The sequence below is a fragment of the Astyanax mexicanus genome, chromosome 5 (assembly GCF_023375975.1).
Source record: "Astyanax mexicanus isolate ESR-SI-001 chromosome 5, AstMex3_surface, whole genome shotgun sequence".
In the NCBI taxonomy this organism is placed as follows: Eukaryota; Metazoa; Chordata; class Actinopteri; order Characiformes; family Acestrorhamphidae; genus Astyanax; species Astyanax mexicanus.
In genome coordinates this window covers 51,973,484-52,045,572 of record NC_064412.1, presented here as the reverse complement: position 1 = coordinate 52,045,572, position 72,089 = coordinate 51,973,484, and positions in this window count along the sequence as shown.

Below are 72,089 nucleotides of genomic sequence, written 5' to 3'. Positions count from 1 at the left end.
GCGACATAAAACAAATTGTAGTACGCACATATTCATTTATAAACATTTATGAAAACACAACTAATTAAATATGTAAAGCTTAATTAAACTTAAAATGAAATTTAAATGAGCAAAGATTTCTGGGTTCAAGTCTTGCTAACTTTATTCAAATTCATATGCATACATATTTCTACAAATCTCTAAACAAAATAAACACACGTGATATTGGGCTGCATTGCTGGTTTAATAAAGCAAAGTTCACAAATAGTTATTTTAGGTAAAATCTTCTCATTTTAATGAGCAAAGATAACTCAACTCAAAAATCCTTTTTACAGTGCACTGCTATCTTATATTGTAGTGTAAAGGAGCGTTTATTGAGGCTATTTATAGACTAATATCTCATATTCTCATATTACGCCTGTTCTTCTTTCTTTCATAAAGGATTGTTTATTGTTTGTTTATTTTTATCTCCTATTGTAAATCATTGGTTTCGTACCTACAGTAAATTAAATTAATGATTATTATAAATCGAATAAATCCTTTATCCTAAATCCTAATCCTTTGAGATAAGAGGTTTGAGTTGTTGACCATTAACTTGAACTTCATTATAGTCTACTGTCCAGAGTTATGAAGTTTTCGGTACCACTTTAAAATAAGACTACCTTTATAAAGGCTTTATAAATGGTTTACAATTAGTTTATTAATGGTTACTAATTAGGTGGTAAATGCCTTAAAAATCATTAATAATCAGTTATAACACATATATAGAAAGGGCAACAATGACCTATTGTTTATGAAATAGTGAACGCACAGCCATCTATATTGTTGCCCTTTCTACGTATGTGTTGTAACTAATTATTAATGATTTTTAAGTCATTTACAACCTAATTAGTAACCATTAATCAACTTATAGTAAACCATTTATAAACCTTTTATAAAGGTAGTCTTATTTTAAAGTGGTACCAAGCTGCAATAACATGCAAGATTTCTCGTGTTGTTAGCTTGTTTAAAATGCTGTCCGCGTCGTCGCCGTCGTCTCCCGATTTGTTCAGCGGAGTGTGGAGGAGTGTGTATGCTGCAGGTTCGTTGGAGGCAGCCTGGGGGCCCCGGGGCCCCTGCGGTGGTTTTGTCTCTCACACCTTCGCTTTGCCTCGCGATTAACATGTAACGGCCGCCGGAGTCTGTGCATTTCCCGGCAAATCAGCGCCGATCTCACACGAGCCCGGGCGAGCGGAGACCGCGAGGAGCACTGCGGGTCCTCTGGGGCCTCGCTTCAGCTGGGGAAGTCTCTCTGCTCTTCCCTCTATTCTCTCTCTCTTTCTCTCTCTCTCTCTCCTTCTCTCTCGGCTCCTCCTCCACTCCCCCTCCTCCTCCTCCTCTTCCCCCTCTCGCCTGCTAACAAACTCCCAGTGCTGTGGCTTTACCTCAGGCGGCGGCCATAATTATTCCCTCTCGCCCCAAACCTGTGAGACACCTGTCCATTACCTCTCTGCCTGCGAGACTCAGGGCCATTATTTGTCAATCAAACCCTGCGCCTGACAACATAATGCTGCCGCTCCTCCATCCGCTGCCTTTATTGGCATTGAAAACTGCCAGCCAAAGTGCATTTTTATTGATTCCCCTTATTCATTTTGTCCCAGGATTGTTATTGTGCAGGGCTCCCACAGGACAGCCAGACTACAAACACAAACACAAAGTTTTTGTTGGCCAAAAAAACGCGGCTCTTTCTTCCTCAGAGACAGCAACATCGGGAGACGGCAACATCGGGAAATCTGAGTGAGCTTCCGCTTCATTTCCATGTCCTTCATGAAAATGCATTTAACCAAATTTGCCGGGCAGCCGTAACGACAGCCGACACAATCAGAAGGACGTCGTGTCTTATCTGCTAAAACTCAACTGAATACAAGAGTCATTAGCTGGATCTGAAAGGTTAAATCTAAAACTAAGCTGTACTCTGATTAAACACTTTACGATAGACATCAATGCCAAAAGTGTGTCACTTTGGATGGTCCATTATAGAATATGAATAGCTTAGTCCCTTAGCTTTTGGCGGTAACACTTTGGAACACTTGGATGGTCATTGTTGATGCCTCATAGATGATTACCTAACATTTAAATAAATATATCTATTAAAGTCATTGAACTCTCAGCTGAACATAAATAATGATTGTACGGGACTTAGACACACACAGATATTAATAAGATTAATAATTAATACAAAGAGTAGTCAGAACAAGCAGGGTCGACACCAGCGAACAGCAGCAAGAGAGAGCAGACATACCATAACCAAGAAACAGTCTGAGGGTCATACACAGGCAAGGACATAAACGAGAGAATAAATAGGTTGTAAAGTGGCAAACCAACAACACTAGAATGTGTGTGTAGCAAAATTTTATTTATACGGGTGTGGACAGGTGAATTCAATATTCCGGTGATGAACTACATGGAACAGCCCTGTGCAGTGACGTGATTGTAAGGGGGGGAGTGACATCAGTATGTGGTGGTGTGTTCTGGGAATCGTAGTCCAGAGTCTGGAGATCGTAGGTAGAGCTGAGTGAGGAAACATTTTTTTTTTCTTGTTAAACTTGTTAAACGTGTTAAAGGTGGCAGTATAATGGCCTCATAAGAGGACACCAGGCCCTTGTAGAGCAAAATTTAGTGTTGGGGTCTAGACAACCCAAAATGGGATGTCCACATATGTGGACGCCAGATCCTGGGAGGGTAAAATCTAGTAGAATGTCTTCCCTGGACAGTAGAGACAGTTATTTCAACAAAAGCAGGATAAACTAGTTTTAATACCCTTGTTTTCATAATAAACAATTAATTAACAGGTGTCCTAGAACTTTTTATTTTAAAGTAGCAGAGTATAGATGTTTAAAATATGGAGGGGGGAAATATAAAACCTTTTTTTTTTTTTATCCATGAATTTTATACAATAGTCTATTTTACCACCAACGCTGATGCATGCAAAAATCTATTTTCTAAATAAAAGGCAGTTACGCCAACAAATACAGGATACATGTTTTTGGATACAGAAACAATGAATTAACAGGTGTACCAATACTTTTATCCATACAGTTTACAGTATATGACTAAATTTGTATTTTTTTTTGTATGTATGTGTGTGTGTGTGTGTCTGTTTATGTGCTCATAACACTGTAACGACAACCCACCAGAACCCTTGATGCAGTTATAATAGACTGTTTATCAACAGATCGTTCAACACTGCCTTTCTTCATGCAGCTGTTTGAATGGGTTAGCATAGAACTGCCTACATGCAATAAACACATGCCAATACAGACTGAAATGCAATATCTATTACATCACGTCCTTTAGAGTAGAGTTTAGTTTAGCTTCATCTGACCCTGGATTGTCTCTGCAAATCATATCAAGTCAGATGAATCTGTACAGCATCTGATGTTTTCGTAAAGCAGCTTTTGAGAAATCTGGTAATGAGACGAAGGATCAATCAACATACTGAACATAAAACCCCCCAGAGAGCAAACCAAAGGCAACTGTGGCAGAAGAACCTCATTTAGAGCTGAAGAAAGAAAGAAACCTCGAGAAGAACCGAGACTCTGGGGAATCTTCTCATCTTCCTATCTTCCTCTGGTCAAAAGCAGTAATAAATTATTGATAAAATGTCACCATTCAATCGAATAAGTCTGTTTTTATGCTCAGATCTACTGGTATAGTCGTAGTAGTGGACAGACTGAGAAGATTGTGTCCCCTGAGCCATCAGGCTCTATTTATAAATGAATTATTATTATTTCTTCATGAATTATTTTATTTCTGGCACCAATGGTTACTTATTAGGGTGTAAATGCCTTAAAAACCATTAATAATCAGTTATAACACATACATAGGAAGGGCAACAGTGACTTGTTGTTAATTTTAACAGAAAATCACATTGTATAAATTGTAATAAATGTCTACACTTTTTAGTTTTATTTATTCCATTCATGCAGCTTCCCATCAGCTGCCGGAGCCCTGAGAGAGCATAACTGCTCTTGCTCGCTCTGGGTGGGTAGGCGGTGCTCTTTCCGCTCAGCACTCGTAGGGTGATGTTAATCAGCACAAGGCGTCTGTGAGCTGATGTATCAGAACCAAGAAAAATTGGGAAGAAAAACGGAAGAAAAATAAGAAATAGAAGAAAATATGTAGAAATAAAAATATCAGTGTTGGATTGGTGAAATTATGTACAACTACGCCTCTCTCTGATGATGATTGACGGGTTTCTGGCATAATGGGTGTGTCCTTAATGATTTCCTGAGTGTCTATTGGTCAGTTTTACACAAAACACAAGCAGAATCCACTAATTACAGATAAGAGACATATGATGGACACAAACAAAACCACGACTCAACAAGGTCTCAGCCCTCAGTAGGTGGTGATTAAACGCTTTAAGGTGTTCACAAGCCTGAATTACCTTCAGTATTATCTTGTATTCTCTTGTATACAGTAAAATCATACACATGGATATTCAATGACATAAATATTCATTTATTTACATCCAGCTGCCGCTTGTGAAGGATGTTAATTGGTCAGAAAAACATCCACAGCCTGTGTAGCTTTAGGTACGTACTGTACGTAAGTGTGAATAAGTGTGTAAGAGAAGGTATTTATATACATAAGACTCCACCAACTTCCTTCAGACTATTGTAAGTCCTTGATGCAGAATAGTTGACTGTTTATCAGTAAAGCATCTTCCTGTGTTTGCATTCTTTACGCAGCTACTTCAGCTGGTTTCCATGGAAGAGCTTACATGCAGTAAATTGATTCTAATCCCACTGAGTGATTCTAGCCCCACACTATCTATTCTAACAAGCCCTTTATATAATAACCTTCACTTAAAGAGCTTCACTTCAGTGTCCTGCTGTACTTATATATAAGCTTTCTGCTTGATGTTCTGGGGGAAAATGTTCTAGAGAACATGTGATCCCAAAATCCTTGTGCATTTCTCAACATCTGAATCATTTACCAAGAAATAACAATAACCTCCAGCACATGTTCCATCGGCCTGACTCGTCCAACAACATACAAATGCAATACAGACCATGACTGAGTGTTATAATCTTTTTTTTATTTTTATTGGCTCTTATGAGACTTATTTAATCACACCAGAATTGTTGAATCATTGTTGGGAGGGTGTAGTTTAAGATATGTGGTGGTCTTAGTTGTGTAGATTAACATTAAGTCTTCCAAACTGTAAAGAAAAAAAAAAATATTTAAAAAAGAAACCAGATTATGTTTAATATTTTAGATTCTTCAAAGTAGCACCTCTTGCTTAAATTAGACAGTTTTACACATCTTGGCTGGATTTTCTCAGTCAGCTTTATGAGGTAGATTCACCTGGAATCCAGGCTTTCAGTTAACAGCTGTGCTGAACTTTTCAAGAGTTAATTACTTGACTGTCTTGTCCTCTTATTAAAGTGTTTGAGAGCATCAGTTGTAAAGTAGTGAAGAGGTAGAGTTACAGGTATGCAGTAGTGAATTGTCTTATTTGAATAATGTTCTAATCCATGGTATTTCAAAAAGTTATGCAACTAAGTCAATCCAAAAAAGTTCAAGAACTTTGAAAGTATCCTCAAATGCAGTTGCAAAGATAGTCAAAAACATTATGATGAAACTGGACCACCACAGGAAAAGAAAACCAAGAGATACCTCTGTTGTACAGGAGAAATTCATCAGAGTCAAATCAGTTACCAGCCTCAGAATTGGTATTTTGGTTTGTTTGACACTTTTAAGTTACTACATGATTCATTATGTGTTCCTTCATAGTCTGAATGACGTCAAAATTAATGTACATTGTAGGACAAAAAATAAATATATAAAATGTTGAATGAGAAAGTGTTCAAACTTTTGTCTGGCACTGTAAACTGTGAATGAGAAGTATCCCAACTACCCGTTTAGTATTACACTATATAGTTAGTTATGGTCATGCAACTTGGCATTTAAAACACACACACACACACAAAAAAAAAAAAAACAATAAAATGTAGTTTGAATTAAAAGCAGATGTTGTATGGCATCGCTCAAAACACCTTTTGTTTGAAGCACCTTGATTTTTAAAAGCATGCACCAGTTTACAGTAATAAAGTAAAAAATTTTAGTACTATATTTTTACTCCTATAGCAGCCATGTATTGATAATTGGTGGAATCAGGTGTTGGTCTGACTCCACAGTGGTATGAAAAAGTTTGGGCACTCCTGATGATTTCCATGATTTTCTTTTATAAATCATTGGTTGTTCAGATCAACACTTATATATCATGTAAATATATCATATAGCAGATGAACACAGTGCTATTTTAAGATGTGAAATGAATTTTGTAGGAAAAGTGTGCAGAAAGTGTGCAATAATTCTTTCAACAAAATTAGGCAGGTGCAAACATGTGGGCACCCCAACAAAAAAAAAAAAAAAAATGACATCAATGTTTGGAAATGATATAATTATTGCACATCCTCTGTAAGTCCTATAAACTTATGATATATTTTGCTGATATAGTTGCTGATCCCAAAAATCAACGATTTATAAAGTAAAATCATAAAAATAATCAGGGGTGCCCAAACGTTTTCATACTACTGTATATCGGTCCCTGTATTAATCAGTGTTCAGCACTGCTAAAAGATTTGTTTGCTAAAGGTTAGGACTTTTCTATGTGTAAAATTTCAGTTTTCTACAGATCCTCTCATGGCCAGTCCTACTGGATAAATGTGGGCAGGCTGATGGAACTGTCCCTTCAGGATAAAGCTAAAAGTGATGGAGATGGTTCAGTCGCTAGGCTAACCTTTAATGCTCAGTGTTAAAGTTCCTGAATTACTAGATAATGTTAGATTTTTCCAGCAGCGCTGTACAGAGGGCTATTTCTCAGCAGGGTTTTCATGCAGAGAATGAACAGAGGAGATTGTAGGTGTCACAGCTGTGCAGTGATTTACAGTACAGGCTATCTCTGCATTAGAGTTAATACTGTAAAATAATACTATTCAGACTCATAAAAACATGCATAAGAGCATGACTTGGCTATTAAATGTAGATTTTTCATAACTCAAATTTCTGAGGAAAGGTATTTGTACATATACATGTATTGCACATGCATTATACACGCATTACAGATACATTACACATGCATTATTCATGTATTACATATGCCTTATGCATGTATTACACATGCATTATACATGCATTAGGTATAATTTATACATGTATTATGCATGCATTACATGCGCATTAGACATGTATTGCACTTGTATTACGCAAGCATTACACGTGCATTGCACATGCATTACACATGTATTACATGTGCATTACAAATGTATTACACATGTATAACATATGCATCACACATGCATCGCCCATGTGTTACAAATGTATTACACATGCATTATGCATGCATTACTCATGTATTACATATGCATTACACATGTATTACACATGTATTACATATGAATAACACATGTATTGCACATGCATTACACATGCATTACTCATGTATTATGTATGATTTACACATGCAATAAGCATGTATTACACATACATTACACATGAATTACATATACATTACACATGTATTACACATGCATTGCACATTTATATTTTGTAGATGAATTTTACAATATTTCATTTCCATATTGGGTTTTTCACTAAGTTATCATTTGTAATACTAAATGTAAGTGCATCTATTCTAAATTTCACCTTTAATGCATTAAGAAACGTTCTGTACAGCTGCATTCAGAACAGCCAGTGTCATAAATTTTCTAGACTGAAGTCCTTGAACAACCTCGAGTGATCCGCAGAAGCCCTAAATTATCATATATAATGTCTAATATCCTTCACACACTCTTCCTCTCCTGCTTCTGATTCAGAGTCAGTTAACAGATTTCAGAATAGTCTAGATTTAATAACAATATTTGAAAAAATGCAAGCAAAAATAAATGTATAAATAAATAAATAAATAGATAAATAATAACCCCCTTAATCCAAGTTAGTCTAATTTCCTTGCTTGGAAATGTGGACCCCTGCGAACGGCGTGCAAATCTGGAGTGACGGATTCAGCGGGATTGAGGAAAAGCGATGACCCGCTGCTGTCTCACTGTCATTGGCTCTCCCCCGGTGGATTAATTTGTCACGAACATTAGGGATATCATCCTTCAAGTGCATACGAGAACTATCGAACTGGCATAGGAAGGACACCAGGGATTTACACTGAGCAGAGAGAGAGAGAGAAATAGAAGGGGGGTTAGATAGAGGGTGAGAAAAGAGAGGGAGAGAGAGAGAGGTCCTTATTTTAGCGATCTAGTCAATTGTGCACCACGCAGCTCGTTTTAGAGCATATCAGTGTGTTTGGTGTCGTGATGCGCAAAAAAAAAAAAAAATGCTTCGCCGTCTCGAAATGCGCAAAAGGCATAAACTAATTCTATTAAATAATCATGGGTTTGTTTTTGGGCATAACGTGACCAAATAAATAAACCAATCAGTGTGCCAGTCATCATTCCCTTTAACTCTAGAAGGCTTGTTGCTGCTGCTGCTCTATCTATCTATCTATCTATCTATCTATCTATCTATCTATCTATCTATCTATCTATCTATCTATCTATCTATCTATCTATCTATCTATCTATGTAATGTTATGTTTTTTTCAGGAGGCATGCATTTGGGTGATTTTATCCGGGGTTAGTGATAGAGAGTAAGATATTTTATGGGTGTAATTTACCTGATGTTAGTTATAGAAAGTAATATTATATGGGTGTAATTTACCTGATGTATGTTAGTGTTTGTGTGTTTTAATCAGGCGTTCACATTTCCTTTTTTTTTGTTAAGACATTACCTTTTAAGGATTACCTGATTTTCCAATATTTTTTCCGTGGTACCTTTTTTTTATTATGTGATGTTTTATGTTGTAAAATTAAAGGAGGGTTGCAAAACTTGTCATACAGTGTATACCCAACGTTAGTGATGATGTTACTAATTTTAACATTAGTGTTCTAGGGTTAAGAGCCAGGTGTACTCTGAGTTTGGTGCATTGGGATACTTAGACTTAGACTTAGACTTTACTTTATTGTCCCCCGCAGGGGAAATTTTTCTTGGGCTACCCAAGATTGCATCCGGCTGTATCGGCAATACAATACAGTCACATAAGCCTTTCAGCAGACATAATACAATATAAGACAATACAATACAATGAACATGAACACAAAAGCCAGTAAAAAATACTAAAATAAATATAAAATAATGTAAGATTTCCATCCTCATCCTTATCTGTTAGCATTAAGAAGTGTGATTGATCTTAACAGTGCAATGAATTTAAGCATCTCAGCAGAGGACACTGATCTGCACATTTGCTGCGCTGTGAAGCTTTGCTGCATCAGAAGCTGTTTGAAAAGAGGCGGAGTCTGACTTGACATGTGTCGGGGGAGGCATGTGCTAGTCTTCACCATCCTTGTGTTGTGGCATCAGTAGTGATGGGGGATATACAGCTGAGTAGCTGCTGAACACGTGGGATAATTGGCCTAGATGAATTGAGTAGAAAAAATGGGAGATTTTTTTTTTTAATAAGTCTTTAAACAAGAGGATAGATAGATAGATAGATAGATAGATAGATAGATAGATAGATAGATAGATAGATAGATAGATAGATAGATAGATAGATAGATAGATAGATAGATAGTCCTGCACTATTAAGATAAATTTAATAGTAGTATACCGTATATACAGTACCTTGTAGTATTTCTGTGTAGGGCACATTTGGGACACAGCCCTAGTTTGTTTTCCTTCTATAGCGACACACACACACACACACACACTGAGACACTGATGTCCTCTGGCCTCTGTCTAATTACTCCCTCCCCTGTCCCCCTCTCCGCCCTTCCATCAGTAATATTAGTCTTCCTGCTGCCGCAGCTCCATCATGATAACTGAGGAAAATACAAGGTGCCTTTGTAAACGAGGCACTCCAAAGCCGGATGCTAATGTGTGGGTTTATCCCCCTGTGGTGTGTGTATTAAAAGCACTTCCTGGCAGTTCAGAGGTGAGCCCTGGGGTGTCTCCACTGCACAATTACCCACAGTCCCTATCAGCACATTCACTCAGAGACTTATCACTCATCCGGAGCATCACACGAGCAAAGAACAATCCGGCGAGCAGATTGAGCAGGTAAAGGACGCAGACAGTTCACCACCTTCACCAGCCCACACCGACGGCAACAATATGTTAACCGTCAAATATATTTATATCTTACTGGTTTGTCATACAGGAATATTTTCTTAGCCACGCCTTAACCCTTTCAGACCCTGAGTCAATTACAATGGACATCATGTATTTTTTTTTTTTTTTTTTTTTTTTCAAATGTTTTGCTGCACAGTTTTGCTAATTGAGACTGGTTGTCCATCAGAAAAGATCATGAACCCCCGCCCACTGCAATGGCCAAAAAAAAAAAATCTGCAACTTAGTCATTAGGGCATGTCAGCACTACACATGAGAACAAACGAAGCAAAGTAATATAAGCTAATTTTTTACAAATTCTTTGGGATTTAAAACACTTTTTCTCATGTTTATGAATAAAAATGGTAAAAATTTGATTTATTTTGATATATGTTTTTATATTGGGATAGTAGTGTCTTATTCCGGGTCTATTAAAGACACTTCCATCACTGGAACTCAGGAATTCAGGTCTAAAAGGGTTAAGGCTCATCAAAAAGATCCATCCATTTTCCTTTTTTTTTTTTTTTTTTAATGAGCATAGTTCGTACCTCTTTTCCTCATGTACTAAATGTAACTTGAATGTGAGAATCAATGTGTTCCCCCATGCCAGTTCGTATTTGTACATATTTTTTTAATGGGTTGTAGCAACACTTACAGGTGATGCATTGAAATTGCAAATGTGATAAGATTTTTTGGAAGCAATTTAAAATAAGGCTTCTTCATAAAGGGTTTGTAAATGATTCATAAAGGAGTTTATTAATGGTTATTAATTAGGTTTTAAATGCTTAAAAGAGCAACAGTGACCTGTTGTTTGCAAAAAAAAATGATCCCACATTTATTTATACTGCAAACCTCAGATCGTTTTGGATGCTGTTCTTACTTTAACTTTTCCATCAGTCACTATTTATAAACCTTTTATAAAGGAGCTTTATATTAAAGTCTTATTGTTTTTTTTCTGCATACTGAAGTTTTCAGCTCTGAGCTTATACAACATTCCTCACTCTTCCTCAATAAGAACATGAGACCCCTGGTCTCTGATATTGTTGATCTGGGCCTGGTTCAGGTGCAGTCCACTGCAGGTGTAAAGGTTACAGTATCTGCTCCTGGTGCTGTGTGTAGGGTTGTGTGATGGGATCATTTTGTATCATGACTGATTTGACTTATCAAGTTTGTATGGCCTCATTGATGCTCAACTGACATTCAACTTGCATTTAACTGCATGTATATTAAATGCAACTGAACTTAAAGGTGAAAGTAAATGATTCTCTATTGAATATAACTCTACATTCAACTCTAATCCAAACTCTGATCTTAATATTTTAGGATTGGGTTTAGGGTTAGATTTAAAGTTTAGGTCAAGATTAGGATTAGGGTTAAGTGTAGGGTTAGATTTTAAGGTTGATCAATGGTGGTTAAGGTTAGGGTTAGGTGTAGGTTTAGGTTCTATGTTGAATCATTTCCATTGAACATAGGGTTTGCTTCAGACAGACTCTGTATTGGTTGGTTTTATGTGTGAAAACTTTCTACATCCAGTTTCTTAGGACTGCATTACTTTGACATTCTGCTTTAAATAAGCTTTTACACACTGAATACCTGGTGCAGGTATACTGGATGTAAAAATAGAGCAAAATTGCACAGTAGAAAAACTGTAATAAGTCAAGTTTATCACTTTTAACAAGCAGTTCTGTTACAATAGGATCTGGGTCCTTGCTCCCGCAGTGAAAAAGCTAGAGGCACTGGTGGAAAGGAAGCACTCAATCAGAACAAAAGGAAGAAACCTTGAGAGGAACTAAGACTCAAAAGCAGAATTCATGATGATAGCAGATAACAAAACAACGTATCTCAACACAGTAACAGGTATAAATTAGTACATTCAGGTGGCTCCATGGTGGTTGAACTGGTCCAGAGGGCAGGTAAGGAGGAGGGACACTCGCTCAACATTGATCTTACAACAGCATCCGACCAGACAGTTCAATACAATGACTAGCTTATCATGATGAATCCAGCTGTCAATTAATTCTGCGAGGTCTGGACTCTGAGGTTCAATGGAGGAAACTGGATTGAATGATATGCACAAGAAAAAAAGTTATATTTCAAAGCATTCATAGATGTTTTTTTCCGGGATTTTTCTAAAAAAAAAAAGAAATCATTAAAAAAAATTAGTGCACTGACATATTACTTCCTATGGTTTTACTCATCGTTTCTACTGTTTTTAAAACATTGTGTTTTTTTCTGGTACAAGTGAATCAGATACAGCAGTGCTGCTGGAGTTTTTAAACACATAAACTACACAAATTTAGCTAAATAAAGACGTACAGCTCTGGAAAAGAATAAGAGACCACTTAAAAAGAATACGTTTCTTTGATTTTACCAAATTGAAAACCTCTGGAATATAATCAAGAGGAAGACAAATGATCACAACCCATCAAACCAAGCTGAACTGCTTGATTTTGCACCAGGAGTAAAGCAGCATAAAGTTATCCAAAAGCAGTGCGTAAGACTGGTGGAGGAGAACATGATGCCAAGATGCATGAAAACTGTGAATAAAAAACAGGTTTATTCCACCAAATGTAGATTTCTGAACTTTATGAAAGCTTTATGAATATGAACTTGTTTTCTTTGCATTGTTTGAGGTCTGAAGGCTCTGCATCTTTTTTTTTGTTATTCCAGCCATTTCTCATTTTCTGTAAAAAAAAAAAAAATATATATATATATATATATATATATATATATATATATATATATATATATATATATATATATATATATATATATATATATATATATATATATATATATATGCTCTAACTGGCAATATTTTTGCCATATATTCTGCCAATGGGGTAAGTAAATCTTTCATTGGCCAGGCTTTCTTAACTATTCAGAAAGTTTTACGTTCCAGCTTCTAAAGTAAGTTACTAAAATAATAATAATAAAAAAAAACTTTTAAAAGCTTGGCCCTGTTTACTTCTCAGGGTGAGATAGAAACTTCTAGTGAAGAGGTTTAACATTCATGAGCTGCATTGTACTAATTATGGCGCCACATGGCAATGCAGGATGTATAACCAAGAGCCTGGTAAACAGAACAGAATTTTATATTAACAGAGCATCCTTTTATAAGCAGAAAATTAGCTGAAAGATGCTCCTCCAGTTTATCTCTGGTAAAGTTGTGAAGGTCAGTGTCCCCTGGGCTGACGAATGCAAAGATAAACAGGTTTAACCACATAAAAGGTTATAAATACTGTATACTGTAGGTATATAGAAATCACTTGGTACATCTTTACTGTGTACTAGGATGTAATCATCATTCAACTCATCCAATGTATAACATTTTTTATTGTGAATTTCTATGTATTTTTGTGTATTTTGCTCCTAAAGACCTTTTCTTCTGGTATCTCTCTTTTGCTTCTGCTTCATTTTTTCTTCGTTTTGAGTTTTGGCACAGTTTTCACAGGTGGGTGGGGCTTAAAACAATGTGTTTTTTTACTTGAATCTCCATTGGTCATTAATATTTTGATGATTTTAGACTAATGAGTACCCTAAACCCTTGTCTGAGACCTGCCACGCCTACCCCACCAGCTTTAAGCATTCTTCCCATAGACTGACTGTGTATAGCTGGACAGAGCATCATCTCTCAAAAGTGAAGCCACCACAGGTCGGGCGCCCCCTGCTGTTCGGTTGCAGAAAGCTGTGTAATCCCACCCATCCCCATAGGTTTCAATATCAAAACAGACAACTTTCAATCACGTTTTTTTTTTTTTTTTTTTTTTTTCCAAAATTCTGTAATTCTACTTCCATTACTTAAATGCAACATCTAGTGTAACCTCTGCTTATATTGTTCAATTTTTATATCCCCACAGAATTCGGTTTTTAAAACGTTATTCAGCTCAATTAAAAAAAGGTGTGGTTATTGTAAAATGGCTGGTTTACACCTAGCCATTCACTGTGGGACCATATAGCTCTGTGGAGGCAGCCCTCAGGGGCGGGTTTATTTAAATGAGTAGGCTGTCTCTCCACAGTCTTTCTCCCTCCTCTGGTCTCTATACTGCGTTTTACAGACTCGGGTTTCAGGATCGCCAACATGGAGGAAGATTTTGGCTTCATTTTCATTGAATGAATTGGAACTGCGACACTGCGTCTATTTTTTTTTTACAGTCTCTGGTTCTTCCAAACAATTACATTTTATTTTCCAATTATATTTCAAATCTAAGTAAGTGTTCCACTCCAATATAAAGCTCATGTTAGCTCAGTATGCTAAATATTCATGCTTCAAGTATGCTAGTTACTGTACCTAGTCTGTGTGCTAGTAAGTTAGCAAGGGCTAGCTAGTTATTATGCTTGCAGGTAAAGCCTATAAAGGACTGGTTAGCGTTATTTGATAAGCCTTTTTATTACTATAGGTAACAGTTCATGTACTTCAACCGTTAACGTTTATAATTACGGTGGTGTGATTTTGGCTTCCCAGAGGGAAAGTATAAATAATGATAAAAAGTGATTGCAGCAGTACAGGGGTTATATACTATATGTTATTAATCAGATTGACCTGATTGACCCTAATGAAACATCATTTTTGATGCAACCATTTTTATTAAACTAATTATATAAAAAGAAAATAAGGTACTTCAATGTGGATTACTAGTATTTTCAACACTGGAACAAATATAAGATATGCTGGCGCTGACGCCATTCCCATCTTGAACTTTCAGCCAAGGGTAGCAGCCGTCATAATGTCTCACTTCTCATTTACAATGAGATTTTATTCGCATTGATTTCTGAACAGAAGGGTGATAATATGCATGAATATGCCTTTCGTTATGGTGCTGCTTTTAATTTATTGCTAAATGCTGTGCTGTAAGCACAATAATTGGCCTCTAAATGCATCTACTGCTGTTCTCCACCATCGCAGTCTCAAAGGGTCTTCCTCAGTCGACAAATTAGCATTCGTTTCCTCTTTCATAAAGGAAAAACAAGATACTTTTTGAAAGTTATCAAGGAATGGCATTAGGAAAATGTCTGGTTTGCGCTTTAAGAAGTTTCTGATTAATTACGTGTTTATACACGAAAGACAAAGAGTCACCTCCCACCCGCCCCAAGGTCATTTTGCCCCCCTCCCATCTGGCATGAAGTGTGGCAGCATCCGGAAAAGGAAAAGCTCCACAAGACTCTGCGACAGTTTCTCGCAACACATGTACCCAAAACACTATATGGCCAAATGTTTGTGGACACCCCTTCTAATTAATGAGTATTACATTCAGTTATGTTAAATTGCACCAATTGCTAACATAGACAGAGTAGGGTTGGTGATATTTTGGTACCAGTGGGAAAAGCCCCCTTGATGTGGAGATCTGTGCAGTAGCCAGAAAAAAAAAAAAAAAAAAAAAACTAAAGACTATTCAAAAGGATTTTATCAGGTTATATGAGTAATTGTCATTCAATTTAAAGCAGCACTAGGTATGATTTCCTTGATTTTTAATCTTTTTAAAGAAGTAAAATTACAGCTTGAAACTCACTGCAGCGCTGCATTGAGGTGTAATAGGAGGAATAGCGGTGCTCTCGTGTCTGTGCCGGAGCTCCTCTGAGCTCAAACCAGACTCTGTAAGTTTTCCGAGGCGGCCGCGACCAACGCTCGCGAGAACTGCGACCTGCTTTCCGACCTTTATTTCTAACAGTTCTACAAGGACTGCTGGTTCATTCTTTACAAACTAACATACAGACGATCTGGCAGAAGCTGGAAAGAGACTGAGTATGTGAATCTGTGAAAGACAGAAAACGAGAAAGAGAAACTAATCGGCCTGAAACATTTATTATACTCTACAACTGTAGGGGGAGCCCACGAGCACAAAATCTCAATCTTACCTAGTGGAGCCTTAAATACTGTGGTATTTCTCATTCATACAGATGTGATCCTGGTCTTGTGGAAAGCTATAACTTTGCTATACACTTTGAACACTTTGGCTTATTTAACGGTGCGGCTAATATATGTTTTTTCTTTTCTTTTCTTTTTTTTTGGTTTACGAGCTAGTTTTAAAAGCTTAATGCTGCTAAAACATGCCAGTTCAATCAATACGTTGCAAAGCTATCTGTAAATAAACAAAAGTGCTTTACTCACACAAACTGTTCTCAATAAAACAAGCGTGTAGATTAATCCGGGGCTCTTTTTGCGTAAATATATTGTGTTATATAAGGTGGACAACTGCAACTTATATTGAGGTGCAGCCAAATTCTTTCTTCTTTCTAAAATTAGTGGGTGCAGCTTACATTCAGGTGTGCTTAATAATAATAATAATAATAATAGCCCAGAAATTACAATATATATAGTTGCACCAAGAAGGAATAAACCAAGATGACCAAAATTCATTATGGTAGTGGTTCATCTTCAGTGACGAGTCCCATATTTGTCCTGGCGGAAAAGGCCTGGTGTCAGGGTGTGGGGTAAAACTTTGTGCAATATCAGATCACCTTTGGTCTTCATTAAAGGCAGTTTAATGAACAGCCAATGTTACGTTAATAAACATCCTTCAATCAATGGCCCTTCCTTTTCTGAATGATATTCCAACAGGACAATGCTCGTCCACACACTGCAGCCAAGTCAATCGCTTTCTTGGAAGGCACAGATACAGTACTATGCCATGACCATGACCATTGCCAGGTGTCTGGTGGTGCTGCAACAAAGGCTGCTGCGTATATAGACTATCCCACATACAGTATTCTACTATATATCCTTAATATCCTACTGAAAAAAGCAACCTGAATGATACCATTGTGAGTGTTATCAGAACTTCCATTCATAATTCAACCTTCACCAGCCTCCTTACACTTACAAAACTTACCTTCTCATACACTCTGGTAGCGCTGCCTCAAATTCCATTGATTTCAAGCATTCATACAAGACTGGGTTGCATTTTCTAATCATGTAACTTAAGAAACTTAGCAAAAACATGACTAAAAGGATTTTTTTGGCTGCTAAACTGCTTTTTTAACAATCCAAATATTTTATCGTGTCTTTTGCTGGCTAAAAAGCTTCCCCGTTCTCATGTACCAACCTCTTCTTCTACACCTTCCTGCTGTAGTGAAACTCCCAGAGCTCATCACTCACTCTATCCTCTATCCCAACAGCAGGAAGCTGAGGGGGAAGTGTGAGCATCTGTCGACTTTTCCCATCTCCAGGCATCGTTCAATTCCAATGGCAGATAAATGAATTTAGACTTTACTCAGTAGACTGCAGGGCTCCACACAAGATTCTGGGATCACACATTGAAACTACAGTGGTGGCCTCCCACTGAGCAAACGCTTTTATACCTTTCTTCGAGGAAGCTTCAGTACGACACTCACAATTTCCAGAAATGACACACTATTTAAATGATAGAGAATATTATAACATCTCCAATGGAGATTTACAGTGTTTGGGTCTTTCGGGTATTTTAAAAAGGAATAAATGCTGTATCTTTAAGCTAGATGGTGCAGATCACCAAAGTCTGGTGTTATAGGAATAATAAGTGTCCACTTTATAATAAGTGTCCCTAAGTACTATGTAGTTACACGGTAACAATCCATGTAACTACAGTGTAACTACTGATGAAGTACACATTGTTACAGATTAACTACAGAGGTACAGGTTATGTAATTGCACATGTGTATTAAGGTTAATTTTGATTGTGTACGTAAACATGTGTACCAGGGTGAGTGTACTTACACAAGTAATAGAGCAAGTGTACTTACACATGTGTAACGATGTATGTGTACTCGATCAGCCCTAATTACATACTAGACAATAGCTGTTGGACAAGTTTATACTCAACTTATCACACACACACACACACACACACACACACACACTATTACACATGTTTAAGTACACACACATTGTTACACATGTGTAAGTACACTTGCTCTATTACTTGTGTAAGTACACTCACCCTGGTACAAGTCAAAATTAAAATTAATACACATGTGTAATTACATAACCTGTAGCTCTGTAGTTAATCTGTAACAATGTGTACTTCATCAGTAGTTACACTGTAGTTACATGGATTGTTACCGTGTAACTACATAGTACTTAGGGACACTTATTATAAAGTGGGACCCTTTTCCCTAGTAGTCCTTCAATTGAAATCATAGTATTACTTAGTGGGGAGGGGTCAAAATATTCAATTTAATGCCATTAATTATGCTTCTGCAACCATCCCTGCAAAGTCAGATACCGAGATCTAAGAACAGAGTAGTCTGGTAGGTTTAAGTTTTTCTGGCCACAACAGCCTTTTTTTTTGGTTATCTGAGCAACTGCAGTGCTGCTAATAACACTGATACAAGAGCTACTGTAATTACTGGGCTATAAGTCCAGTCCTACTTTTTTTTTTTACACACTTTGAACACAGAGTCTTATATAGCGGTGTGGCTAATACATTGTTTTTTATTTTTATTTTTCATATTTTATATTTTATTTTATATTTTACCTGTATTAACTAACTGCAACACTAGAGCATTAATAAGCATCAGGTTATACATTTAACTAACTGATGATAATCACAGCAGCATCTTAAACTGACAGCCCAAGTAATAGTCTACTTTACCATTCAATAGTATGACTCCTGTGACTCCCTGGTAGGCTGCTGAATTTTTTTTTTAAACCAGTCATTTCACAGCACTGTTCAAGGTATGCAACGTTATTTGTGCACATAGCTTATTTAATTAGAAGTTGGCTTATGTATATATAATTTTTTCCATTCAGGCACACTCAATAGCCTGTAAATTACGGTGCTGCTTATATGGAGCTACTGGGTATATGGAGACCATTGTACATCTTATGCCAATCCAATCTAATGCTAAAGACTACGATGTCTCTGGTCCTACTGGTGATCAGTCTTTGTCTGCTCACTTACACATTGGTAAATCAAAGAAATACAGAATTAGAGCTAATGAGATAAAAGAGAGTGCAACAGAATCCTTGCTAAAATCACCAGATTAATCCACTCTGACAGGGAATAACACCACAATGCACATTTTAAAAGTACTTTACCACATGCTCAGTTCAATTACACATTTTCACCAGGGAGATCTCTAACTCGTCACAACGTATGGACTGTCAGCTCAATTTTCTGCCCAATTTAGTTTCCCAAATTTTCAGTATTTGACCCAAACAAGTGCATTGCTTTCTAATTGCAATCCCCTAAAGTAGCCAGCCGATGACAAAGATATTTGGGAAGCCCTAACTGGGTGCCAGTAACAACACCACTCATGAAATCCACAAGACACATATTCTACCCATGTCAGCTCAACCTGAGCATGTTGTCTGAGAAGGTGGATCACCAGGAGGACCTGAGACCTGGTGGCCTTTAGCATTTGTATAGGACTGGAATGAGATATACCATGGTGTTGCATCAAGACCAGCTGGTGCCCTGCATTGAGGGGCAAGGATGACACGCATCCTGACCCAGCTGCCAACCCAGTGGTTGGCTTATGCTCTGACCTCTGAACCAGACTGGGACCTACAGCGTCAGTGCTGTCGGCATGGGAACTCATGGGAACTTTGTGCTGGACTTGGGGGCTGTAGAGTCATCTGACCTCTCTGGTGGGCCGAAGTTCTGTCCCTTGAGGAGGCAGCCAGTGAGGTTCAGAACGGCCTACATTGTATTTTACCATTGTTGCCTTTGTTCTTAGGAGGTCTTCTTTGGTGCAGGTTATATTGCTGCTGTTTTGACATTGCGTTGTGTTTCATTGTGTTTATGACACCATTTATATCGACTATGATCCCACAGATCACTACAGTACACTGACCACAGCAGTATGTTGCAGCATGGTCATGGTATGGTAACCAATGCGTTGTTCATGTGCCCCCATGAAGAGGTCTAATTAATACATTCTGTAGCACTATTTACAGTGAGCTTCTCCATCCAATCATGCAAAACATAGCAGAGAACATACAGTATACACCAAATATAAGCATTTATATGAAAACTTTCACCACAAACCCATGCCTGATAAAAAAATAATAGTAGTTATCTGTTTCAGAAAGTACTAATCTACTGGCAACATTTCTTCACTTGGACTTTTTTTCTCCTCAATTTAGCTAGCCCAATAGTCCCACCCATTCAGCACAACACAAGGAGGGCACATGATAAGTCAGTCACAGCCTCTGATGCAGCATTACAGAGGAAAGGGCAGCAATACACAGTCATCCATCTTGTGTTGATCAGTGATAATGGGAAAGAATGCCATCTACCCACTCAGAGACTGTGCTCTCTCAGGGCTCCAGCAGATGATGGCAAGCTGCATGACTAGGATTCGAACCAGCGATCTCCCGATCATAGCGGCAGGGCTTTGCCCATGCATAGACAACCTTTTTATGTTAGCAATTGATGAAACTCAGTAAATTAGCTGGTTATCTTAACTCGAATCTGTGTTCTCCACCTTTCTTATTTTAAAATAATACACACAGGAAATTTGGCAGTGTTAAATCAACACTGTTAGTGTTATATTAACACTGAGAGTGTAAAGTTTAACACTAACAGTGTTGATTTAACACTGCCAAATTTCCTGTGCACTCAGACATGACCAAGTGATTGGCTAAGGTTGGGCATAGGAAGGAAATTAGAGATGAACAAATTTATGCAATGCAAAAGAAAAATCTGATCGGCCGTCGGAGCAAATTCGGGCCCTGCTTCACAATTACACTTATTTCTACACTTCTGAGAATGTGAATGTGAACACTATCAGCCACTCTGCTGCAGAAAGCCTGTTTTAAATTGAAGTTAAATCAGAAACACAGACGGGCCAGAGGTGAAGGCTGCCCTTTGATTTATTTTATTAGCGGTCTTACTTCCGGGTGTAAAGAAATTAACTGCCTACTTAAAATAAGCCTCAGATATACTTTTTCTTCCCCGTGGCTTTGCAAAGAGAAAACGCAGACAGGAAAAGGAGAAAAAAATTAAATGCATTATCTAGGCGAGCTGCCAAGCGGCAGTGTTTTTCAGCTCCGTCAGTGTCATCGCCGGCTCTATCTCCTTTCTCTCTTCTCTCTTCTTTCTCTCTCTCTTTTCATGTCTTTTTTTCTCTTTCTTCTCTTTCCCTTCCTCCCCGATCCTGATGCGTGTCATTTAATAAAACGTGCTCGGAGCGCTGCATGTTTTTTTTGTTTTTTTTAATCTTTTTTTTTTTTTAGTTTTTCCTTCTTTGCCATTGAGACTGTACGCCGGTGGATACGTGCTCGCGCTTAGAGTAATTTGGCCCGCTGGTTTTGTCAGTGTTATGAGGAAGCTGCTCAAATTAAAATCAGAGAGAGATAGAAGAAGCCTCTCTCCTCAAAGGTCACCCGCTACAGGCTTCATTTATTACCCTCACACTCGTCCCTCGCGACTTTGTGTTTTCAATTCTGCGCCTCGGCTCGGATCAATACAGTAATTTACAAGGTTGTCAAAACATTCAAATACAAATGGCCAATGAGGCAGAGGAGTCGAGGCGGACCGAAGGCTCTTCTGCCTCTATAATATCTCCTCCAGCCTCCTCTGTCTTTAGCCCTGCTACTTTTAACAAGTCATTTCCCTCCTCCTGACATTAGTTTTCATTAGACCTCTCAGTCCTGACAGAAAATCAAAAGCGGTCCCGGCCCCCCGCCTCCGCCGGGAGAGATTACAGTCTGACAGGTGGCTCTCAAGTGTTTGCAGCTGAAGGTGAAAATAATACAATAATCAAAGCATTATGGGTCCATCCATTGTGCCCGTGCCTATGAAGCATGTCCGCTCGCCGGCCGCACTTTCAGCTCGACCATAAATATATTCCCGGCCTGTCCGTGAGCCGCGGCGTGGGCCTCTAGTGCGATATCTAGCGGGAATATCTCCACGAATATCTCTCCCCATCCTGAAACGTATCTCTGTATCAGCTCCCCCCGATCGGTCTTCCTTATCTCCAGAGTTAGCCTTTTATCACGTGCATCCCTCAGGAGCGCCTATAATCTCCACTAATATTGATAATGTAGATCTGATTATAAAAGCACAATCCAGTTTGCATTTATCAGATATCCAAGAAGCCTCTGAATCATTACAGCCAGCCATTATTCACCACAGAGCCTCCAACTCCCCCGGGAAGCAGCATTAGCGAGCAGGCTGCCCGGCTCTGCGAGCAAAACGCCCAGACTGTGTCATTGTTACTGACTCACGGGGAAGCTACAGATACAGTACAAGGTCAAAGCCTACAAAAAGCCGAACAGAGATCCAGCTGCACTGCGTCTAATTCTAAAGCAGGGATGTAAAGGATAGCCTACACACATTTTTTAGGTTCAATGCTTCAATATTATTCATTTTATTGTTTAAACTTAGGCTAAGTAATTTAATTAATGCAGAATATATATGATATACAGTACCACAGTTAAAACCTCTCTTTTTTTACAATGTAAATGTAATATTGAAGACTATACAGTGTCTTCCAAAAATATTCATACCCCTTGAACTTTTCCACACTAATAAAAAAAACATAACCCAAGCTTTGAGCATCCCAATAAGCACTGTACAATCCATCATCCAAAAATAAAAAATAAAAATAAAAAAGTATTCTGCACCTGCAAACCGAACAAGTCATGGCCATTCCCCCAAACCGACAGATCAAGCAAGGAGAGCACTAGTCAGAAAAGCAGCCAAGAGGCCCATGGTCACTCTGGAGGAGATCTATACAGGACAACTATTATAACAGTGTTATAACAGTATTAACAGTGTCAAGAAGATATCCATCGTTAAAAGAAACATATGAAGTGCTGTTTGCAGTTGCAGCAAACATGTGGAGGAAGGTTCTGTGGTCAGATTAGCGCTATATAGGGAGGAAAAGCAGCAGATTATCTATTTTATCTAGGAGACACACTTCGAAGAGAGGGTGCTTTTCATGGTGGGGGTGCTGAGTTCAGCACAACATCAGCAATGGGACTGAGCAGTGAGTAATGATGTAAACGTGCTTGGGCACGGATTGTTTAAACTCAGTGTGAGTGCAGGCCAGCAGGGGAGTACCTACTGCCTAGTGTAAGTACACCCTCAATTACAGAACAGAACATTTTTATGTAGAAATATGACAATATGACAATCATTTTGATGGTTTACTGACTTTTTTGGGCAGGTGTTGTCTATATTATTGACACTCCTGACACCTGGATGGAATGCTTCTAATTGAGCAATGTAACTTCATGGGAGTTTTTTCAGTTAGCTTGTTTATCTGCTCTAGTGAATCCTATATTCTATTGGCAATACATCTTGGAGGGGTATAGACGAGCTGTGTGAGTCCATTTACACATCTGTGTCAGCAAGGAGTTCAGGCTAAAGTAGCTGAATGAAGTAAGGGTTTGGGGGAATGGTGGTTCTTCAGGCCATACAGCTTTCTTCTGTCCGTAACGCCCCAAATACGGCATGATATTTCAACAGAGAATAAGTTATTTGTGAATAGGCTATGTCAGATATTGGATTTCAGTTAGCCACTATGGGATTGTGCAGGCGGGAGTGGGCCGAAACATTAAGGCCAGCAGTGGGACAAATGCGGCCGATTTTCCGTGGGATCAGGGATGAGCTGGATGGTGAGCGTGGGTGGGAATGGGACTAAAACATCAGTCTCATGCAGACCTCTAATCTATCTCCCTTTTTATTGGTTTAGAATCCTAACAGGGCTTGAAATGCCAGAAAGACAATGCAGGATGCCACACTTCTGACTGGTCAACACGATCACCAAATGTAGTAAAAACCATTAAGATCACTACAGGAGTCTGCAGAGAGCAGAATGTGAAGAATGTGTGGGATGCAAATCATATTTGTGTAAATATGTGACAAAAGCAGCAAAAATCATGTTCTATGTTCATTTTTTGTGTATTTTTGGTGTTTTTTTAGTTAAAACAACATTCAAACTTTTTAAATTATTGTGTAACGTACACAGATCAAGCATGTGATTATGACAACTTTCTTATTTATACACTTATTTTACACCATTGTCCATTTGTTCAGTGCCACTGAACAAATACAAGCACTTGGTAGATCAAATAGACACCCATGATTAATTTGGAAAATTAGTACCTGCCTTTTTTGTGCATTTTGAGCCAAACAAAGGATACTTTTCCTGTCGTTACGATAGCAAAGACACACTGACCCTCCCCAAATCAAGTTGCAAGGATCACACGGTTGACAGCTCACCTAAAAAATCAATAATAAAGGGCCCAGTGTGTTCAATGCGATTCTCACTCGACCATTAACAGTGATCTTTACTGCTGAGAGGTTTGAGGAAACCAAATCTTGGATGTCAGTAAAGACATCAGTAGTTCATTATTCATTAAAAGAAAGCTGAGATGAGAACTGAAATAGCCTCTGTTCTCTGGGTGAGGAGGTTTGCTGCTCAATTGCTCGTTGAGGTGCTCTGGTTTTTAATCCCCACCATCCCAAACTTTTATAAGTGTAGATACAGACAGATAGTGACAGACATCATTGTATTTTTTGGAGAAAGATCTCCAAATAATGTCCTTCATTCTAATTTATAGCTTTTACGCATGAGTAGGAGGGATGTAAGTGCGGATATAAGATTTATTGAACAAACAAAACAGAAAGCAAACACGGGTGACAAAAATGACTAAGAAACAGAGACTAGAACAAAGACTAAACAAAACTAAGCAAACAAGAGACTCTATGGCTGGAAATACACTGGGATCTAAGACTAAACAAACTTCAAGGGAAATCTTGAAATATCTAAGAACACATATTAAACAAAACAACAAACCTGGATACATGAAACACGGAGGGTCTATGAAAAAAATAAAAAATACAAAAGACTCAACCAGGAAACCCTCAAACTATGGGCTATATATACACAGAGAAGGTGAGAAACACCTGGTGATGGAAACAAGGGGGCGGTTTTACAAACAAGGCACACAGTGACAACAATAATGGCTAGGGCGGAGACAGAACCAATACCAAAACAAAGCCTTGTGCTCTAGTAGCACATGGGGGAGTAAACAAAACATGAGAACTTTAGCATGGGCTGACAACTTTAGCATGGGCTGACAGCTATAAAAAAAAAAAAAAATTATGGTAGTTAAATAGCTGTCATGTTTCCTCCATTGCCATGAACTACAATTCCCAACTACAATTCCCATGATCTCATGTTCCCCAAGGACTTCAAGTCTAGCCAGTCTTGAAGAGTTTTCCCACTTTTCTTCTTCTGAGCTCCTGTGTTTAATCAGTATATTCTGTGTTTAAACCCTGTTTGAATCCCTGTGACTTTGCGAAGTATTGCCAACACTTTTATCGTAAACTGAGTGTGCTATTCCTCTTTGTTACTTCTTTTGTATGACCCATTGTTTTGATCCTGGCTATCTTTTGTAAATTATATCCGTATTGGCTTGATTTGATTGGTTTTCTTGTTTAGACTTCTTGTTTATTTGGTAATACCCACCTCATTTACCCATGTAAGCCTTTTTTCTTGAAACCCATATTTAAATTGTACATCTGTGAGTGTTTGCTTTGTTTCTCCCACCTTACAATCCCTAACCTCTGCAATTAGATGTGTGTTTTTTTTTTTTTTTTTAAACAGCGATGCACAATCAATTTGTGACTGAATATCTATTTATTTAATCTTAAAAACCTTCATGCCACACATATTAAAAGCAATTACAATACTACTAAAAATCCTTCAAATCCAATCAAAAATGAGCATGGACCCATCTGCACATTTGGCCCAAATATTCATAAATCTCTTGTGAGGGTATAGGTGTAATTCCCGTGAGCAGGTATACAGCAGTGATGGAATTATTACATGGATGGGCACCATCTGCATCAGCTTCCTGATCTACACACAGATATGCATCTGAAAATATCGGCACAAATGGTTATGTAAAATGCAGCTGGAGTCCAGAGGTGTTCCATCAGGGTCGTTAAGGCCTTCGCTGGAAGCTTATTAAAACAAAAATAAACCAACAACCCAAAATAATATCTTTAAAAAAATGCAGCTCTCCAGTTTATGGGAGGATGGTGCCATGCAGTTATGAGCTGTAACTTTGGCTTCATTATGTATTGATGATGTTACACACAGAAACCGTTTGGGAGAAAGGCCTGAAGCTCTTTCCCTAAAGCTAATATGCTAACACACAGAGACTCTGTCCATTCCCATGCTGCAACTTCTACAGTTTTCTTATACCGCTATAAACTTGGAATTTTTATTTTAATAAGTCACACATGATTTGTTTGAGTGCCTTATTAAGCAAATAAATTCTATCCCTAGCTTTTTATTAGAATTCATGAAAAAGTGAAGAAAGTCTTGAGAAAAGAACGTTGACCTGGGATAAGCTTATGCCTTTTTATATAACACCTAATAAAACTATATACTGTATAATACCAAACCAAAGTTTGGACAAACTGTTTTTCTTTTTTTTCTTATTATTTGTCCTACATTGTAAATTAAAGTAAAATCAACAAAATCCACACTATGAAGGAACACATAACTTTTCCTGTGCAACTGAGGAAATTCAGGCTCTTCCTCTCTTGGGGCGGTCCTGGTGAGTGCCAGTTTCATCATAACATGTCTGATGGTCTTTGCGACTGCACTTGAGGATGCTTTCAAAATTCTTGGCATTTTTCAGATTGAATGAGCTGATGCTCTCAAACACATTAAGAGACAAAAAATTCAAGTAATTAACTCTTGACGAATTCAGCACAGCTGTTAACTGAATTAAGCCTGAATTTCAGGTGACGCTACCTCATAAAGCTGACTGAGAAAAGGATGTTTCATCTATCTGCACTGAATATCAGACTTCACTCCCTTAACTTCCATAATTCACCCAGTGCTCAGCCTTACTCACAAGATAACACCTCACAACTTATGCGGGTGTGGGTGTTCTTAAGATGTACCTTGAGACAACACCTCATGGTCAATATACAGTACATACTGCGGTACCGTGACTTTTTCTTTTTGCATTACAGTGTAAAACAAAGTTTTTGCCACATAATTTACATACAGTAAAATGTGTATTTATTTGTATATTTATTTATTTCCTTTTATATACAGCTCTGGAAAAAAAAAAAAAAAAAAAACACTTAAAAAGGATGAGTTTCTTTGATATTACCAAATTGAAAACCTCTGGAATATAATCAAGCGGAAGATGGATGATCACAAGCCATCAAACCAAACTGAACTGCTTGAATTGTTGCACCAGGAGTAAGCGCATAAACTCATCCAAAAGCAGTGTGTAAGACTGGTGGAGGAGAACATGATGCCAAGATGCATGAAAACTGTGATTAAAAACCAGGGTTATTCCACCAAATATTGATTTCTGAACTCTTAAAACTTTATGAATATATAAACTTGTTTTCTTTGCATTATTTAAGGTCTGAAAGCTCTGCATCTTTGTTTGTTATTTCAGCAATTTCTCATTTACTGCAAATAAATAAATAATCTAAATGACAATTTGGGAGAAATTTGGAATTTGGGAGAAATGCTGTCTGTATTTTATAGAATAAAACAAAATATTTATTTTACTCAAACACAAACCTGGCAAATGGCAAAATCAGAGAAACTGATTCAGAAACTAAAGTGGTCTCTTCATTTTTTCCAGAGCTGTGTTTATTAAACAAACAAACAAAAAAAGGACAAGTTGAAGTCTGGTGCAGTTCTGTTTTTGCCATGTTTGCTCCCTTCTGCAGTAGCATTTTATGTCCAGAGAAATAAAGGTATTTCCGTGCTGTAATCCATTTACGATGGAGTAAACATACGCTCGATCGTACAGACGCTATACCAGTGCGCTATAAAAGCAGCAGCGATGTTTGTTCCTGGCTGCATCTCCAGCAGCATCCTTCTTATTTCTGAAATAATTCTTCTTCTTACAGAAGCTTTGCGTCAGCAGTCTCAAAATGACCCTCATATGAAAGCCTTAAAACTGCCAGTAAATACTTTCCCTCTGATCCATCGGTTAGTTGAGAGCAATCTCTGCAGGCTTTCTCAGGGCTTATTGGGAACAGCTGGAAGTTTTGAACCTGTGTAGAGCTTAAAACACTTATTTCTGTCTGGCCTCCATTTCCAAGGAAACAGTGACCTGGACAAACAGTCATTAAAGGTTAGAACTACAGTGCAACAAGGCTTTTATTTCTCCTTAAGGTCTTTCAGAAGACTCTAAAGGCAAAGGTACCAAAGAAAAACTTTAAAAACTTGATAGGAAACAATATTTTAAGTAAAAGGGCCCTATCATATACTCTGCACAAGGTGTGTTGTGATGATTATTGCTATTTTACACCCCACCAACAGTCTATGTTCACAGTTTGCTGTTTAAATAGCATGGGAGTTTTATATATATATATATATATATATATATATATATATATATATATATATATATATATATATATATATAAATCTACACTGATGGGTGTGGTGGTCTGGAAGTGAGGTGTGTTCAGGTAAATTGATGACATGTTGCTATTTTGAACCTACTCAACAGTCAACCACAAGAGTCCAATCCTATAGTTGCACTACACACACATAGGGACACACTGCAGAGCACAAACCCAACTTTTAACTCAACAATAAACAGAATAAAAAATAAAATAACATTACTGTTCTCTTAACTGAGGTCAGTATCCTCTGCTGAGATGCACAAAAGCGCAACACTGTTAAGGTACGAACGTGCCAAAGTCAGAGCTCACCTGCTTCTTAAAGAGAATGGCAAGTGACACACTGATTGGTTTATGTCATGTTACACTCAAAATTAACCACACCCATGATTAATTTAACGAATTTGCACGTTTCAAGCCACGCAAGTATTTTTTTTACGACCTCACACGCCCTAAATCAAGCTGCGTGATCCACAATTGACCGGTGCTCTATGGATTGCTAAAATAGGGCCAAAAGTCTTTGATTTGATGTCATCAGCCTAGGGCTTGTAGCATCTGGATCTTCACAGATCCTGTCCATTTAATTGACCAATTGTTTTGACAGAGATGACCGATGAATATGTGTTTGGAATCACTGTGGTCAGCGGAAAGATCAATGGTTTGTTTTCACTTGTCACACGTCCAAAAAGTGTTGTGTCATGGTGTGGGATAAAATTTCTTATGCAGTAATATTCTTTACACTATTTCAACAGGACAATGCTCATTCACACACTGCTGCCATCTGAATAGCTTGCCTTAAAGACACTATTAAACATACTATGCCATGGCCAGCCACATTGTCCGTCCTATCCCTGACTAAAAATTTGTGGAATGCTACTGGACATGCTGTCAACACTCCTATGATGCGTTTTAAACTGATGGCTAAACGAAATAATAAAGGTAAAAAAAAACACTATATATTTTTAAGTATAAAAAGGTTAAAAAATGAAATGTTAAAAAAAATAAAAATAAATTGATTTAACCTTGATCCTTGACATGGATTTATAAGTGAATAAATACTTACATTACCTGTGAGTGAAAGTCTACTGGAAGCTTCTGATAGGTTAAGGGGAATGTAACATAGCACTAGGGTCTCCTCGTAAAACTTTCATTTTAAAGCCTTCATTTCTGAAAGCAAAAAATATATATTAAGACTTTTAGATGAACAATTCTGAACATATCTATTTAGTTTTTCATTCTATCCAGTCTCTGTAGTCATTCACCAAATTTTCATATGATCAAATCTAATGAGTTATTTATCAAGTGAATAACTGATGAATAGGTCCCACCTCTTGCAGTCTTGGTGCAGAATTATGAGGGAATTTGTGATTATTATAGAATCAAGGACACTGACCTTAAAAGAGGCAAGGGAGCATTCTTTAACTGCTGTTCTGGGTTCTTTTGTGACCTCCTGGATGAGTTGTCCATGCCCTTTTTGGAGTAATTTCAGTAGACAGGTCACTGCTGGGAAGCTTCACTAGTGTTCCATGTTTTCTTTTTTTTTGTTGTAAATTTTAGCTCTCACTGTAGTTCACTGGAGTCCCAAAGCCTTAGAAATGAATTTTTCCAGACTTTATCCTTTCCTCCCATACTGACAGATGATCAATGATTTCATTTTCTCATCTGATTTTGATTTTCTTTAGATCTTGGCATAATGTGTTCGATGCTGTTCTTTTAACTTGAATTTTAAGCGTTTTATTCTTTTTTTCTTTTGACACTACATACAGCTACATCCTCAAGTGGCAATGATTGGCCGTTCTATCTATCCATGTGAATGTGTCAGTTTCTGCCAGAAACTGTACTGTTTTTTTAATTATATAGCAAATCCTCTATCCACCTCTAACCACATTATTAGAGAGGCATTGCATGATAAACAGAGGAAAGCATACCACGTCAAATGGTAGAACTATCTGCTGCTGAGAGTCCTTCAGAAAGAAGTTAAAGAACCATCCGGGAAAAGATTCCTCCCATACTTTATTTAATACTTGTTGCAATATCTGGTAAGCGGAAAAATGCGAGAGCATCTTGGACGTCATAAAGCACATAAAGCATCTGATTTTTTTTTTTTTTTTTTTTTTACTGAATGCTCTCAAAGCAAGCGACATACCGAGAAACTATCTGCTCAAATTCTTCATTTTCAATAAGACTCTTGGAGAAAGAGCCACTCAGAGGCCAGAGGCAGTTCAGTGAAATAAACCTATTCGCTCACGTGTGGCTCTCAGTACCACTCAGTACCACTGGCTCCATTCGATTGAAATTAAACCAAATCCAGATGTCAATGCTGAGACCACAAGACCAACTGGATCTTTTGGGAATATTGATCCCGACACAAAGCAACTGTGAAGAACAAAGATAAGCAGACTTTTAGTGCATCCTGAGGACAGTTGAGCCCTTCCTACAAATATAGTGGTTTAAAAAAGCTTGAGCACCCCTGATCATTTTATAAAGGATTTTCCTTTATAATTCATCTACAGGGGTTGGACAATGACACTGAAACACCTGGTTTTAGACCACAATAATTTATTGTGGTGACGGACAGTTCTGGTGGAAACAGGAGAGTTAAGGTGCACATTGAATTCTGCCGTGATTTGATCAGCCGTGGTTGTATGTTTTTTTTACGGAGACAGCTTCCTCTTGCATCCACAGTTAATCCTGTTGGATGTGGTTCATCCTTCTTGGTGGTATCCTGACGTTACCCTGGATACCGTGGCTCTTGATACATCACAAAGACTTGCTGTCTTGGTCACAGATGCGCCAGCAAGAGGTGCACCAACAATTTGTCCTTTCACAGAAAGTGTTAAAATAACGTTTTTTATTGTATTTTATTTACAATTTATTTATTGTGTTAATATGTACAGTTTTAATATGTAAAAGTTTTAATGCTTAAATGTTGTATAATAACATTTCATATTAAGTAAATACCTAATATCTCAAAATTAACCTAAAGATGTTTTTTTCTTTTACAACTTTATGTTGAGTTGTTATGTAATGTGTTATATATATTTTATTATTTTTTTTTCTTGCCATCTGTGCCATATTTAATGCAAGTTAGTACCAATAAAAAGCATTAAAATGCTTTATTATTATTGTTTTACTTAACATAATCTGGTAACACTTTATAATAACTTAATATACCACTAATATACCATTAACTAAGGGTTAATAACTGTTATTTTTCACATTTTAAGTAACTAAAAAGTTGCTATCACATTTATAAATGCTAATAAATGCATTGGCAACATAAACTGCAGCTAATAAACATTTGCCTGGTTTAAAATTCGTGTTTATTAATGTTTAAATTCTGATGAGCTAATGATTTGCTAACACTTTTAATATGAATATCCAGGCTGATAAATAAATAAATGTCGTGTGTGAGCATTTGTTAATATTCAAATTCTGATTGCTGATCTAACTACTGCTTTGTTCACATCTACTGATCATTAGTTAAAATATATATAATAATGAAAGTTATTATAAAGTGTTACCCATAATCTTAATCTGATGTCACCCACACATTCATATTTAGTGTTTGCAGCGTTTTTAAAAATGATTTTTTTTATTACAGCTCCCAGATTTCTGTAAGAATAGAAGTTGCATGGCAGTCTGGGTGTTGGGCGTCTCTCTCTGAACTCGGAGTTGTGTGGGTAAACTAGATTGTGTAACTCCAGCACATGCCAGTGCAGTTTTAAAGGGATCAAGTGATTTAGCATCTCTCTCTCTCTGAATTAAATTAACACAAAACTCTGCCTTTAATTGCCTTCTGAGGTGGCAGGAGAGGAGAGCAGCTTGCTGACTCATGCTGGGGCAATTACCCACCTGGAAAGGTGCATAACCTCATCAAAACACACACGTACACGCACATACACACACACACACATACACACACACATACACAGAGCAGTTGGTCATGTATTAATATTCATATACACAAAAAAAAAAAAAAACCTGTACAGCTCAATTTCTTACTCCCTATTAGTAAGTGAAAAGAAATCCGTCGGCCGGTTTAATATGCAGCAGCTGTAACTGAGACGTGATGTGCGGTACAGCTTATGAATACTATTCTTTTAATAACTCGTATCTGTATTTAGCGCGTGCCGTGCTAACCCTACAAAATTATACTGTAATATCTCTGCGAGTGTAATCATCTTAGACCTAATAAATTTAGTCATTTCTCGTCGGATAATTACAGAGTGCAAGTGTTTTTATGTAGTGATATAATCAAATTCCATAATTCCATAGGCAGATTTATTTTAAAGAATGTTTAAGCATATTTCTGAAAATTATTAAGTCTATTTTCATACATAAGGCACATTGGATTGTAAAGCACATTTTATCAGACTCTATTAAAGAATTTTCCTTCTAATTTTATCAGGACTAAGCTAAGTAAAGTAAACAAAACTGTAATTCTTAAAAAAAACATTTTTAGACGTGTCAGATGAGTCAAATGAGATAAATCTGCTGAAAATTGTTTATTTGGGTGAGTTAAGCACTTCTATTTATTAACATTTATAAGCTTATTTCTCCAGATTTCCACTAAAGCTTGAACATTAGCACAAGCAGCTAACTGCTAGCGGTAATGCTAATGCTGCTCCAGCAGTGCTAGCCGGGGTAAGCAGCAGACTACAGGCCGATTGTACTTACCTCTGGACAGCCAAAGAGCTAGCGTGTAGTGGGGTTAGCGGCTAATGCTAATATGCTGGAGGACAAAACTGTAGCTTCTGTAGAACGCTACAGTTCAGCGATGGTTCAAGATTCTTTACTTACCTTAGAACATGACTGGTAAAATGCATACATATGGCATGCTGGATTAAAAGGTGCACTTATGATTTTTGGGAAAGTTAAATGATTTTAAGTGCATTATACTGTTAAAAATATGGTAATTAAGTGAATTATACAGTTATATTCAGCCATACGATAAAGTATAGGCTTAATCACAGAAACAGCTCAAAGTATATATATATATATATATATATATATATATATATATATATATATATATATATATATATGTGTGTGTATACGATTTCTGTCGTGTTACTATCTTGGAATTAAAGGTACACCACAGACTGATTAAAACCCTGACAACAGTCAAAAATCAAGGCTGCCAAATCTTAGCCATGCAGAGGCACCGTGCACCTTGGCGCGCCCTCACTTCAGAGCACAAATCTAACTTTTACTACTTCTAACAATAAACAGAATACAGCATAAAATAACATTTTAGTTCCTTTAAATGAGCTGCTGATAAACCTTTACGGTATGAATGCTCAGGTCACTTTCCAAACGTGCTGCGCTGTTAAGATAAGCCAAAGCCAAAGCCAAACGCACCAAAGTCAGAGCTCATCTGCCTCTTAAAGGGAATGGCAAGTGACACAATGATTTACTGGTTTATTTCACGTTACGCCCAAGACACACCCATGATTAATTAAGAAAATTAGTACATGCCTTTTATGTGTTTTGAGCTGCACAAGGCATATTTTTTTGTGCCCTCACGATACCAAAAATCCCTCCTTTTCTTAAGTTTTCTTAAGCCTTTTAGAGGTCACATATTACACAGCTACTTTATAACTCAGTCAGGGCTGTTGTGACACAGGTAAAAATAAAACCCTCTTTTTGTGAAAGACCCAAACTCTGAAGACATGTTTCTTTTCATTTATTTCCCCAATACAGCCAATCACAGGCGGTTTACAGGCCAGAGACAAAAGGAAAGTGTGGGTTATTTCTCTGCTCTTGTATTTTTTGTGGAAGTCACTTTAGCTTGATATTTTCTCCGCCTCCTTCAGACGAATTCTGCAGACGTTCGGCCGTGTTCAAAGTGACAACAGTTGTTTGAACAGCAGAAAATGTTCCTACAAAATTGAAAACTGTCAATTTTTCCCGCTCTGTTCTTTCAGAGTGCGGGGCTCTGTAGAGCCCGCGGTCTCAACGACTCTGATCAGGTCCGGCGGGAATCCTGATGAATTTTGCATGGTCTACACTTTGAGAAAAAGCTATTAGAGAATTTGAAAGGGGGAGAGTGAAGGGTGTGTGTGTGAGAGAGAGAGAGAGAGAGAGAGAGAGAGAGAGAGAGAGAGAGAGAGAGAAAGAGCAATACAGCTATAAAAAGGCTTTCTGGGAGCTTTAATAACAGGTATATGTCAGATGTGACTGAAGATGGCTTCATTTCTCCGGAGTTGCTTTCGTGTCAGTACACCAGGGAGGTGCAATAGAACCATTTTAGTGTGTGTGTGTGTAGTGTGTAGTGTGTGTGTGTGTGTGTGTGTGTGTGTGTGTGTGTGACTAAGCGAACGAGCTGTGTGATATTTACATTTACATTTAAATATTTTAATGGTTTGACAGATGCTCTTACCCACTCTGAACAGACAGTGGAATGTAAAGTCATTAAAAGCTCACTGAGAACCCGGAAGCATTTTAACCCTCAACACACTGGATTCATTTCCCACTTACTTGATAAAATGCATCTCTATTTTGGAGCAAATAAATATTGCAATGTGCATTAAATGCATTTTACATTAAACACTAATGCATACATGTATATCTGATATTACTACTACTGTACTCTATGTATCTCTTGTGAAATAGATGTATATTTTGATATGACAATAGTTTACTTTCCTTTTATGCAGAATGACCTGACTCTCCAAACCATCACTGATTGGTGGAAACTTCACACTAGACCTCAAGCAGCTTGGACTGTGTGTCTCTCCACTCTTCCACCAGACTCTGGTTCCTTGATTTACAAATGAAATCTAAGATTTACTGATGATCAGTGATGGTTTAATGGAGAGACATGTCATCTGCTGGTGTTGATCCACTGTGTTTTATTATCAAGTCTAAAGTCAGTGCAGTTTTGTTTTCCCTCAAAATCTTACAGCACTTCATGCTTCCCTCTGCTACTGACAACTTTTATGGAGATGTGGATTTCATTTTCCAGCAGGCCTTGACACACTGCCCATACTGCCAAAAGTACCAACTGGTTTTATAAAATATTCTCAATTTCTGAGACACCAATTTTTGGGTTTTCATTGACTGTTTGTGGCGTGCTTGCAGAAATGGCTTCTTTCGCATCACTCTCCCATACAGCTTCTCCTTGTGCAAAGTGTGCTGTATTGTTGATCGATGCACAGTGACACCATCTGCAGCAAGATGATGCTGCAGCTCTTTGGAGGTGGTCTGTGGATTGTCCTTGACTGTCCTCACCATTCTTCTTCTCTGCCTTTCTGATATTTTTCTTGGCCTGCCACTTCTGGGCTTAACAAGAACTGTCCCTGTGCTCTTCCATTTCTTTACTATGTTCCTCACAGTGGAAACTGACAGGTTAAATCTCTGAGACAACTTTTTCTATCCTTCCCCTGAACAACTATGTTGAACAATCTTTGTTTTTAGATCATTTGAGAGTTGTTTTGGTGAGCCCATGATCCCACTCTTCAGAGGAGATTCAAATAGGAGAACAATTTGCAATTGGCCACCTTAAATACCTTTTCTCATGATTGGATACACCTGGCTATGAAGTTCAAAGCTCAGTGAGGTTACCAAACCAATTTTGTGCTTCAGTAAGTCAGTAAAAAGTAGTTAGAAGTATTCAAATCAATAAAATGATAAAGGTGCCCATACTTTTGCACCGGTCAAATTTTGCTTTAATGCATATTGCACATTTTCTGTTAGTACAATAAACCTCATTTCAATCCTGAAATATTACTGTGTCCATCAGTTATTTGATATATCAAACTGAAATGGCTGTTACAAACACCCAAAGATTTAGAACTAAAAATGATTAAGATTAATAGGGGTGCCCAAACTTTTTCATATGAGTGTACGTCTCTACAGAGAGAAGAACAAAGGCTACAACTTTCCATAGAGTATCTGAAAGTATTCCTTAGAAGGTGGTTTCACAAATATATAGGTGATTAAATATCTGTTTAGTACTCTGAGCATATCTGAGCATGCTCTGCAGAGGTGCCAATACTTCTGCTCGGCCAGAAACGAGCCGTCAACTCCCCGTCTCCCATCATCCCCCTGACTGCACCAGCCTGTATCCAGGGGGAGGTGCTCTGCTTTTCTCCGCCCTGACCGGAGCTGTAATCTCATTTTACTGAACCCTCCGGACTCCAGCGCTTGTTAACTCCAGCAGACAGAACAAGTCCATTCATTACGTGGCGGCCATGATGAATGGCTCGGTCGGACAGTAAGGGAAAGCCGAGGTGTAAATGTTCAACCCCTCATAAATCACCCAGACGGGGCCAGTCTACACCTTAACCTAAACACACTCAAGAATGATGATCCGCTGTACGGGGAACAGCCTCCGTAACACTGCCGCGCTTTAGCCCTTCACCGGGTCGGCTTCAGCAGCAAAAACACTTCAGAGAAAACATGCAAATTATAATTGTTCAAACAAGCCTTCAGCACCAACTGATGAAGGGCTTTACTCTTCGGACGCTATTTATTTGGACAACGGTGCATTTGTTTGAATTTTGTGTATAATTTATTAAATCCTGCTCACCAAACTCAAGGATATCATGATTTATCAGCTGCTGAAGACGTGACTTTGCATTCAATTCTATGAACAAGCAAATTGAATTCACTCAACCAATCAGCTGTCTCTGCTGTTATCATAACCACACAGAAAACAGTATTGTTGTTAACTGTATCCTAGCAACCATCTCAGCTAAAATAGAACTTTTTAGGAACATTTAGAAGCATTTTGAAAGGTTTCCAGGAATGTTAGGCTGTAATGCAGAAATAATGTTCCAGGAATGTTCTGAAAACATAATGTTTTGCATTAAAATGTTATTAGAATGTTTCTCACATAACATTCCAAACTAGAAGAATGCTAACATTACGAAAACTATTGAAGTGATAATCCTAAAACTAAAAATAATAATAATAATAAAAAAAAACATTGACACAGTGACATTAAAACAGTGACAGATTGAACTTTTTAAGAGAGTTATAAATTGTTAGCTGGGCTTTACATCTAAACAACTACCGAAGAAAGAAGAAGAAGAAGAAGAAGAAGAAGAAGAAGAAGAAGAAGAAGAAGAAGAAGAAAGGAAATGTTTTTTTTGTATAAACAATATCTAATTGTATCCCCAATTTAATAGGCTAATAAACCCACCCACTCATAAGGGCTCCCCCATTACCTGCCTCCTCTGACACAGGTAAAGTCAGACTCCGCCTCTTTTCCAACTGCCGCTAATGTAGCATTGCTGGGTTGCCAGCACACTAATTTTACCAAATTTAAAAAAAACTCTGAAATATATTTAAGAGGAAGATGGATGATCACAAGCCATCAAACTAAGCTAAACTGCTTACATTTTTGCACCAGGAAGTAAAGGCATAAAGTTATCCAAAAGCAGTGTGTAAGAGTGGAGGAGAACATGATGCCAAGATGAATAAAAACTGTGATTTAAACCAGGGTTATTCCACCAAATATTGATTCCTGAACTGTTAAAACGTTATGAATATGAAATTGTTTTCTTTGCATTATTTGAGGTCTGAAAGCTTTGCATATATATATATTTTTTAATTCAGCTATTTCTTATTTTCTGCAAATAAATGCTCACATTACTGACCCAACATTGTGTTCATCCAAGCCCTTAGTTGGTAGAATCAGGTGTATAAAAATATTGTATTGCAGTATTTTATTGTATCATTTTTTTCCTTTGAGGAAATGTTAAATTAAGGTTGCAATAAGGGAACAATTAAAACTTCTCAATCTCTACACAGTATTAGTAATAACATGCATTTGATGAGCTTTTGATGTTACTCAACTCTTCTAATGTCAGTGTTATCTATTTTTTTACTCCCATTAAAAAGGAAGAAATTAATAGGCTTCTCTTTTCTCAGTGATATTTGATCATTTCTGCTCCATTTTTCAAGCCAAGTGACCTTGGCCACCCAGTGAACTCCCCATTTATACAGTCTAAGAATCACCACTGTAGGTGTGACTTGGGAGGTCATGGCAACTATTAAATTTATCAAGTGAACAGTACAGTATGTGTATCTGCTGGGCAACAACAGTGACATTGCTTACTGCCAGAAAAAAAAGACATCATTCACTACAGGACAAAGAAAAGGCCAAGTGGTGGGATCTACCTCAAAAAGGTGAGAATTTTACAGTTAACTTTAACTTTACTAATTATATGAGAGAGAGAGAGAGAGAGAGAGAGAGAGAGAGAGAGAGAGAGAGAGAGGGATGATCATTTGTAGTACATCATATGAAATCATATGAAAACTCACGGTAACACTTTCTATGAATGTCATCTCTATAAGACTCTATAAACATACTCATAACACATTATAATGGATTCGTAAGGCATTATAAATATGGCTATACATATTTATATAAATGTATCTCTCAATGTAACTCATCATTGCCATGCCATACTATTTTAAGATAAATATATTATAAACACAGCTTATAATGTATTATAATCACAAGTCATAATGCTTAATAAACATGGCTATGATGGTTTATGCATTTTTTTTATAAATATTTATAGCCATGTTTCATAGAAACATATAGCCACATTCATAGAAAGTGTTACCAAACTCACTTCACTTAAACTCATGATGACTGTATATAAGGCTTTTTAATGTGTTACACACTTATATAAAAGCTTATTTTGAGAAATCATAGCTGCATTTTATAATGCATTATACCAAAATATATCAAATCTGTGTTTGAGTGCATTACAACACTGCACTGTACAATAAAATTTACTTCATGTTTAAAAAGCATATGAAAACTCACATTAACACTATATGAATGTCATCTTTATAAGACTCTATAAACATACTCATAACACATTATAATGGATTCATAAGGCATTATAAACATGGCTATACATATTTATAGAAATGTATTATTCATCATTGCCATGTTTATTATGCATCATGAACTGTGATTATAAATCAATAATAGCTGTGTTTATAACATGTTACACGTCCATACCAAGAGACTATTTATATAAAACTACATTTATATACAAATTTATATACAGCTTACAGACTGTATTATGGCTAAAAAAGCTTTCAACTTGTAAACACACCCTAAATAATACTATAAATATATTTTCATATACTCAATAATTATTCTTGTCTTGAATATAATACTAGTTATAGTCAATTATAATGTATTATAACAGGTCTTTGTGGGCTCTAAGAAAAGTGCCAGACTTTCATTGTGGGACTATATTATTAATGATAGAGATATACTATTTTAACATACATATATATTATAAACACAGCTTATAATGTAATATAATCACAAGTCATAATGCTTAATAAACATGGATATAATGGTTTATGCATTTTTTTTAAAAATATTAATAGCCATGTTTATGATAATGCCTTACGAATGCATTATACCATGTTATGAATGTGGTTATAGAGTCTGATAGAGATGACATTCATAAAAGTGTTACCAAACTCACTTCACTTAAACTCTTAAAAACTCTTAAAAACTTTTTAAATGTGTTATGCACTTATATAAAAGCTTATTTTGAGAAATCATAGCTGCATTTTATAATGCATTATACCAAAATGAACAGATATAAGCCTTTTCTTTATAATCCCTTTTACTGAATGTCGCTGTAAGTACTTATGAGTTATTTTACACCCTTATTACAGTCATTAGAAGGTATTATTCATGTCATATAATGCATTATGAACGCATTTCTAATGCATTATGAATACAGGGTTCATAGTAAGTGTTACCAGTACTTTTTTTATCGTGTTTTACTACACATATAAAGTCCATTTTACTCTGGAGTTCTCTTTTAAGTGAAAAATGTCTCATGAAATGTTCATCTTACCCCACTCTCCTGTTGTCAGAGCATTATCAGGGGTCCTGAGCACCAGGCTCATAACATGTCATAACATCTCTTCAAAGTTCAATCATAGAGAACAGCTCGTAGTGGATCTGCTGGTCCGACTCTTTACCTCCGGCTCCCTCGCTCTAAATTGAGTGCTCAGTGTTTTCTTTTGTGTGTTGTTTTTTTCTGAGAGCTGTATCCTGTTAACCTTATCAAACAGAACGGCGCTTCACTAACATCTGTTGACAGATAAGCATCGAGCACTTCCATTTCCTGTCCATTCTGGCTGAATCTCTGAGCTCGGGCTGAGGCAAAGTCTCTCTCTCTCTCTCTGTCTCTCTGTCTCTCTAACGTGTTTCTGGTGTCTCTGCTGTTTCTCTGACTTACGCTCAGAATATCGGACCGGACGAATCGGGAGGCTTTCACTCTGCTGATGATGAATAATGGAGAAGAACACATCTAATGTGCAAAACTAATGTTACCCCACTTCCTTCCATGTTTTTTTTTTGTTGTTTTTACCCTCTGAGCTCTCTCTCGCTCTCTCTCTCTTTCTCTCTCCACTCTTGTCCCCATTTCCTTGGCTATTTTTGCCGCTGCCGGCCGCGTTGACCGTCCCCTGCGATGACAGCGAAGAGATTATATTGTCATTTTGTGAAATGCATTTTTAATGTTACACGTCTTCACTTACAGCCTGTGTAAGGAGCAGCCTCCAAACTACAGCAGTGGAACAGAGATATTGTACAAACACATCTGAACTGTGCACCATAGTTCTCCACTACTGTGAGATACTGTATCTACACTTTATGGACAAATGTATTAAGACACCAGCTTATTTGATATATTTCTTTTTTTGCAAGGTAGCATAAAGAATTGGCCCAAACTAATTTGATTTACAGCAGCATTGCCTGAGGATTGGTATCTGACATACTGATTTGAGCTGAATGTAGGTTATGATCAGCAAACGGACAGTTGTCACTGATGGCACAGGCTGATTTCCATGTTGTTCTCAGCAACCAGGGTGTTGGAAGTTTACTCCCATATTATAAACAGGTGGTTTGGGCAGATTAAAATATTATACTTAGCAACCAGGGTGTTGGCACATGTGCTTTGGGAAGATTCCCATACTATACTCAGCAACTGAGGTGTTGACACTGTGGCTTGGACCAGTTTCTATGTTATACTCAGCAACCGAGGTCTTGGCAAATGTGGTTTGGACCAGTTTCTATATTATACTCAGCAACCAGGGTGTTGGAAGTTAACTCCCATATTATGCTCAGGTGGTTTGGGCAGATTAAAATATTATACTTAGCAACCAGGGTGTTGGCACATGTGCTTTGGGAAGATTCCCATACTATACCCAGCAACTGAGGTGTTGACGCTGTGGCTTGGACCAGTTTCTATATTATACTCAGCAACCGAGGTCTTGGCAAATGTGGTTTGGACCAGTTTCTTTATTATACTCAGCAACCGAAGTCTTGGCAAATGTGATTTGGACCAGTTTCTATATTATACTCAGCAACCAGGGTGTTGGAAGTTAACTCCCATATTATGCTCAGGTGGTTTGGGCAGATTAAAGTATTATACTTAGCAACCAGGGTGTTGGCACATGTGCTTTGGGAAGATTCCCATACTATACCCAGCAACTGAGGTGTTGACGCTGTGGCTTGGACCAGTTTCTATATTATACTCAGCAACCGAGGTCTTGGCAAATGTGGTTTGGACCAGTTTCTTTATTATACTCAGCAACCGAAGTCTTGGCAAATGTGGTTTGGACCAGTTTCTATATTATACTCAGCAACCAGGGTGTTGGAAGTTAACTCCCATATTATGCTCAGGTGGTTTGGGCAGATTAAAGTATTATACTTAGGAACCAGGGTGTTGGCACATGTGCTTTGGGAAGATTCTCATACTATACCCAGCAACTGAGGTGTTGACAGGTGTTGTTGTGGCTTGGACCAGTTTCTATATTATACTCAGTAGCCAGGGTGTTGGCAAATGTGGTTTGGACCAGTTTCTATATTATACTCAGCAACCAGCGTGTTGCTACATGTGGTTTGTGCAGATTCCCATGCTATAATTGATAATAGGACATTGGTACATGCGGTTTGGGCAGATTCCCTTATTCTACTCAGCAGCCGAGGTGTTGGCACATGTAACACATGTGGTTTGGGCAGATCCAAATATTAAACTAAGTGAACAAGGTGTTGATACAGGTGGTTTGGGCAGTTTTACATATTATACTCATCAACCGAGGTGTTAGCACATGTGGCTCATGCATTTTGGGCAGATTCCCATTTTATAATTGGTAAGCAGGGTGTTGGTACATGTGGTCTGGACAGAATCACACATTACACAACTGAGGTACTGGCACATGTGACACCGGACTATTTCCTATATTATACTCAGCAACCAGGGTGTTGGCACATGCAGTTTGGGCAGATTCCCATATTATACTCAGCAACCGAGATGTTGGCACATGAAACACATGCGTTTTGGGAAGATTCAAGTAATAAACTTGGTAAGCGCTATGTTGGTACATATGGTTTGGGCAGATTCACATTTTATACTCAGCAACTGGAGTGTTGGCACATGTGGCTTGGGACCGGTTCCTATATTATACTCAGCAACCAGAGGAGTTGGGTTGATTCAACTCAGGCTCCTCATGAGGTACTCATCCTAGAAATGGCCCAAATTTCTCCTGCTTTTATTAGAGTAATGCTCTACTCTATACTGTCCAGGGAGGGCTTTCTTCTACATTTTGGAACATTGCTGTGAGGATTTGATTGAATTCAGCATCAAGAGTATCATCGAGGCTGTTAGGAAATATTGGTCATACCAGTCAACCAGGGGTTCTTTTTTCCAAAATCATATAGTTGCTAACTACCTTAGCAACCTTAGCAACCATAGTTAGAACGATGGAGTTGCTATGGAAGTGTTTTCCAAAACCGTAGTCTGAACCACGGAGATAACTTAAATTTTGGCATAACATCAGACAGTTTTTTTTGTGAGTTTTTCCCCCGTTTCCCACTGTGGAAATCAGTCGAAACACTTTTAGAAACATCATAGTTTAGAATACAGTGTTTTAAACCAACATAGTGGTACGAACAAAGTACGACGGTTTCGTAAAAAGGTCGTACTTCAGATGTTTGTTAGTTTAACGATGCATCGTACCACGTAAGTTTAATATAAGCTTGATTACAGTTGAATTATGCTTATAGGCTGATGAGCTAAACCTCTAAACCAAAAGCAAAACATAATTTTCTTCTAGAGCTAAGCCGGTCAATGACCTTAACCAATTTGAACATATGAAGTGGTCCAGGCTGTTCTGTTATTTTTTTCCTAATAGCAAAAATCATTCCAACTCTTTCAAACCCACACACACCAATACCCACAAACACACACGCACCAATACCCACAAACACACACACACACACACAGTTTATTTACTTTACTCAGACCCCTAACTATATAATTCTGCACAGCAATCCACAAGCCCCTCCAGCAGAAATTAGCCCCCTCCTGTCAGCCCACGGTAGCCTTAATTAAAGTCCAGTTTGGGCAGGAAGGCCATGCTGAGCCTACAAATGAACCTGCCGTCCACTTCCTGCCTGCTCCTGCTGACCAGCGTTACCAGGGTTTAAAAAGCAGAGAAAAGAGAACTGTGTTTAGCAGGAGCCCTGATAATTGAAGCCGGCTATATTGTACTTCATTCCAAGGAAAACCCATCAGCTAATCACAAAACAAGCTCTTACTGGGAAGATTGATGGAAGTTCTCTGTAAAGAATCACTTCAAACTTAAATAATCACTTTTAAAGCCTGAAGGTCAGAGCAGAGTTTATAACAGGAAATAAACACATGCTTTCTGAGAATGATGAAGGAACACTGCTACGATGTGGTCTTTAAACATGTTGTACTGACGTCTTGCAGAGGAACTGTTCTCAGAATGTTTTTTTTTTTTTTTTTTTTTTTTTTTATGAAGACTGCTGTTAGTTTTCAAAACCAAGCGTTTGTTTCCTATATTTTTTTGTGTCCGTTAATCATACCAAATAGTTTTTGTAATTTCCTATCAAATTGAAAAAAAAAAAAAATCGGAACAGTCTTAACTAGCTGATCATAAAGTAGCTACCTTAGCTAACAGGCTAGTTAAAGTAATTTAAATCAATTTAGTACATAACTTATTTCCACCTCCTTCCAAAGAAGAGCAGCTGTGTGTGTTGTTGAAGATATTACATTTAAAACATCTAGCCGCTAATCAAGAAAAACATTAGCAAAAAACCCTCATTAGCCTTACCTCTCCATCACTAGTTTACAAAATTTACATTTTTAAATTTAAATCAGCAGAAAAAGAAACGTTAAATAGCACCGTAAACTACAGCAAACTAATTGCCTCCACTAACATTATTAAGTTTCTTGTTAAAAGTTGGCTAAACTAAATCATTTGTGTTTGTAAAAAAAAAAAAAAAAAAATTAGTTAAACTCAAGTTGAGGCCAAGACTGAACTACTCTGTACTATCGCACATGCTCAATTTGACCCTTGAGTTGAGTTAAATGGGGTCTATAGAGCAATTCTGCAGGGGTTTTTCACCAGATGTTGGTAACTCTATTTGCATATTGTGTTTGTCCTCCCATCTCTCACTCAACATCAGTGTGTAGTCATTCTCCACAGGTTAACCTCTCTTTTTTATGGATTTATATACTTTTTGGGTTATATAAGAGTCAACTGCCTGGCCTCAGTGGTGTAGGCTATAAGAGCAAGTTACTATGTTTTGTGTATGTATACTATATGATGTCTTGGTCCAGCTGGTCATATTTGCATTACTGCAAGCTTATATAAGAGACAGTAAAACACTAGTCATAAATTCTCAGTTTTTAACGTCATAGAACCTAAATAAGGCCAACTAACCATACAAAGTGAATTTTTAAATTGGTGAGACTATTCAGGAGGAAATAAAGTCAGGGGTACGGTTTCAAGAAAATGTGAAAATCTGCTTTCTGATTGGTAGTCATTTAGCAAAGTTCAAATTGATCACTGCATTGTGTCGCTGACTCACTGAAAATGGATGATTTACGCCCACTGTGTTGCTTTTACTAAACTAAACACATTTACTAAATCAAAGCTTAATAACTCTTCATAAGCCATTTCTCTAGGCATGGATGCTCTGGTGTTGGATTACCCTTTACAAAATGGTAAAAGCAGACATCCCATCTCTCTCGTGAGAATTTCCAGCAAGTTGATAGCAGCTTCTCGACGCCTGTGTCGGCACCATAGTAGCATCGAAATCTGCACCCCGTAATGAAAAGCACCCTCTCTCGGCAGCGTCTTCTTGATAAAAGCAGAGAAAACTCCTTTAACTCTACTTAAAAAATACGCTTCCGGGAGGAGGTGCTTTTCCTAGTGGGGCTGCTGAATTCGGAACAACACATGCAACTCATATTGGGCTTATATATATATATATATATATATATATATATATATATATATATATATATATATATATATATATATATATATATATATTATACTATTGATGACCTTCATGTGATGAGGCCATGGCTGGGTAACAATGAGTTCAAGCAGTGTCCAAAACAAACCAAACACAAGTCTGTTAGCCCAGTTTGAATCAATGCTCAATCAATACTCATCATTTCACATTACTTTATATTGAGATATTGTCTCAGTTTGGTCCCTAATGTTTTGGCAAATCCACTACAGGTGATTTTCCCCGGCATCCTTCATTTCAGTGTAGCAAGTACGCCTTTTGTCCAAGCACCGGAGACGCTTGTGAAACATAACAGTTCTTATTTATTTATAGCTTTTCTTCTTTACCTCAGTTCTCCTTGTTTTTCCTCTGCCTTTCCATTCTCATATTATCCTATCTGAAACCTCAGCTCGCAGAAATCAATACTCGTAGCCACCCCAGATTTACTGATTATCCAGCCTCGGTTCGCTCGGCTGCGTGTCTGAAAAACACTTACCAACACTTTCGCTCAACGCCCCAAATTCACAGCCAGCACATATACGGACAAATGTCTCTGTTATAACTTTCTACGGGTTGATTTTCAAAAATGCAACACAGATTAACCCTTTGAACTCTAGGCTCTTTTAGTGGGTTTCTTTCTCAGTTTTTGTCAGTTTCCTCTTTCAGGTCTTATAACACAGTAATTATATCAGACAGCCTCATGCCATGATCTCTTTTACTCTAGAAGCCAGACGGCTGCTCAAAAATATAATCATTTAAAATGTAAAAGGAAGCAGAATTGTTATAATGTCCTGGAACTGATCATGTTTTGGTCCAAATTTTACCAAGTATGTTTTTTTTTTTTTTATCTTATTTTTGAATAAAAAGACTTCAAATATATTTACACCTACGATATATTTAAAAAAAAATGGTTAGACTAGAGTGTATATGAGTTTAAAAAAAGCATAAGAATATTGATGATAGTTCATTACATGGTTTATTAATTATTACTTTGACCAAATACATGGAGAAACAGCATCAGGCGGATTTATTTTTCTTGACAATCAATAATCACACCTCTAGGATACATGTAGATACTAAAAACTTGACACTCAGAGCAGCCTATGCCTTTCAGCATTTTAATCAGGACACACAAAGAAAACTATATACAAAAATGTAAACATCTTAGTCTAAATAAATAACAATTTGTATAGTGCAAAATAACTACTTAGTAAAAATGTGCAAGTAAAATAAAAACTATATAAAGTAGTGCGCACACCATACCTAGCTTTAGTTTGAGTAAAGCAGGTAGTTTAGTCACACTGTTTTTTCTGTGGACACTTTTGAGTCATTATTTACTGATATTATTTGATTTGAAACATCATATAAACATGTTTGAAGCACTAAAGGTAAATATTAAATATTGGTTGGGGAAGGAGATCTCACTTTTTTAGGTGTTTTTCTCAATGGGTTTCTTGTCGATGCTTTACCGCACTGGGATGTCATTGCTATTTTAGAAAGAGTAAGTTTTACCCTTTCTAACCATATATGGATTATGTTTATGTGTGAAGGGATTTCTGAGTAATTAAGCTGAGAACACAAGGTGCGATTTTGGATGGAAAATACATCCATACAATTCTAAGGGTTAAGGTAGTTTAAGTAGAAGTAGCATTTGTAGAAGAAGCAGAAAGAGTAGGTTATATTTAAGTAAGTTATATTAGAAGTGGCAGCAAGAGTACTGTAGTACTAGAAGTAACAGTACTCGTACAAGGAGAAGCCCACTCCCCCCACCATGGCTACTAAGACCATATCTCTGAGACACTAATTCCAGCATACAGACCATTCATCGAATGTGTCAAATAAGAACAGAAGTCAATAAAGACCTTCCCTCTAGGAGCTATCTCTGCTCTTCAGGACTGTTTTGAGAACACAAAGACAAGCTGCGACTCCTGATGACTCTATTAACTTTGAGGGGAACACAGAATCATTTACTAGCAACATCAGCAAGTGCGCTGATGATGTTACTACCTCCAAATCCAGAGGCTGTGGAGTTGCAAACCCGGCAGAAGGCATTCATGTCAGGGAATAATGTTTACCACAGGACCGCCAACCCCAAGTTTTCCCAGGCCATCAGAGAGACAAAGTGAACCTACGCAAACAAAATAAAGTAAAAAAATCCATGACCACTTCCAGGTGGAGGGGGATTAAAGGTTGGGGTTGTTCTTCAGGAGCTAAGCTTGGCCTTTTAGTTACAGTTAAATTAAGTCTTAATGTTTCAGCATACCAAGAGATTTGGACAATGCCATGCTACAAACTCTTTTAGGAATAGTTTGGAGACCTCAAGTCCCTGACCTCAACCAGATAGAACACCTTTGGGATGAATTCCAGTGGACACTGTGAGCCACGCCTTCTCGTCCAACATCAGGGAACTGTACTCAGAGTCAACTCACAGAAAGCCCCACCAGACCAGAGAGCATACCAAGTACAGTGCTCAAAGCACATGTAGAACAGCTTCCAGATGTTTTAGCAGACATTTTCAACATTTCACTGAGTATTGCTGTCATGCCAATGTGCTTTAAAACCACTTTCATCATTCCTGTTCCTAAGAACTGTCCCATTGCACTTTTGACAGTTTGTTTATTGCCCGAACCAATCCACAGATAATGCAATCTCCACCACATTCACCCACCTGGACAACAAAGACTCTTACGTGCAAATGTTGTTCGTTGACTTCAGCATTGAATACCATCATCCCTTAGCATCTGATTGGAAAACGGAGCTTGCTGGGCCTGAATGTCTCTCTGTTTAATTTGGTCCTGGATTTTGTGACTGGAAACAACACTGATGCCATAATGATAGTGGAAATGACAAGTTAGCACACAAAGAGGAGGTGCAGTGGGAAGCAGACTGGCACACAACCAAGAACCAATCTCTAAATGTGGATAAAACCAAAAAGACGGTTGTTGTCTTCAGGGGAGCACTGTTCTGTCAGTTGAATTGTCTCGTGTCTGCTGTATTTAGGAAAGCAAATTTGTTGCACTGTGGTCTTGTACCCATATGGAAGTAGTAGTTGCAGTGATCACAGTAATTGTAGTAGTAGTAGTAGTAGCCGTAATAGCAATAGGAGGAATAGTAATCGTAGGAGTAGTGGCAGTATTAATAGCAGTAGTAGAAGTGGCAGCAGTAATAGTAATAGTAGCAGTAGTAGTAGCAGTAAAGCAGTAGTAGCAGTAGTAGTGGGAGTAACAGTAAAGCAGTAGTAGCAATAGTAATAGTAGTAAACAGTAATAGTAAAAAAAAAGGTTGATAGAAGTAGTATATACATATATGTCATAGTTAAAAGTCCAAAACCACTAGCTGAAAGTACCTATACTGTACTTTCATTACTTTTATAAGAAACCCAATAATTAATACATTGTGAAAATCACATTAATTGGTTAATTAATACTAATGGTAATTACTACTACTACTACTACTACTACTACTACTACTACTACTACTACTACTATACAAATGCTAATACTAATCATTATCATCATCATCATCATCATCATCATCACAATATTCCATATGATAATGAGATATAGGGTTGAGTTAGAGCAGCAGGTGAGGTAGTGGGGGGGGGGTGGTGGTGGTGGTCAGGTTTGCCTGCAGTCAGAGACCCTCGCTTGGCTTGGCTCGGCCCGCCGCCGTGTGGAGATTGAGGTCGTGACCCCTTCATAATATTTTGCTGACAGATATGATAGCATTTTAAAATAGCTGGAGAGGAAGTAAAGGTTCCTATCAAGAAACCTCCCGGAACCTGGTCAGAGAGTGTGTGTGTGTGTGTGTGTGTGTGTGTGTGTGTGTGTGTGTGTGTGTGTGTGTGTTTGTGTGCGGAAGACTGATTGAGAGGATCAAAGATGTTTTAAAGGACAGATAATGTCAGAAAATATAAAGATGCCACAGAGATTTATTCTGCTGGAATAGAGGTGTGCTAACCACACACACACTCATACACTCATGCACACACACACACACACACAAACACGCACACACACACAAACAGAGGCCTAACTCTACTCTGTAATATACTGTGTATAATGCTGGGGTATACTTCATATCTCATCTAAAGATCAATATTCACATATTTATCTAACTTTTCTTTTAAATAATAAGATGTGGGCTGTAATCTGTTACATTTAGAATTAGAATAACTTGACTGTTGACTTTTAATTTGACTAAGTCAAATGACTCAATTATAAAATATGTTAAATTATAAAATTATGTTAATGTCATGCCTGATACAGACTGGTAATCAAGCATAATAGACATTTCCTGTTCCCGTCAATGAACAAACTTCTATCCTGAACTACAATTCCCAGCAATCACCTGCCTATGTCACGTGTCAATTTTCAACCAATCCTACCTCGTTCTCATTCTCATCATTCCTGGAATTCTAAGTAGTTTTCAGCTGTTTTTCATTATCTCTTGTACATAAACCTGTTTGTTTGTTTTTTTGTTTTTTTACCTTTTGCAAAGTATTACTCCTGTTTCCCAGCGATATACTGAGCGTTTTGATTTTGTTTGTATTTTCTGTTTATGACCTATATTTTTCTCGTTGACTATCTTTTTGCCCTGCCCTTCTGCTATGATTATTTCTATGTTTTCTCGTTGTTTTTTACTCTGTTTTTGGCTTGTGATTTGGCTCTGATGTTTTGTCTCGTTATCTCTCTGGTTTTGACTCATGCTTGCTTCAAAGCAAGAATTATTATTATTTTTTTCCTCTGGTGAGAATTTTTCTGTAACTAAGCATTGTACCATATTTTTCGCACTTTAAAGTGCACTTAAAATTATTTAATTTTCCCCAAAAAATCGTCTTATGTATACATTTTACTAGTCAGGTATTAAGGAGCAGTAAAGCCACTCTGCTGAAGTACAGAATTTTAGTAAAGTTGTTCCAGCATCGAGGCTGGAGCAGTATTAGCATCAGCCCCTAAGAGTGCTAAGCGCTAGCTCTTTCGCTATTTAGAGGTGAGTATATCAGACTGTATGTGGTATGTGGAACAAACTGCTAGGTAATATCACTCTGGCTTACCAGAACACTCAGGGTCCCTCAGTGTAGCGCTGTCGGGCGGCATTTACTAGCGCTAAGCGCTGCTAACCGTGGCTAGAGCTGCTCCTAACCATGGCTAGCAGTTTTGTTTACTAAGCTCCACACCTTTAGTGTTAATACCTACTGAATTAGATATGGTGACACCCTTGTTGTGTACTATTGTCACTTAAAATGGGCCTTCGGTGCACCTTATGTATGAAAATAGACCATAAAATAAAATAAAAAATCATTGATATTGCGGTTTATAATACGGTGCGCCTTATAGTACATAAAATACCTAAATAAGCGAAGAAGATTATTTGGTTTATTTTAGAAATAACCAATTTATTTTGGATTTTTACCCTATTTTAGGTAATTTTAGGTACTCAAAATTAGCACAAAAAAATTTTTTAGAAGTTTTCCTAAGAAAAAAACGTACCCCAATAACAAAATGTACATATATTTTGTTTTGTGTGTTTTTAGAGGCTTTGGCAAAAGAAGCATTGAAGCCAACCAAGTTACATTGACACCTGGAGCCTAAACATAGCAAGTATTAAATTTTATTTTGAGAACCAACTTAAATAATACCACAGCAGGAAAAAGAACTTCCATTTGGTTTGTTCTGGAACCAATAATACTGAAGCTGAGACAAAAGACAAAATATCTTGATTCTGATTTATTTTTCTAAAGAGTTTTACCTCTAATCTGCCTGCTTTTGTCATTTTAACATATTCACCAATATTTTAGCAAATCAAGATGCACACACAGCACTAATTAAGTGGAGCTGCTGGGTGGTGGTAATAGAAAACACCACATTACCAATATGACATTTCACTCACATACAAAATAAATGTCATTGAAAATGAAAAGCACTCCAAATTTAGGCATGTTGACTATCCTGAGTTTTGTGCTACAGTTTTTAATTTCTAATAAACTGAAGGGATTTATACCAACCTTCACTCAATATTTATCTCCCAGCAGTAGCTCTAAAAGAACATGGACAGGTTATTCAGTGAGGTTGATTACTTATTGAATAAAAGTTTAAATTAAATATTAGGGTAACATTTTACTTGGATGGTCCGTTTCATGGCATCATTGATGCTCAATTGACTTTCAACTAAGATTCAAGGTGAAAGTAAATGATTCGCTTTTAAATATTAATTTTAGAATGGGGTTTAGGGCTAGATTGAAATTGTTTATTTAGGTTAGGGTTAAGGTTAAGGTTAGGTGTAGGGTTTTAGAGATGATTAATGGATAAGGTTATGGTTAGGGTTACATTTTATTTTGAATCATTTACATTCAACGTAGGTTAAGTAGCATTTAATAGACATTCAGTTAAATATTAGTTGAAGGACATTTTTGAATGATATCATCAAAGAAGCTGTAAAATGGACCATCCAAGGAAAGTGTCACCTATATTAGATTTGGAACCAAATTGATGTGTTTGTTGCATTGAACACTGTACATTTAGTCCTTTCCAGATGTTTTACTGAATTTTTACCCTCTGCCAAAATCTGACTACCTTCGGGAGCATGTACATCATGCAGCTTAACAGATTGAGCATAATGGACAAAACACAATTTCATTGGATTCATTTTGTTTCTGTTTATAAATAATGGTTAATCTACAGTTACAGTAGATACGGAAATCACAAGCATAGTCTGAGAATTGTACCCAGACTGCTGCGTGATGGACAACAGCAGTTCTTTTTCTTCTTCTATTGTTTAATCAAAAAATAGTTCAGTTGATTGAAACTGGACCAAACTGAGGAATAAGGAAATAGAGTCCTCTAAAACAGTGGGACACCCAGGTTGAGAGGAAGATGGGAAAAGTAGAGGAAGAGTGAACCAGTTTGTCGAAGGTTGGTGAGGCAGTGAAGCTGGAATTTCAAACAAGGCTGACTCATTCAGTTTCTTCTGCTCTCCTGCCAGAGTTACAGACCAACTGATCAATCAGAGAAAGAGAGAGAGAAAGAGAGAGAGTTAAAGAGTTAATTATCCAACTGTCCAAACCTCTCACGTCCCAGCAGTTCCTGACCGTGTCCTCCTGCACTTTACACCATACAGCCGGACAACACTGATCTGTTCCTTATTTCTCCACTGAAAAATCCAACTAAAGACCAGCTTGTGGAAGTAAAGCTTGGTTCCACCCCCTGCTTTCTACCTACAGTAGGATCTGTGAGGGTTTAGACATTGAAGACCTGGGTTCACACTGTAAAGCTGGATTATTTATATAATTAGAGATAATTCCGTGCATATTTTTTTATGGTTAGATAATGTTTACTAAAAACATAAGTTAATTAGACTCAAAACTTTTAGTTATTATGCCTAAATTGTAAGTTCAGAAAAAGATGCTTGTTCTTACAGCCTACAACAAAGAGTCGGGGCAGTTCAGTGTAATACAGTGACATGAACATTTAGAAAAATGTAAATTGTTTTTGCTTTTTTGTCATTTATTTATATATTTTTTTCAATTATGAAACAAACTTTAAAATCAGTCAAAAATAACCTGGTAAAATATAAGTAGCACTTTTTAAATGATCTTTTTTTTTTTTCTTTAAATAAAGAAAAACCCTAAATGCCACCCTTGGCATCAACAACTGCAGTCAAGCTTTACCAATAATTGAATAGTGTTTCACTTTTCTTTACAGATTTTTTTTTTTTTATTTAGCCACATTGCAGGGTTTTCGAGCCTGAACGACTTGTTTAAGATCATCCACAGCATCTCAATCAGACTTTGACTAGACCCTCCAAAACTTTCATTTAGTTTTTTTTTTTTTAAGACATTTTAGAGGTGGACTTGTTTGTGTGCTTTTGCTCGTTGTCCTGCTGCAGAACGCAAGTACGCCTGAGCTTGAGGTCACAAACAAATGGCTGGACATTCTCCTTCAGGATTGTCTGGTACAATATGCTATTTTATGCAAAAATAAGCCTAATGTATTTAAGTTCAAGCTAATTGTGGGTTTAAAGTGTAGAATAGTGGATGTTACAATGGATTTTGCTTTGCCTTGCTTGGTCATGCTGATACACCATCTTGGTCATGCTGGTCATGCTGGTTCACCTGCGTGTTTATGCTGATCCACTTGGCTTTGCTGGTCATGCTGGTCAACAACTTGTTCATGCAGGTTGACTGCTTTGACTGCTATGCTGGTCAGGCTGCTCATGCATGTTAACCATCATGCTTAAGCTTGGTCATACAGGTTGGTTAGTTTGATCATGTTGAGCATGACCATCAAACACAAGCTGGTAAAACAACCTGAGCAACTTGAGCTGGACAGACTTTTTTCAATATATACAGCTCTGAAAAAATAAGATACCACTTAAAAATTTATGGTTTCTTTGATTTTACCAAATTGAAAACCTCTAGTATATAATAAATAGGAAGATGGATGATCGCAAGCTATCAAACCAAGCTAAACTGCTTGAATTTTTTTAGACCAGGAATAAAGTTATCCAAAAGCAGCGTGTAAGACTGGTGGAGAAGAATATGATGCCAAGATGCATGAAAACTGGGATTAAAGTGTTATTCCACCAAATATTGATTTCTGAGTTGTTTTTTTTTAAACTTTATGAATATTAACTTGTTTTTGTTGCATCATTTAAGATCTGAAAGCTCTGCATCTTTTTTTTTTTTTTTTGTTATTTCCGCCTTTTCTCATTTTCTGCAAATAGATGCTCTAAATGACTATAATTAGTTGGAATTTGAGAAAAATGTTGTCCGTAGTTTACAGAATAAAACAACAATGTTCATTTTACTCAAACGTAAACCTATACATAGCATAAAAAAACAGAGAAACTGATTCACAGAGAAACTGAAGTGGTCTCTTATTATTATTATTATTATTTTTATTATTTTTCCAGAGCTGTATATACATATACTGTATGTATTTAACCAAAGCTTTTACATAACAAGTAGGAACCAAGAGGGAGATACAAAGAAACCATCAACTTAACAACCCATGTGCATGCACACACATGTGCACACTTACACAATGGCCGTGCATTTAGTAGCTTTGGGTGCTTTGGGCTAAGAAGTCCTTGGGTTGAGATGTTTTCAGTATCTACGCAATGACATCAATGACAAAGGAAATAGTATATAGAATTGCATGTATGCAAAGCCTATTGGGAAATCATTGAAGTGCTTTGGAGTGAAAAAAAAAAAAATAAATACAAATATACTGTAAGTAAAATGCTTTTGCCTTCAATTGGATTTATCTACACCACTTCACTCTTCTTGTTTCTTGGATTATTTTACATTTTCACAGCTCCTGCTGGATGCTATCGCCGAGAAAGTGATGTTGAACCAACGTGCTATCAGTACAGACTCTGACACAGACATTAATGCCACAGTATGTCTTCCCACTACTTCCGTTTACAGTAATATTTCCATCAAGAAGACACAACTTCAGCTGACAGCCAACATAAGATTACATCTCCATTTGGCAGCACATATACTTCCTAGCTTTGTGTTTGGATGCTGTCTTCATGCAGACAGTAGAAGAAAATGCGGTACTTGCAACACTTTACATCAGGGGTGTCCAAACTTTTTTTGTTGGGGGCCAGAAGGAGAAATATATTTGAAGTCACGGGTCACGGTAATAAAACAAAAAAGGAAATATACCACTTTAAATAATACATTTTCCTGATTATTTCATTTACACCATTTTACTTGACTCACTATCTTCATCTTTGACAGTGTTGCGTAAACTAAGATTTTTCAAATTGATGGTTAAATTCATGATGTCTCTTAATATTAAACTCCTTAATTACGGCAACTTTTAGACTCTTTGCCCCGTTTTTTTGCGCTAGAAATGCGCACCCTCTCCGCTTTTAGACTCTTTGCCCCATTTCTCTGCGCTACAAATGCGCACCCTCTCCGCTTTTAGACTCTTTGCCGCATTTCTCTGCGCTAGAAATGCGCACTCTCTCCGCTTTTAGACTCTTTGCCCCGTTTTTCTGCGCTACAAATGCGCACTCTCTCCGCTTTTAGACTCTTTGGCCCGTTTTTCTGCGCTACAATTGCGCACTCTCTCCGCTTTTAGACTCTTTGTTTTTTTCTAAAATACCTCTCGGGCCGCTCCAAAAATGGAAACGGGCCGCAAATGGCCCGCGGGCCATAGTTTGGACACCCCTGCTTTACATGGTTGGTCCATTGTAGATTCCTCTTATATATGCTCTAATTAACATGAACTAACATTTATCTGATCATCAACAAAATGTCTAAATGCAACTGAATACTATGGTAAAAAAAAAATACTGAACATAACTCAACACCCACCTCTAACCTTAACTCTAAACTCTAATCTTAACATATCCAGGGTTAGGATAGTGTTTGGTTTAGGGGTTAGGTTTTAAGTTTGATTCATGATTGAGGTTAGGCATAGGGTTAGGATTAGATATGGTTAGTATGGTTGGGTTCTATAGAGAATCGACTTCCCTGATTCTGCTAATAATGCGGTGTTCCCGCTCCCCCAGTTACTGATTGTTTCCACCTGGTCTGTCTAGTATAAATACCCCTCAGTTTGCTCTTTTCCTTGCTGAGTATTGTATCTAGGTATCAAGCTCTTCAACAAAGTGTTTCTGTTGTTTATTGCCTTTTCTTACCTTTTTGACCATGTTTGTATTTTTCATAAGGAACTACTCTTTTTTTTATGTTATTTGGCTGTAAGCCAAAATCATCAACAATAAAGGAAATAACACTGGAAATAACACTTCACATAGATCACTCTGTATGTAATACATCTATATAATATAGTATATAAATTTCACATTTTCAATTGAATTACTGAAGTAAACTACATTTTTTGAGGATACACCTGTATGGCCTGTGACTTGAAATTTCATTGACATGAAATGCAATGAATTCCAAGACTGTGGCTTGCAGTAGCTAGCTTATTTCTCCACGTCATTAACATTATGTTTATGGAGTTTCAAAAGCCGAAGTCCAAGTCTGTGAGTCTTACAGTTTGAAGGTAGATTACCCAGCAACCACATTTGCAGACATTTTGTTAGTAGTGACTCCATGACTCCATGAGTCATCCTGCTAGTGCCAGCACCATTGGCAGATGGCTGCATGACACGGGTCTGCTTGCATGCAGACCATTACAACGACATCCAATGGACATCCATCTTTAGTGCAATGTCTTACTTTTGTCTTGGTGGAGACGACCAACAAATCCAAGTGTGGAAGAGTCATGGTGTGGGGTGCTATTTTGCACAGGCACTTTGACAGCCAAGTGTAACATCAATGAAGTCCTGCAACCAGTGGTGCTATTGTTCTGAAAGTACACTCTGGTGCATTATTCCAACAAGACAATGCTCAACCATATACTACTGCCATCTCAAGAGCTTACTATGATATGAGGTTTAAACCTCCATTCCTACCACAGAATCTGCAGAAACAGAGTGAAAATATTTGAGCTGCATGGAATGGATTATTACAGGACTTGGTTACAGGAACCACTACAATGGCATGCGAGGCATGAGACATTTGAAATGTTGTGGCTCAATAAATACTGTTCATCTCAGGCTATATAAATGTTTATTAATTTTTTGTTCCTGGTATCATTTATCTTCCTTTTGAATAACTTTGCAATCCGACACTTTCTTCTGGGTGCAAATATGAAATATGATTTCTTTGATAATGAGTGTAGTTGTTATTTTCTTTTTTTTTTTTCAAGTTTTTTTTTACCTCACATTGTTTTCTCATATTTGAAAGTAAATGTGAAAGTGATGACTCTTTGATGACTAAAACTGTCTATTACATTGAATTGCTTTGTCATTCCTCAATTTGTTTCTTTATTTCATCCTTAAATTGTGACTGATTTTCTGCGCTGTCCCTCCCTGGCTGTGGATTCTGCTTATAACACATCAGCTTCAGCACCAATCAGAGTAAATGAAGTCCTGATGGTACCGAAAAGTAATGGGAGTTTTGAGTTGCCGAGCGTTTTTTGCTGCAGTACGGACGTTTAGCAACAGGCAGGTTTTAAATGTCTCATTTACAGTGGGACACATCCACAGTAATGTGCTTTTAAAGAGGCGCCGCTGTGCAGAACTGCTAACTAATGAGCCGTCGTCTGTACACATTTACACACAGCAACTCCTCCTCAAAATACCCCAGAGCTCTTCCCACCCAGAACCCCAACACTACAAATAAAACCCCACTTCACAATCACAGAATCACATACTAACACTTCTAAAATGCTGCTGCAGTGCCGCACATCCTCAGAACAACCGCTTGACACTGATACAGAGTTTCTGCTACACCCAGCAAAACTCCATGTTACTAACAGCACATGACTGAACATTTTAAAGTAGAAGTAGAAAAAAAAATGGAAACATTTTGGGACAATTTATTTCAATTTACTACACATGACAATTTCTGCCTCTGGACTGTCAATATCCTCCACTCAAGCACTGTTTGTTAAATTCCTGGTATAAAACATTATTATGGAGCTTACTGTGACAATGCTACACTGCTGGAAACATGTATGGTCAAATTTGGACTAGTTTTTGCTTTTAATTCTGTTTATTATAACTTCAGATTGAGGTTTCCCATGAGTAACACTTCCACTGTCATCAACTGCTGTATATATTGTTTGGAATTTAGCTTGTTTTAAACCAAAATGGCAAATGTGAAAGGACCACAATTTGGATCAACTGAATCATGGCCTAGTTTGTCTGCAGTGTGAAAGCACTATTCTGGATTTTTTTTTTTCTATACAATTGAAGCAGGCTATTATAACCCAAGAAATAATAAAAGAGTGAAAAAATGTGTTTCCTATGTGACCCAAAGCCAAACTACACCACCCTATACTACTATACTAGCATATTCTTCCCTATACTCTCTATAATAGCCTATACAAACATTTAATACTATATACTTTATATACTTCACTATACTAGAGAGTGATTGACTCTCTGTTTCCTTATATCCTCTTTATTTTCTACACTAGTAGTCCTATAGGTATTATACCTAATACTATACTTCCTATATCCTTTATTCTAGTCAATACTATCTTATATTCCCCTATACTCCATATGCTATCCTATATATAACCCTATACTAATGTATACTTTTAGTGCTATCCTGTACTCCATATCCGAACCTGTGTATACTTTCTATACTGCCATTTTTCTTTTATACTCAACTATTCTGCATGCAATACCTTATGCCCCCATATACATTCCTATATGTGGGGAGGAAACTGTCCAATTTAAAATACAATATGGGGATTTTTTGATGCTACATCATCTATTTTTTTGCAAAACAAATTTACTAGCTGGAATTTCATGACTGCGCATAACTTTTGCAAAACATTTAAACGGAAAGCGGTTAGCGGCATGCCCTTCAGCAGCACTGGCACAATGCTGAACACACTGCAGTGCATTAGTAATGACTGTGGCAATTGCCTGAATGGCGTGATGACCCCTCTCTGCCTGGTAATGCTGCTGTTTAAGAACGTCTTTAAGAGGGGCTCTCATCTCTGACAACTGCTCCTTTAGTTCTGGAGTGTTCTGTTGCGGGCACCTCCACACACGCACCGAGTCCTCTGGCACCGATTCATCTGGCAGGTCCACTGAAGGTGACCCGGCAAAGTTTGACTCACTTACAGAATCATTTGAGCTGAGTAAATCACGAGGTGACCGTCCTGCACGGAAAAAGAAGCAGAGCTTTATTCACATTCACCAGCATCTTCCGGAGAATTTTCTTAAACTTGCTCTTTATAAAAATCAAGATAAAATAAAATAAAAATTTGAACTAAGCTAAAAGCTGCTCAAACAGGAGCATTTTCAGTCTGGGTTTAACCCTTTGAACCCTAGGCTTTTGGTGGTTTTGGTGTGTTTTTTCTTTGTTTTTGTCAGTTCCGGTTTCAGGTCTTATAACACAGTAATTATATCAGACAGACACATGCCCTGATCTCTTTTACTCCAGAAGACATACAGCTGCTCAAAAATATAATCATTTAAAATGTAAAAGGAAGCAGAATTGTTATATTTTCCTAGAAGTGGACGTGGTTCGGTCAATATTTTACCAAGCGCCTTGTTTATTTTTGAATGTATAGACTTTAAATATATTCACACCTAAGATATATTTTCAAAAATGCATAGACTAGAGTGTTTATGAGTAAAAAGCATAATTGCACAGAGCACGTGGAATAGTTGTGCCGAATTCAGCACCCCCACCAGTAAAGCACCCCCTCTCAGAATCGTGTACGTATGTCTTCTTGGCTTTTTCCATTTGTTTTTTAGAAAATGAAAATACCCTAGTTGCTGTTCTAAGCTATACTGACTCCTAAGAAATAATGAAAGCATTAGCCTCTTCCGTGAGGGAGCGCTTTTCCTGGCGGGGATGCTGAATTCAGCAACATAGTAGTGCCGAAATCTGCAACCCCACCATGAAAAGCACCCCCTCTCTCGGCAGCGTGTAAATTCAGTGGTTTTGTTCATATACAAAAAAAAATGTGCACAAAAACATTGAATGAAAAATGTGTGTCCAACCAATTGTAGTAATTGTATTGTAGTTTTATTACAGTTTTTCTCAATTGGTTTGGCTCATTTCTTGAAACTGAGATGACATTCCTATAACTAAAAGGTAAATTGGCCAAACAGACTTACAGTTCTTCACAACACTTCAGATAACCAGCAAAATGTCATATGTCTCCCAAAACGTTCATTCTTGCTTCAAAATGAAGTCTTTCTCCCATATCAATAGTCAGTACCATAAAAATGGCATAGATCCTTCTCAATTGCTTTGGCACATTTTCATTAATTTTGTCCATCTGTCAAAATAAACTGGACAGTGCAGCAAAACTACATGGATCCTCATCACTGCTCATATCGCTCCAAAAACAGTTTACCCACGTGTCAAAACTGATTTCCTTTCTCAAACAAATCATCAGTGCCCCCAAAATGCATTGTCCCTTTGGCATTGTGTAAGTACTGCAAGTCAAAATGCTTAGATGTTTTGTCTTTATGGCAGAGGTCTAGCTAAAGGAATACAATGTTCACACCACACACACTGCACTCTTTCTGCTGAGGAAATTGTAACTATTTTTATTTACAAGTACATTTTTACACATTACTGTAGGTAGAAAGAAAATGTATGAAGGAAAATGTATCAAATATACTATGTATACAAATTACAAAAACCTGCAAAAACAAAACAAAATACATTACAGTAGGTAAAAAAATAGTCAAGCATCACAAATGCAATGCAGTAACATTCTGACTACTCTGTGTCACTCCCCTCTCTCCATCACCTTCCTGGCCATCCATCCGCTGCAGTCTGTTTGGCCATAAATTCTCATCAACATTGCATCTGATATGTTCTTTAGCAATGCACTGTGGGAAGAATGCCTGAGCCATCCTCTACACTGATCGCCACAGGACTATATAATCATTATATCATCACAGGACTATATCATCGTTATATAATCACAGGACTAGCATCAAAGAACTAGCACCAGGCCAAGATGTATACAGTGGATAGAAAAAGTCTACACACCCCTGTTCAAATGGTAGGTTTTTGTGATGTAAAAAAATTACAATAAGACAAATAATTTCTACCTATAATGTGACCTATAACCTGTACAATGCAATTGAAAAACAAACAGAAATCTTTCAGGGAGGTGAAGTAAAAATAAACAACTGAGATATTGAGGTTGCATAAGTGTGCACACCCTTTTATAACTAGGGGTGTTGCTGTGTTCAAATTTAACCAATAACCTTCAAACTCACTTTAAATTGGAGTCAGCACACACCTGTCAACAATTAAAGTGCCTCTGATCAACTCCAAATAAAGTTTAACTGTTCTAGTAGGCTTGTCCTGATATTTTTGTAGCCACATCTTTCAGCACAAGCCATGGTCCACAAAGAGATGCCAGAGCATCAGAGGTATCTCATTATTCATAGATATCAGTCAAGTGAAGGCTACAAAAATCATTAAATATACCATGGAACACTTTGAAGACTGTCATCATCAAGTGGAGAAAACATGGCACAACAAGACATTACCAAGAACAAGACATTTGACAAAAATTGACGATAAGACAAGAAGAAAATTGGTCTAGGAGGCTGCCAAGAGGCCGACAGCAGCACTGAAGGAGCTGCAAGAATTTCTGGCAAGTACTGGCTGTTTAGTACATGTGACAAAAATTTGCCGACTTCTTCATATGTCTGTGCAAAACAAACATCCAGAAAACATCTAAGCTCTACTTAATTTTCCAAAAATTCATCTGATATCTACCAAACGCATGTGGGAAAATGTGTTATGGTTTAATGAAACCAAGGTTAAACGTTTTGGACATAATTCCAAAAGGTATATTAGGCGCAAAAGCAACACTGCTCGTCACCAAAAGAACAGCATACCTACAGTGAAGCATGGTGGTGGCAGCATCATACTTTGGGGCTGTTTTTCTTCAGCTGGAACTGGGGCTTTATTCAGGGTGGACGGAATTTTGAACAGTTCCAAATACCAGTCAGTATTGGCAAAAAACCTTCGGCCTCTGTTAGAAAACTGAAGATGAAAAGGAACTTCATCTTTCAGCACAACAATGACACAAAGGACACATCTAAATCAACAAAAGAATGGCTTCAGCGGTATAAGATTAAGGCTTTGGAATGGCCCAGCCTGAATCCAGACCTGAATCCCATTGAACATCTGTGGGGTAATCTGAAGAGGGCTGGGCACAGGAGATGCCCTCACATTTTGTCAGATTTTGAGCAGTTATGCAAAGAAGAGTGGGCAAATTTTGCCACATCAAGATGTGTCACACTGATAGGTTCCTACCCAAAAAGACTGAGTGCTGTAATAAATGCAAAAGATGTTGCAACAAAGTATTAGTTATATGTATTTAACCAGGTGATTTTAAGTTTTTTGTTTTATATTTTTTCGCTGTAAAGATTTATGTTTGTTTTTCAATTGCATTGTACAGGTTATAGGTCACATTAAATGTGAAAAAAGTTATGAAATTATTTGTCTTGCTTTAATTTTTTTACAACACAAAAACCTGGCATTTGAACAGGGGTGTGTAGACTTTTTATATCCACTGTATATAGAGCAATGCCAGCATTCAAAATAATAGACAACAAACTGATGGATTGGTCACCAGTAATGTGGGACACTCATTTTCGTCAAAACCTGCTTTCACCTGTTACCTACTCACCTGATTGTAATGAATTTATGAAATGTTCCAAAATATGTGTTCTGTATTGTATTACAATTTCTTAATTCATTTTGAGAATTGAGCAGACTATTCTGCAGATGATGACTTATATGATGAAATTGTGCTGACATGTTTTGAAGAGAACAACCATTACACTGAGAACTAACCAATTAAGATAGATCAACAAGATGCATTCTTTTGGAAAATGTACTAAATGTAGGATTATTGTGTGAAGTGTAGGCTACTTGTACAAAACCATTTGCAAAGATGTACTAAGTGCTTGAGACATGTACAAAGCATTTGAAATGTGATGAAAGCAATGAGAAATGCCATTCTGTTATGAGAAACTGCAAGTTAGTTTGGGAATTTGTCCATGTTATTTTGAGAATGTCATCTCAGTTTCAAGAAATGAGCCAAACCAATGGAGAAAAACTGTAATTCTATTCATGTATTAAATACAGTCAAAATGTAGAGGAAAATAGCATCAAATAAACCTACCAGGCCACTCTGTTTCTGTTTATTTTTGCCAATAAACTACTTCTACTACTTAAAAAAACATGGCAGTCTTGCACAACTGATATTTGTCTCATACTGTCTTATTCTGTGTACTATGTGTATTTTCACCCTTTAAATATGTGCGAGATGTCAAGGCACCCCAGTTTATCCGTGGGGGGGGGAGGGATGGGGGGGGGGTTGGGGTGCTGGCGCAGTACTTCAGGTGAGAAGGGGGGGGGGGGGTGCTGGCGCAGTACTTCAGGTGAGAAGGGGGGGGTGCTGGCGCAGTACTTCAGGTGAGAACGGGGGGTGTTGCTGGCGGAATATGAAATAAAATATCGCGTCACAATTAGCGCGATTAGTGCTGCCTGTGAATTGGGACACACCCCGACACGAGCTGACTCTGGAAAGAAAATATGCACGTGAGGCGCTATTTTTTTTTTTTTTCATTGTCCAAACTGCTCTAAACTGAAAGGTCACCCTCAGATCAGTACTATCAGACCTCACCCTGCAATCACTTCTCCAGTTCCACTGAAGAAGAATACTGCCTCGTTGGCGCCGCTTAAGTGATGAGGTACTATCGCCAGTCTGCTTACAGTACATCCACAGACAACAGCTCCAAAAACACGTCTCGTGTCTGTCCATTATTTCACTGTGGCTTCAGGACTGGAAAATAGAGAATCGATATGAATGTTTTCACTGCGGTAACCAACATGAATCTTTTCATTGCGGCGATCAATATGACTTTTTTCAGTGCTGAGGCTTCGGGGGAACTGTCACAAAGAAGGACAATATTTATCACCTCCACTAATCTAATGAAAGCCTTCAAACTTCATACAGCACAAAAGATGGCTTCCCAGGATAAACTGTCCCTTCAAGCAATTTAGGATAGTAGCGTTTCTCGATGAAATCATGCACAGCGAGGTGTAACAGGAGAAATACAAGCTTGCGTGATTCTAACAGCAGTTAGACAGTACACTTACAGGTATTCATTTACACTAGATTAAATGAATGATTTCAATAGTTTATAATCATATTGTATTATGCTTTTGACAGATTATGCTAGACAGCTCTCTGGGAATACTGTCAATTCCTTGTGTTATTTGCCATTGTTGTGCTCAAATTAGACTCAGACCATGATCAGGCCCTGATCTCTGCAAAGCTGTGGTGTTGTGATCGTATTTGGTATGAAAAAAATCACTTTATAAATACATGTAAATTGAGTTTGAGTTATGATTAGGGCCCTATAAAATCCATTTCAGCCTTTTTTTTACTAATACTTTTTCTTTTATGCTTAATTAAATACAAGTACACAGACAGTAGCAAAATTACACTGTATCAGAAAAAAAAACTTTTAAAAAACACTAATTATTGTCATACACTTGGATTACTAAAGTATAATTAAAGATGTTTATAGAAATATCAAATTGTATTCATGATTTCAAAAACCCAAGGCAGGCAAGTGCATCAGATTACTCTCCTTTACAGGCCATGTTCACAGTGATCACTAGGAATTGAAGATTTTATGGTTTGGATCAGATCATTTGTCAGGTCAGCAAGAAAAAAAGGGGACCGCTTTACAAAAGGGTGCATTAATGAACTTGTCTCTTAATGTGTTTGAGAGCATCAGTTGTTAAGTGGTGAAGAGGTAGAGTTACAGGTATACAGTGAATAGCTCTGTTTAAATAAAAAAAAAATATTTTAAGAAAGAAAGTTTAGTCAATAAAACAATCAAGAACTTTGTAAGTGCCCTCAAGTTCAGTAGCAAAGGCCATCAGAATATCAGGATGAAACTAGCTCTCATCAGGACCACCCCAGGAAAGGAAGAGCAAGAGTTCCCTCTCTTGTACAGGATAAGTTCATCAGAGTTCCCAGCCTCAGAAACTGCTAAAAGTTAACAGCTCCCCAGATAAGAGCACCTAAATGCTTCTTCACAGAGTATTTTGGTTTGTTTAACACTGTTAAGTTACTACATGATTCCTTATGTGTTCCCTCATAGTCTAGATGACTTCAGTATTCATTCACAATGTAGAAAAAAAAATACACTTTTATATCATTCGGTCGTTAATCTGACACTTTTAATAAACAAAACTCCTCCTAATACAACCAAATTCAATAATATTTGCAGCAAAATAAGCCAAATACAGAAATCAGATTTCAGTCTGACTAACTGGAGACACATTGACCTCACAAGTGTTAAAAAACCCTACAGTACATCATGTGACAGGATGTCAGCAGCACTTCCAGCATTTCAGTTCGATAACAGGTATTAAACATGGTGGAAGACATGATTATCCTACCTTTACTCCGCCGTCTGCGGCGGCTTATCTCTGGCCATCAAACTCAACAAGTGCATTAGGAAGGCAGGTACGGCAATGGTGCCCCCACCAGGAGAAGCCATTACTGTCTATTAACAGCACGACTGTGGTGAGTAAGGTCTGTGGGCTCATTAGGGCTTGAGTTGCCTTGGAATTCTTGGAACCATTTGGCAGAAATGTGTTTTTAATAATAAGACCCAATGCCAGAAATCATTTATACTTTCCTGCATCAGTAACTGTGGCTGTTCCTGTGGAAGATGGATGATATCCTAGATAAAAATGCTGTGTAGTGAGTAGACCAATAGCAGTAGAAGTGTAGGCACTGTTTTCCATCTTGGAGCCATCAAATGGCATGACATTATATACTGACGACTTCATGATGACTTGGGACACCCATGCATTTGTCATCAAGACAATGCAAAGCCGCATTGTGAGGGAATTTTAAAATGTAAACTCTGTCAATGGTAACCCTGTACTGTTTTACACTTTTATAAGAGGTTATTCTATTAAAACATGGGACTAAAATGTGTATCTGGTGTTGTGAAAAGTTATGGCAGAGGTTGGAACAAGTCTCAAGGCGTCATGGCACCCAAGTCCTGAGTTATGTCCCAAGCCAAGTCTTACACTCCTACCAAGTCTGGTTTGCGGTGGTCTTTAGAGTGATAAATCACCATTCAATCAATAGAAAATGCTTCAGTTATATGATTCAATATTATTTATGTTAAAATATAGGCTTGTCAAGCCTAAGGGTCCTACTGTGCACCCTGCTCAAGGCGTGTCACAATGCTCTTTGCCATCTTACACCCCTTCAACTGTCAGAGTCCATTTCTAACTCAACAATAAACTCAAAAATAAAGAATAAAATATCATTGCTGAGCTACAGCAAAAAACACGCAGGTCATATCCTCTGTTGAGATGCGAATACGCCAGCACTTGACCTGGGAATGGCAACTAACACCTTCATTGGTTTATTTCATGTAATGCACAAAAAACACAGATGTTTAATTAAGAGAATTAGTACATGCATTTTGTGCGAGGCATACTTTCTGTGCCCTCACGAAAACTAAAGACACACGAGATGCCCTAAATCAAGCTGCACAATATGCAATTGACTGGTGCACTATCAAAAAAATGCTAAAATAGAGCCCTAAGAGTTCCGAAAGTAGGATGATAGATAGATACTTTATTGATCCCGAAGGAAATTTAGCAAAAGGCGAAGGTAAAGGTGAAGTCTAAATTGAGAAACAAGTGTTTTTTTGGACTTTGTCGAGTCTATACACCTAAGTAACACATTGCAAAGTGGTAAACAGTTAAAGTTTATTTGTTATCGAGTACAGTAAGTCTGCCTCTCCACACCTTATAGTAATTATTTCCATAAAACATTTTCCAGAGATGTTTTGAGAGAGTCCACAGAGACATTTACTGCATTTTACGAAACTCTACGAAACTCTACGAAACTCTACAAAACTCTGAAACCGCGCTCCACTGTGTTCCTTCAGCTGTAGACTGTAGAGACGTCTGCCGAGTGTCCCACCGTGCCCTGCATATACAGTACGAGCTCTGCTCTGCTGTAGTGGGATAAAAACGGTGTAATTTATTGGTCTCTGAGGAGAGTAAATAGAAGGTTAGGCAAGAGCTGTTTTAATTGCACTGTCAAGAGTAGTAGCTCTGCAGCACTGAGTAGACAGGAGTCCTAAAGAAGGTGAATCTCTCTCTCTTTTTCTCTCTAACTCTCTCTTTCATTCCCTATAGTCCTCCTCTGTCCTCTCTATGTCTGGTCGGCTACTCTGTATCTTTCCCCCCCTCGTCCCCGAGTCCCCGCACCCTCCTCCTTTACTCCTTCTGTCGTTCTTTTCTCCTTTCTTCCCTCTGTAGCCTCTCCCCAGGCTCTGGGTGATTTGATACCTTGTCAAGGTTCCCTTTCTTCATAATGCCGGTGTGTTACCTTTCTGTAGGAGAGGCTCTGCTCATCTCCAAAAAGTCAATAGCTCCAGCCTCCTCTGCTGCCACCCTGTCCTTGCGCCCGCTCTGACATGAGCAAGTGAAGCTCCTACTGTAGAGATCAATTAGACCGGCGCTGTCAGTGCACTCGCTCTGGCCCACAGGATTGTTCTCTTCTTTTTTTCCCCCTCTTCCTCTTTCTTTTTTGTCCCGATGACATTTACGTACCCTTGACTGTGGCTACGCTTGCTTCCATCCGCAATGCCGCAACCGGAGTCCCAACTGGAGGATCCACTTTATCATGATAATGTTTGTATCATGGCGCCGTTTACACAGAAAGAAAACGAAGAAAAAAAAAAAAACGAAACATATGACACATTCACAAGGAGAAAGCTCAGAAGGCGATCAATGGGGTCTCTGCTTTGATCAATACTTCAATTACAGTCCGCGGGCTTCTGGCTAGCGGCGACTGCGCCCGTCTCTTCAGACACGCTGGAGTGTGTGTGATCGGACTGACTGACCTCGGCTCGGGAGAGTGAAGTGTGTGGGCTCCCATCCAGAAGCTTCCGTCCCTCGTTCTGGAGAGAAGACTGCTCCAACACCTTAGAGCGCAATTAAGCTGTTAAAAGTCAGAGAGCTTATGTGCGAGATGTTTTTCCGAAACTTAATCAGAAAAAAAAAAAAGGTTTCATAAGTCATAAGGCATTGGGAATTTGTTTTGGTTTTGTCTTTGGGTTTGGGTTTGGTTTACATTGATTAAAACCAGGGGCGTTGTAAAGTATCCCGGGTATGTAAAGTATCAGTATCCTGATATATAATGTTTAGCACTATAATGTGTAGTTTATTAGCTGATCAGTTGGATCCGATGGAAAACATACTGTACAATTTTAGGGCAGAGACCAGAGTTCAGAAACTCATTTAAACTAAGTCTAGTACTAAATTCTGGCTATCCACAACATCCAGCTTCTAGCTAACTGCTTAGCTAAATTCATTTTCGTTGATTATAGCTTACAGTAAGTCCTGCAATGCTAAATTAATAAAAAAAAAATACAAATCTGAAATGGTTATTGGCTCGCGACCGCGATAGTAGCAACAGTAACAGTGCTAGGAACAACATGGCAGTTCGTTCCTGTGTTATTTGTGCAAATAACACATCAGTGTTATACTGTATGCTTTTCCCAGTCATTTAGAGCTAAGGAATGAATGGTTATAACTACAATTGAAAAAGGCAGGTGTATGTTTAAAACAGTTCTTTTTAAACTAGTTAAAAGTAAACATCCACCCCTTTGCTGTCAGCCATCAAAACCCTGGGGTGGATTTTTACTTTTTGGACCAGGACTACTCACCTCTGTGTGTTTACATAGGTTTACATAGGATCTCCAGTGTATTTGGCATTTTACAGAGACTCTAAGCTTAGGTCAGTTGCTGAATCTGTCTATGTATCTATCTATCTATCTATCTATCTATCTATCTATCTATCTATCTATCTATCTATCTATCTATCTATCTGTCAATCAATTAGTCAATCAATTAAACTTTTATTTTCATTCTGAAGTATTGTAAGGGTCACCATCATTTTCAGTATAACTGATAAAAAAGTCATTTTAAAGCACTTTTATTGGTCTATTCATCATAACATTTTGACTGAAAGACGAAAAGATATGATGATCAGACAGTAAACATGTCCAGGGATCTGATAGTATCAGAGGTGTGATCCCTACCTGACAAGATTAATGCATTTGTCATTTATTAAGCAAGGACACACCTAACTAAGCATAGTAAAGAGTGTATGCATGCAACACATTTTTTCCTTCCCGTCTTCATTTGAAGAAAGAGCTGTAGTTTACTGGGTCAGTGTCCTGCATTAGAGCAAAACAGATGCAGGAACGCTTGTCCTGTCGATTGTGAAAGCAGCCTCTAATTGGAGTCTAATTTGGCCTGTAGGTGTGAAACTTCCAGAAGGACAGAAATCAGCTGGGGAGGAAATAAAGCAGGGAAAGCAGATGGTCATCTCCAGAGGCAGGACAACAGCGTGCCGGACATTACGGTAGGTGTGTGTGTGTGTGTGTGTGTTATGTATATGTATGTGTCCTCTGCTTTTTTATGGCTTGACCTTGAGACTGATCTCTCTGAGGCTTTATTCCCGTCACGCTCTTCATCTCTAAAAGCCGTGTTTACTACAGAAGAACTGCATTATAAAGGAGGATGATCAGCAGAATCTAAAGGCCACTCTGACCTCGCTGATACTCTGGATGAAGTGTTTTTTGACGATGAGGAAAGAGGACCCTGGAGAGACAGAAAAGCTGGGAATTGAGAAACACTTTACTTTTGGAAATCAACCTGGCAGAAACGTCTTTGACAACAAATGACATAAACATCTAAACAGATTTTGTACCTGTGAGGCTGTGATGTGAGCTATTTTACATTTAAAGACTAGGAACTTTTACAAGCTTCTCACACTCTAAACCCCATATTTGTCTGAACTCAAATATATGAAGCCTGTTTTACATACAAATTGGATATTTGTGGCCACACATACATTCAAAAAGAGACATTTGAGTTAAATCAAGGTATAATTACTTTAATTAGTCTGTTTAGTCTGATGCCATTGGCAGCTTCTTTTTCATTGGCTCCTGGCACAGTCCATTTGCCTACTCACCAGTACTCATCAGTGTGTAGTCATTTCCCCGGGCCACCTTAGATAAAAGTTGAGGATCATATATTATGATTAATTGCTTGCCCTCTGTGTTGTAGGCTGTAAGAACAAGCATTACTTTCTGAGCTTCAGTAACTCTGTGTTGGCTGTGTTCTTAATTCTGTTTACTCTATAACATTTGCTTTATTCATCCACTTTTTAAGTATTTTATATATTTAAAAATATATACAGTATATATTTGAAGGAAATAAAAGAGAATATTAAATATAAATCTACAAATAAATCTACAGTTATAGGTATAACAAACAAATAATATAAACAGAAACTATATTAATTATGTAATTCTTACTAAAACTATACTTACTATATTTACTATACTTGAGAAAAGTAATATTGTAAATAAAATATACAAGTTCAGGTTAATCTTCATTTAAAAAAAAAAAGTATATATATATATATGTTTATTTTTGTTAAGTTTACTGTACTTAAAAATTATATTACATGAACTTTCTTTGGTTATCGGTTTTAACTAACTAGTTTAACTAGTTTTAAGCTTAGTAAACTTATTGGGTATTACACTGTACACTTTGTATGGACAAAATTAGTTAGACACACCCTTTAATCATTAAATTCATTTTAATGATTCATTCACTCCCACTGCTACAGGTGTATGAAATATATCCAAAACTCAGCAGATCAATAACTGCATAGTTACACACTTGCTGTTGGAACTGTGAAGGGGACCGACTTCACATTATTGACTGTAGGTTTAGAATAGGATATCAGAAAAGCTCCTGTCAAGTGTATATGTGTAGATGTCTCAAGACTTCAGTCTTATACTGTAAATTATATTCAAGCAATAGAATATGAGAGGGAGTGTCTTATCATTTCTGCTTGTTTTGAGCATTTCTGCTTGTTTTGCTGGGTAGTGTTGGTTTTAGCTAGCCGGCTGGACTGTGGTTAGGTTAGCGTAGCTTGCTTTAGCTTAGCATTAACTTAGCTTAGCCTAGCCTGGCTGGTTAGCGTTCTGGCTGTCAGTTGGCAGTAACCGAGAGACTTTTTTTTTTTCCGTTTTTTCCACAAAAGATGAGCCTGCGCTGCGGGCTGCGGGCGAGCGTGCCGTGGCTGAGCGCTAGCCTGTGCTAAGCTAACGCTGCTGGGTGTCCTGTGTGTATATACTGTAAACGCCGTTACTCGGCAACGTGTCGGCAGAGTGATACAAGTTTAGTGTGAGAAGGCCGTGATGTTAACACATATATCAGCATGGCTAGAACACTTCTCAACCAATCAGATTGTGAGGTCGGAACTAACTGTTGTATAAAAAAATATATAGTGCTATTTTGGGAACGGTTTCCACCCAATGTATTTGTTGCTTTGACATCAAGAGAAGTTAGGATGAGTAATTGCTCCAGAACTGGAGGCTGAGGAGCCATTGACCCTACTGGCTTTGTGGAAGAATCAATGACCCTACTGACTCTGTAGAAGAGCCATTTTCTTTACTGACTCTGTGGGAAAAAAAAAAAAAAACAACTGGCTCAACACTGACTCTCTGGAAGAATCAATTATCCTACTGACTCTGCTGAAGAAATGTTCTCTCTACTACTGATGTTTGGTGGA